The following is a 72,089-nucleotide window of genomic DNA, read 5'->3' as shown; positions in this document are numbered from 1 at the left end:
TCAATTGGAATAAGAAATTTTATGAATACACATTCACCAAAAAAGTTTATGGCATAGAACAAATACAAATTTGTGGGCTAACTATATCTATTTCTGGTAAGTTAATACTGTTCGTTCATCTTAGGGTTTGGGCTTCAATAAGTTGATAATTTAGTAGAGCCCATTCCAATCTCCCACTTCTTAATATCCTTTAATAATTTACACCTCTCATGCATGGCTATGTACGTTATGGACAAACAGAGGAGACATAACGACAAAGGTTTCTTTTCCACTTCCTCAATCGAACTGATGCTACCGGTCGATGAATGATTTGATCGAGCTAGCTAGCAAAAGAAATTTCGTTCTACATTTTTAATTGAAATTTTTTTATCAAGATTAAGCGTTTATTAGTGTACCAAAAAAGTATAGCATCAACTCTCAACAATTTCCTTCTTAGGCCTCAGCCACACGAATATGCGATTTATTAGACCAACTTCTATGGACTAATGTTCTATACTTTTTCAATCATTTTCAGCTTAAAAAATCAATAACCCACCACTGAGATTTGATCATTTGATCACCTATTTAGAGTAGTAACAGGAGTGTAATCACACTACAATTAATAGTACTACACCAACTTCTATAAATAGTAATAGTTGTGTAATATTATTTTCGTATACTTGTGTAGTAGCTAATTTTATGTTTTAGTTGTAAGATACTAAATTTATCTCTTAAAATCAACATGGAGAATTTTAAAATTGGACTTTGTATATAAATTAATGGTATTGAGGGACCAATAGTGGATATAAATAAAAAAATAAAAAAAAAAAGATATACAAGTGATGCATATTTATTTTATTGGTTTTTTTTTTTTTTTTAAAATCATGAAAATCATAATAGTTGTATTTGAACCTTTTATCTGTTTGGTAGTTGTCAAGCTCTCATTTGTGTAGCCCTCAACCTAAAGGGTAGAGGTGAGTAGGGCTGAGCATCGGTCGGATTCGGACGGATCGGATGTCCAATCCGTCCATCTGATCGGATTTCGGATTTCTTTTGTACCCCCTTATCCGTTTATTTTTTTGGACAGATCCTATCGGATTGCTTAGGTTCGGATTTCGGATATCCGTTGTCGAATTTCGGATTGAAATCGGATATAATAAATTAAAATAAAACAAATTCTAAATTCTAAAAATTCTAAAATAGATAATAGTAATACTGAGTTTCATTACCATAGCGTAGCAACTAGCAAAACATACTACTATACAACTATAACAGTTTCAAACTAAGTTAATAATTACATATTTTCAACTAGCAAAACATACTACTAAGTTAATGATTATACAAAAAATCATAGACTTGAGCTGTCAGCACCGGTACTCTTCAGTTCTTCTTTCAGCAATTCAGCAAAATCAACACTAATATAGTCATCTAGATAATCTACTCTTCTTCCTGCTAGTATTCAAACTTAAAATGATATTAGTGTTTAGAGTTTAGAAAACAGACAATCAGACATTTAGAGTAACAATACTAAGCAATTATTCACTACGCTAAGTGGCTCAGAGTGCATTTTTCCATATCAAGTAAGAATGTGGGCAAATTGCTCTGAATGTGTTATATTAACACATTGGCAACATACCAACTCCATTCCATTTATTCAGACAATAGTGGAAGCTTCATCATAGCCACCAAATAAAACAAATACATTCAAACTGAAAACAGAGCAAGGAAGAGTTATACCATAATTCCAGAGTGCAGAGAAATGGGCAAAATTGGGCTCAACTCATCTAATGGCAGCAACAAATCAATAACAGAAAGTTGCCAAGCCACTTAGAGGCTAAACACCACTTGCAACAACATGAGTACATAACATAATATCAAACTCAGTAAAGAAATGAACACATTGTAAACTGATATTAAAAACATTACAGTGATTGTAGGCAACATTGATGGTATAGTAGATGAAGCTCCAGTGGGCAATTCTGCAAAAGTGAAAAACATAATAAGTAAGAAAGAAAGTGAAAAGGAAATAAACTTAGTATAATAAAAAAAAAAAAGTAACTAAGAAAGTGATAAGTGTTACCTTTCTCTAATCTTTCAACCTCCTCCAGGTTCTCCTCAACTTGGATTGGCTGATTAGGTGCCCTCAACCAATCTTGAGTACATATTAGTGCTTCCACTATTTTAGGAGTCAAGGAACTCCTAAATGGATCAAGTACCCTTCCAGATGTACTAAAACTACTCTCAGAAGCAATTGTGGAGATAGGAACTGCAAGGACATCTCTAGCCATTTTGGAGAGAATAGGAAATCTCTCACTATGGCTCTTCCACCACTTTAACACATCAAATGGGACAGATTCATCATCCTCCACAAGACTTTCACTTAAGTATACTTGCAGCTCAGTTTGCTTACTGCTTCCACAACTTTCCAATCTCTTTTTTTTTTAAGTTGGCTCTTCAAAGATGATTGAGGCCTACCAACTGTACAAGTAGTAGCCTGGTTAGCCTCACACTGGACTGCTTGAGTAGAGGATGCTGTCTGGGTAGAACTGAGAGAGTATGTAGCTGCATAGTCATCATATAAAGCAGTCATTGCAGATTGGACCTTGGTAAAACAAGCTTTGCCTTTCTCTTCTCCATACAACTGGACAAATTGATGAGGCATGTACTCCAACTTATCTCTGGGATCCAGAATATTGGCAAAAAAAATGATAGAGTTCATTTTTTCTGGATCCCCCAAATATTTGTCAAACTTGTTCCTCATTTGTGTCCCCATTGCCTAAAACAGAAAAAAAAAAACAATTTATTAGTTAACAGAATTACAGGAAATACAAAAAACAATAAGCAAACAAATTGAAAGATAAATGAGATTACCTTTTCAGTCCCCTGCTCAGAGTTCACCATATCTTCAAGCATGCAACTAAGATCAGAGATCTCAGAGAAGAATGTGTTAGATGTGACATAAAGTGAACCAGAGATCCTCACTGTCATATCATAAAATGCTTTCAATAGCTTCACTAAGCTTTCCACAGAACACCAATCCAAGAAGGTAGGAGCACTCCCCAAGTCAGCAGAATAAGAGGGGTCATTTCTCTCATATGCATCAAACACTACTTGATATTGAATTGCAGTGTTGAGCATAATGTAGGTGCTGTTCCACCTTGTAGGGACATCAAGATGCAAAGCTGATTTAGCTTCCACACCAAACAGTTCAGCAAACTCTCTGAACTTTGTCAGCCTAGCTGGTGAGTTCCTAACCCATCTCACTGCATCCCTCACCCTCTTAACTGACTCATCTGCAAACTTCAACCCATCTTGGACCACTAAATTGAGGATATGGGCTATGCACCTCATGTGCATGTACTGAACCTTAACAGAAGAAGAACCCCAAGATAACAGTTTACTCTTAAAAAACCCCATAGCTGTGTCATTAGAGGAGGCATTATCCACTGTTACAGTAAACACATTCTTAATTCCCCACTCTAATAAACAACTCTCTAGGGCTTTTGCAATGTACTCCCCCTTATGAGAAGAAACTGGGACAAAGGATATAATTTTTTTTTGAAGCTTCCACTGGTCATCTAAAAAATGTGCAGTAATGCACATATAGTTGATTCTCTGGACAGAAGTCCATGTATCTGTTGTTAGACTAACCCTTTGAGTTCCCACTCTAAACAACTTCTTAAGGTTTAGCCTCTCATCAAGAAATATTTGGTAGATGTCCCTAGAAATGGTCCACCTAGAAGGGATAAGAAACCTAGGACAAGCAACCAGAATAAACCTCTTGAACCCCTGGCCCTCTACAAACCTAAAAGGGAGCTCATCTATGATTATCATCTCACAAAGGGCCCTCCTAATGGCATCTTGATTAAATACCCATGTCCCCAAAACACCCACAGGAGCCTCTGTTCCACCCTCAGAAGTGGACAGAGTGTTGAATGTGAGTAGAGACTGCCTTATATCCTTTGAATGGGGATTTTTAAGACAATTGCCCATATGATTTCTTAATGATGATGTGCCATGTTTTTTAGTTTCACAAAAATACTCTTTTGCACAGTAAAGGCATTTGCCTTTAAGCACTTTATGAGTTTCAGGATCGTTGATCTGTTCAAAGTGCTCCCACACTATGGATCTAGACTCTATTTCCTTCCTCTTCTTAACAGCAGGAACTTTAGGAGTGGCCATAGGCTGTTGAGCACTTGTCTCAATGCCTGGGGTTTGTACTCCTTGTTCATCCACTGTTGAAGATGGAAGAGGTCCAGTTCCACTTCCACTTATATTTTGATTGCTCTCCATCTATAAAGATTTATGGATGAGCAAATAGGATTCAAATTTCACACAAGCACACATAAGGCCATACACTGTCACAGTGATATGTATTCCATAATCAGGATTCATGATTCATGAACTCCTCATTTTATGGAGTCCTGATTTTAGGACTTAATTACATATAAGTATATAACACATTAACAAATTCATTCCATAATCAGGAGTCATGATTCATGAATCATGAACTCCTCATTTTATGGAGTCCTGATTTTAGGACTTAATTACATATAAGTATATAACACATTAACAAATTCATTCCATAATCAGGAGTCATGATTCATGAATCATGAACTCATCATTTTATGGAAATGGCCACAAATTAGGGCTTAACACTTCCACAGTCAACCATCAACCCATCAACAATTCAAGTATTCAACAACATTCAACAGTATTACAATTTACAAATTCAGTATGCTTCCAGCATGGACATCATAAATTCATAAGCACAAATTCATAATATCAATTACAAATTCAGTAGGCTTCCACAGTTCCACACTTCCACCACCACCATACATTTTGAAATAACAAATTTAAGGGTCCTTTAACCATAAACTTACAAACACATATCAGAATAAGCACAAATTCATCACATATCAGAATAAGCACAAATTCATCACGTATGTGGAAACCCCTTAAAATTAGGGTTCAATTACAAATTAGGGTGCATGCAACATCATAGAACTAGAACAGAACAGACAAACTCACAAACATGCAACAGGAAAATAAGAAAAAAATGACAGAGTTACATTTTACTTGTTTTCTCAAAGGTTCCCTATGAGATCTAGGGCTTCAAGGCGTCAAACTTCCACTTCCACTGTCGTCCGGCTTCTTCCTTCTTGCCGTCTTTCCAGTTTGCACAGAGCCACAGACACTTCCACAAGATTCCCGTCGAACTGTCGAAGACTCGAAGGAGTCGAAGGGGAGTTCAGAACCACAGATACTCTCAGACTCTCAGTTGAGACTCAGAGTTCAGACTTCAGAGAATCAGAGATTCACCGGAGAAGGAGATTAAGGAAGAAGATTAGATGAGAAGGACTGAAGATCGGATGGGGATGGCTAGAGGAGAGTAGGAGACTAAGGAGATTTCGAGAAGAAGCTCTGGGGAGTGGGGAGTGGCCGAGTGGAGAATGATAGAATGGCAAACCCTAGGTCTACGCAACGTTTTATACTTAGGCCAAATTTCGGATCTCGGACGGGTTCGGATGGGATATTTCCTAACCCTACCCGTCCGTCTTTAATAGCCACGTTGCGTGGGGTCGGTTCGGATATGACCCGAACACGTCGGGTTTCATCTCCGTTCGGTAAGCGCTGGTTCGGGTCGGGCGGGTTCTTCGGGTAGTTCGGGTATTGCACAGCCCTAGAGGTGAGGTGCCCTAACCTATGATTTAACTACTTCAATTTGTGTGGATGATATTTCGTTCTCATTTATATGTAATAACTTGTTTTACCTGTAAATTGTGTGACTGATTTAATGTCTAATATTTATATTTTTTAAATAAATAATTCAAAACATATCAATACAAGATTATATAGGAAAATTTCATTATAGTTGATATTAAAATTAATGTTGAATTTGCACTTTTAAAAAAAAAAAAAAAATCTAAATAATTATTGTAATTAGTATGGTATTAGGTAGTAAATACTATTTTTGTATGGAATTACTCTAAGTCTTGTTAATTCCCTTTAGATAGGTTTGTCATATATTGTCTTCGTCTTCATTACTTGTCCGCTTTTTTTGTTAATAGTGCTTCATGTACAATTAGGTTACTTGTGCTAGTTTAAAAAACTTACATATTTTGTCTAATTAGTTTTTTTACCCGGTATCCCTAAATTGATTCCCATATACTAATATTTATAAAATTGACCCTGTCATTTTTTAGCCATAAATCATCCTGGATGGATGGATCAAATTAGTCCACACTTATCATTAGAAACCTAGTGTTTTCTATATGCACGATGCGTAAAAATAGGTGCCCAATATTAGTACTTTATATTAAAATCTTAGATTTATTTAGATATTAGATTTTTATATTATTGTAAATAATAATAATAATAATAATAATAATAATAATAATAATAATAATAATAATAATAATAATATATACCTATTATAAATTAGAGTTATATGTTAGTTATTTCCTAAAATATAAATATCAAAATTAGAAAAATGGTTTCCATTATTATTATTATTAGTATTAGTATTAGTATTAGTATTATTATTATTATTATTATTATTATTATTATTATTATTATTATTATTATTATTATTATTATTATTATTATTATTAAAGAAGAAAATATATGGCTGATGCATGTGCATTGTAACAATAGTGGAAAAAATAACAAAAGTTATTATGATAGTGATATGTTTGTCCAAAATCTTGTATAGTACAACTCAGGGACGGAGCCAGAAATCTTGAGTTGGGGGGGCCGGTGTAGTAGAGAAATTTACAATGTTAGTCAACATTATAATTAACCGCACCGTATTATTATATATACCATACATTATTGTAATTATTATTGATAACGATTTCTAATTATACTATGTGTGATAAAGTATGAAATACATAATTATATGAGTACGAGGTGTTGATTATTACTTTAGAAATTTTTCACATAACACAAAATATAATAATAACAATAACAACATTTATTTAAATATAAATTGTCACTTAACATCAAATAAAAAATTTTGTCAATTATTTTGTCACTAAATTTTTTCATAATTAACTTATATTCATTTTACTGGTTAACTGAATATTTCAAAATTTGAGAGATAAAGACAATAACCAAGACAATTAATAATCAATATTAATTTTTGTCAATTTTGAAACTAATCATTTAAACTAGCAAATGTACATCCTAAAAATGTAAATAAATGATTAAAACACACAATAAATCACTAATTAATTAATCAACATATATAACTAATAAAACCAAAGCATATATCTCAAATTTGGAGATTTTTAAAATTAAAATGTATACTTGATTCTATTCATTATTAAGATAATAAAGAAAAATGGTCACTTTAATTATTTGATTTATTTCTTTTTATTTAATGAATTTTGAACTTTAATATATATTTTGAGTCCATTTAATATCAACATAATAGATTTTTTTTTCTTAAAAAAAAAATAGAGGGGGGCCAAAAGTGTATTTTGTTCCTACTATATATATATATATATATATATATATATATATATATATATATATATATATATATATATATATATATATACATATTTACAAAAAAATTTAGGGTGAGTGTAGGGGTGGGGTGGGGTTGGGGGGGGGGGGGGCCAGGCCCCCCTAACCCCAAAGGTAGTTCCGTCCCTGGTACAACTCTTATAACATAATGTATAAAAAAAATTAACCAAAAAACAGAGACATAAATAAATAAAGAGTATAACTTTTATTGACACTTATTAGTTTTTATTTTATTAGATTATATATATATATATATATATATATATATATATATATATATATAATTTCAATTTCAATTCTTATTTAATATCAAACAAAAATTATTTGCTACTTAAACGCATTACAATCGCTATGTATTTGATTTTAATTATGATTTCAAATCCATTGTTTCAAGCAAATGCAGCCTTAAAAATTTGCCTTTTAACGGATATCAATGAACGTACAAGTTGGCTGACAGGCTGAGGTTTGAGCTTGATTGAAGAGATTGGAACATTATCCTTATTCCTTACGAAAGAATTTAAATAATATAGACATATACTTATATCTTATCTGTATTTTTAATTAGAAAAAATGATATCAAGAACATAACATGCAAAATATTACTCCGTATGAATTTAACACCCACGTGCAATACGTTGTAAAAATACACTGAAATTGTTTGGTAAATAGTTGTTAACTGATTATGCTAGTGAGTTTGACTAGTTAATAATATTAACTAATTGTAAAAAAAGTGCTTGGTACTTAGCTGTTAGCTTGCTGATAACTGATTACATACAAAATAACTTTCTCAAATAGCTGGAAAAAAAGGTTACTTTGAATAGATTTTTAATTTTAACATTTCAGAACAATACAAAAAACTAATTAATCAAATATGATTTTTTTAACCAAATCAAACAACTAATAGTGATCAAATAAACTAAAATTGATTGATAAGATAACTACATTACCAATCACCCGCCACTAGCTCTTCTTAACACAACATCCAATCTATCAAAATTATTACAAAAACAAAACAAAACAGGAGAAGAATTTATTATTATTATTAGAATATATGAAAATGCATTTCATTTTTGTACATTTGAGAGTTTTGGAGATTAAAATATAATATTTTAATGAAAATGTGTCAAATTCACAAAAAACAATTAAATTATTAATAAAAACAAGACATAAATTTTAAAAATAAATAAAATAATAAATATTACACTCAACGTTCATTTAAGCATTAAAATGCCACGTGTTAGTCTGGTCAGCGTCACTTCAACGGTAAGAGTCTACGTACCCGAACTGATAACATTCGAGATTATGCAGGATTAATTTGGTCAGCGCCACTTCAACGGTAAGAGTCTACGTACCGGAACTGATAACATTCGAGATTATGCAGGATTCTACACAAAAGAACTCTTTAGCCCTATGTCTCTTATCCCTAGGGCTTCTTCCTCCACTAGCAAGTTTTTTCAAAAAAAATTATTTATTTTGGTGTGAATGGCAGGCAGGCTTATATAACTATATTTCTTGGTTTTTATATCACTCAATTACATTATTCCTTATACTTAGAAGGTTAATATGACACTTTTTGTTATGTTAATCTAAAGTCTTAAATTGTTAAAATTATTCTCATTTTTCTTCCCAAACTAATACAATACTTCTACCTTTGTCGTTTCAGTATTATTTTTGATGCACACTTTTTTTTTTTTTTAACTACATTTAGGCATTATATTTTAACCCATTTGTTTTTTTAAAAAATAAAAATAGTCGGAATACATCACATATATGTGTGTTTGTCTGCTTGATATAGGTTGGATGGCATTCATTATCTTAGGTAGCTTTGTTCATCCAATTGTATCTTTTTCCCACTTTTTTTTTTTTTAACTACATTTAGGCATTATATTTTAACCCATTTGTTTTTTTAAAAAATAAAAATAGTCGGAATACATCACATATATGTGTGTTTGTCTGCTTGATATAGGTTGGATGGCATTCATTATCTTAGGTAGCTTTGTTCATCCAATTGTATCTTTTTCCCACTTTTGCACGCATAGGACGATAAGATCGCCATGTTTTTCTTTTCCTACAACCACACTATTTATAGCTAAAATCTAAAAGAAAATTTCATGGTAGACATGCCTGGATAAGGGAACTGTGCTTTAAGGTTCTGTGGATACACTGTACCCCCAAACTCCTTTCATCCATTCTAGCTCAATTATATTGAACCCGGCCACTATATATGCTTGCACGCACTTTATTGCTAGCTGTATCATTATTTGCACCACCACTCTTATAATTTATTTTATGAAGAATTGCATTTTTTGTCCTCCAATTAAAAATTGTATTTAAGTTATGTATGAAGTGACTATTTTAGTCCTTGAAGGATCAAATTAGTCACTTTATTAAGCAACAAATTGGTGGTAGAAATGTAAAGTTTTCTTAGTTACATTATTATAATATTAGGTTAAAGTTATACGGAGTAACAATTAAGGTAATTTATAATGTGGTGCAACACTTCCATACATGCTTCTATAAATTAACGTAATACTTGATTCTAAAAGGTAAGAAATGTGATTAGGAAGGGATTCATTTACCATATTGATGGCATATGGTTATTATATAAAGAGCCATCTAGTCCTCTCACTGCTTAACAATTATTCTTCATACATCATCTAGAGAGGGTTGAGAAAGTGAGAGAAACTTATACGGTTACTCTGCCGCAGCAGTCCTGCGACTACTCAACCATCATCAATCGGAAGCTATGGCTGGAGGTTAATATTTAATTAAATAAGATCATGTCACGTACTTGTATTTTTTTTTCTTTTTCCGCCAACAATGTTGTTGTCTTCCCTCCCTTCAAAAGACGCCGGCGACCATTGCTTCTGCTCCATTTGCTCTTCGTCCTCCATGGCCTGCGCTGGCTGTTGCTAGGGGTGTGCAAACTTCAGTAAATTTTTGGTTAACCGACCAAACTGACAAAGTTCGGTTAACCGTTTTCTAACCAAACTTTTTTGGTTCGGTTAATGGTTAAAGATTTTTAAAACGGTTAATTCAGTTCGAAACTTCGGTTAACCGAAATTTTAAATATAAATAAATAAATAAATATATATATAATCTAATATGTAAAATTCATATAAATTTGTAATGTTGCTATGATATTGTTTTTGTATAATTTCTTATGGATTTATTATTATATATATTAATTTAATTACATTTATTATTATAGGTATTATTTTTAGGATTTAAAATTTTAGTTTAAAAAGTTCGATTAATCGGTTAACCGAAAAAAACTTCGGTTCGGTTAAGTCGGTAATACAAAGTTCGGTTCGATTAACTGTTAAAGCTTTAAAAACTTGGTTTAAAACGGTTTGGTTAACCGATTGAACACCCCTAGACTGCCTGCTGCTAGGGTGACTAAAGAAGATGATGAGGCTTGAGGTGTTGGGCTGGGTCCTACCCAATCCGTCCAGACCTGGGCTCCCATATAAATATTTTTTAGGCCTGTTTGGTTTGGGTTTGCTTAAGTATTATTTTCTTCATCATATTTAGACTTCTTCTAATTAAAATTATCTAATTAATTTTGCCTAAAGTCAATATTAAATTATTATTCAATTTTGAACAAATTATTAAGTGTTGAATTTGTTAGAATATTAATTTAATATTAAATTGTAGTAAGTGTTAAAATTTATTTATGGAATTATATATTAAGGGTTCATAACTATTTTCTCAACCTACTAAAAGTTTAATAGAACCTCCATTAAGGATCAAACCCACCCCCTCCCATATAAGAATCCAACCTTAATACCATTAAACCACAAAGTCTTAGACATGCCTTGTATGTTTATTGCCATAATTATTTTAGTCTTATAATTATGTCTTTAGAAATGCATGCTCTTTTAATTAAGGACAAATTTAGAGCCTTTTAGGTATGATTTAAATGCCTTTTATGCATGATTTAGTGCTTTTTAGGTGAATTTAGTGCCTTATAAGGATAGATTGCGCATATCATTATTATTACTCTATTCATGCTTTCTTAAAGTTCTTAAAGCACATAAAGTACATAAAAATTCATAATTTACCCTATTTAAAGCCTTATCCATAGGTGAATCTACAATCTTAAAATCTCACTAACGATTTTACTTCAAATATGAGAACACATGACTTAGGGAAGTTTCTTGGAGAGGAATACTAGTTCTATGACCCTGGCTTAAAATCATTGTTGCTACTAGTCCCCTTGCGTCGCTACTCTGTCTAAGGAGTTGGTATTTAACAGAGTTTCATCTCGACCAACTTTCCTATGAGTATACCTAATGATTGTCTATCATGTGTTGTTTTAATCTATTTTCTAGACTTTAAATTCACGCTTTGCCGAGTGATAAAAATTTTGTAATTAAAGAGTAGCCACAACATCTTTAATTTCCTAAACTGTCTTCAGATTAAATCACATTAAGAATAATTGCTTATCTAAAAATTCTCTCTCTACAAATCTAAGGTTTTGGTCTCTTCCCTATGGTTCTGGGCTTTTCACGATGATTTTGCTTCTTCTTCCTCGATGAGGAGGACGGGGAGGAGGTCACGGTGCTGATCATGGCTGTCGGCGAGGCGGAGGGAGAGGATGAGCAGACCTGGACGCTCGTTGGCCATTTCCTGACAACAAAGATGATTAAAATCGAGTTCATGCGGCATGTTTTGGCGTCAGTCTGGCAACCGGTTATGGGGGTCCAAATCTCCAAGCTCCAACCAGGGTTATTCTTGTTCGTTTTCCGGCATGAGACTGATATGGTTCGTGTCTTGGAAGAAGGGTCGTGGTCGTTCGATAACTTCACGCTAGTGTGTCGACAGGTGGTGGGCGGGATCATGCCCGGTGATGTAGCGCTTGACTCAGTTGACATGTGGGTTCAGTGTCACGACTTGCCTATGGGTTACACGTCGGATATTATTCAAGAGCAGATTAGAAATTATATTGGTACATTTATCCGTTGTGATGAGCGCTTTGCGGGAACGCCGTGGAGATCCTTTTATCGTATTAGGGATTCGGTCCCGGTAACGAAACCGTTGAAGTGATGTATGAAGCTCATGAAGCACGACAAGTCCACCTGTTGGGTAGTGTTTAAGTATGAACGGCTACACACGTATTGCTTTTTCTGTGGTATGATGGGGCATGCATACAAGTTTTGTCTGAAGGCACGCAACTCTGATCTTCCGGTTGAGCTCTATCCTTATGGGGAGGGGTTGCGTGCAAGGGGTAGAGCTGGCCCGCGTCCGGTAGGGGATCCGTGGTTGATTCCGGTCACGGGGCTGTCTCGGGATGTTGGTGTACCGGCCGGCGGAGTGGGCGGCCGGGATCTTGAAGTTGCGAAGGGTGGTAGTACTCGGCGTGAGGGTAGCCCGGTGGTGGTGGCGGCATCAAAAAGGCACCGTGAGGGGTCGGGGGACTTGAGCAGACGGACTGGTAGTGGAAGTGGGGATGCCGTTATGTCTGATGTGTCAAAAAACTTGCAGTTGGCGGGTTCTGGTTCCGAGACCCGCCCATCATCATGAGTACTCTGAGCTGGAACTGTCGTGGCTTGGGCAATCCACGAACAGTTCGTGAAATTGTGGACATAGTGTCCCATAAGAAGCCCGATTTTATATATTTAATGGAGACTAAGGTTGGGCGGATACATGCAGAGCGGCTCCGCATCAAACTTGGTTTTGATGGTTTATTTTATGTTGACAATTTACGTTTGAGTGGTGGATTGGCATTGTTTTTGAGAAGGAATAATACTGCTAGACTACTGAGCTTCTCCAAGAACCACGTAGATGTGGAAGTTCGTGTTAAAGATGATAAGATTTGGCGTATGACGTGTTTCTATGGTTTCCCTGAGCGAAATAGGAGGAGGGATTCGTGGGCATTGTTGAGTGCCTTGAGTAGTAGATCCTCACTACCATGGGTTGTGATAGGAGATTTTAATGATCTCTTGTTTCAACAGGAGAAGAGGGGGGGGGGGGGGGGGGGGGGGGGGGGGGGAATCCGCATCCGGATAGCCTGTGTAACACCCCCGATTTTACCAACTTTTTAAAACTTAAATTCAGACGATAGACAACTAATCATTAAGACAATCATCAGCGGAAGCTAATTGAAATTGGAGAGATGTTATGCCACACCCATAAAGCATGGGTGCACATGCTAAAAACTATCAACATCAACAAGTAGCATAAGTCTAGGCACACAGGCCACTAGTCTATACACACAAGCCACTAATCTAGGCACACAGGCCAACAAAAGGTAAACGTATAAACATGGGAGCTACTCTATCTAGCGTCCACATCTAGCGCGCTCGGCATCTACTCAAAACCTGTAAAACATGGGGATAATACCCAGTCAGCGAATATTGCTGGTAACCCATCAATACGCGTTAAATAGCATAGTATAGATAGATATAATCAAAGCCATTTGGAACTGAGGAATACCATATATATCATTTTAAAACCAAAGAAGGAAGTCAACATCGAAGACCATTACACTCTCAATAAAGACGAGGATCATCAACCTCACAACAACAACAAGACCACGAATATAATAGACAACAAACTTAGGATGCACCCTACCGTTCACAAGGTAGAATACATCAAGACATGCTCATAAGCAAGGGAATCATGCAATCACACAATGACACATTCATGTCACAAGATTCATGGTACCCAGTACCATATTCAACTTTCAACTTCCAACCTTATGCCATGTTCCAACCTTATGGCTACCCCCGGCCTTATCACAGTTCCAACCGTTACCTCCTAGTGCCACCCTGTACTTCTGAGTCCAACCTTTTACCTCCGGGGACCGTCGCCCCCCCCTCCCCCCCCCCCCCCCCCCCCCCCCCGCCTACACCGCCAAACATCACCACCGATCTCTCAGTACACGAGGGTACCATTAATTATCATAATCACAAAACCGCCAATCTCGTGAGCAAAGCTCAAGTAACAAAACCACCAATGTCAATCATAGTCACACATAGTCATCATCATTACCAAGAAGACTAAGGCTCAACAATAGCCCCAATCAAGTATCAACAAAGGGTACAACGATTTGCATACGAACACACCATAGGAATCAATCAAAAGATCACAACAAACACATGAGACCATACTCAACAACAAAGGATTACAATCCAACACCAATTGATTGTCAACACAAGTTGCTAATCTCAATACGAAGGAACAAACCACACATACTAACATATCAACATCAAACTAGCATGCTTGTCAAACGGGTAACACAAAATTAGTTCCAAAGAACATTCAAGACTCACATTAGCCCAACGAATCACAAAGTTGGACCCTTAGCACGATTCAAGACACCAAATCCTACATGGATTCCTAACACACCGTTCTAGACATACGAAACATCAAGAAGACTCACAAATAACCCAATAAATCAACAACGGGAGGTCAAAACATCAATACCGGGAAGAAAGAATCACGGGGAACAAATCCCCGCACATATCCACACGTGTTTCCCGCGAGTGGGGCCACGGGTAGGCCCCCACCCGTGGGCCTGCCCGCGGGGTACATACCCTTAGATCACCGGTTCCCCGCGGGTGGGGCGACGGGTAGGCCACTGCCCGCCGTTCCGCCCGCGGGGTACATGCATGCACACCAAAAATCCCTTCGGGGATTTTCATCACCAAGATCAAGTTCAAGTCCAAAACACCCAAAATCTCACACACAACAAAGATATGACTTAAACCCAAGAAATAGCCAAGCAATGACATTCAAGAAACCTAAAAACAAGCTCTAAACATGCATCATCACAAGATCATGCATCAAATCTCACAAATCACACCAACAAGTAGAAGCCAAGAATCATCATTTAAGTAAGAAAATAGGTTTTGTATAGCATGGGTTACCTTTGTAGCCTAACAACTTCTTCTTTTCACCCTTAATAGCCTTTTCCTAGAGCTCTTCTTCCACACCAACTTCTTACACAAACCAAAACACAATAAAGATCCTAACTTTAGTTAAAGACACCCAAAAGAAGGTTAAAAACACCAAAAAGCTAAGAATCTTACCCTTTCCTATGCTCAAGAAGGAGAAAGTAGGAATCTTGGTAGAAAATCTTGCAAGGCTTGGAAGTTCACTTTCTTGCTTGGAGAATAAGCTAAATTATTTTAGAGAGAAACTAGAGTGTTTGAGTTTTAGGTTGAAAGGATGAATGAAATGAGAATGTCTTGCTAGGGTAGCTTGAATCACAATTTATAGGTGAAAAGACATTTTTACCCTTACTATTACTTTGGGGAATGTTTTATATAGAATTATGGCAAAAATGATAGCCAACAAGATGAAACCACTTATGGGGGAATTAATTTCGAAATCCCAGAGTGCTTTTATTCCAGGACGGCTAATCACTGATAATATTCTAATAGCTGCTGAGGTAGGCCATTACTTGAATAAGAAGCAGTGTGGTTTAACTGGTTGGGGAGCTTTAAAAATGGATATGGCAAAGGCCTATGATAGGATGAAATGGCAATTCCTAGAAAAGATGTTTGGGGTTATGGGATTCGATGACATGTGGATTAAGTTAATTATGCTTTGTGTGACTACCGTAACCTACAATATTACAGTAAATAGCGTGAGTACTGGTCAGGTAATACCATCCTCGATTAGTGTTTAGATTTACGGGATGTCACAGTCTGCTTCGCGGTTTTGGGGAGGTGGTAGATGAATGTGGATTTGTGCAGTTACCCATACGAGGGCATCAGTTTACTTGGGAGAGGAGCGGTGGTATTGATAGCTGGATAGAAGAGAGGTTAGATAAGGTACTAGTAACATCCGCCTGGAGTGGGGTAAACGTGGGTGTTGGTGTGGAAAATATTATGACACGAACTTCGGATCACTCGGCCCTCTTCCTTAATATAAATGCTATGAGCATGCAAAAGGGTAGGGGCGGAGGGGTTTTAGGTTCGAGATGGCCTGGTTCCTTGATGAGGGATGTAGGGAGGTGGTGGAGAATGCATGGGAAGATGGGAGGACTGAGGGGTTGCTGAATTGTCAGCAGCAATGTGGGGATAAATTGATGCGGTGGGGTGGTGACCATTTTCAGAAGTTTGGGGACCGCAATAAACGCCTGCGAAGTGAGCAAGAGACTGTTCGAAATAGAAGGGATCTAGCTGCATTAGCCGAATTCCAGCAGTTGAATAATCAACTCTGCCAGCTGGAGGCCCAGGAGGATATTTATTGGATGCAACGAACAAAGTAACACTGGCTACGTGGAGCAGACTCCAACACAAAATTTTACCACAGGTATGATTCTGCTCGTAAGAAAAAGAACTCTATTATTAGATTGAAGAATGTGGATGGGATTTGGGTGGAAGGGGAGAATATGAACTCAATTATCCTGGAATACTTTAAATCTATTTTTGGCTCTAGTAATTCTATGTGTAATGATCCCCTGTTTGATAACTTTGCCCCTCATGTGTCTCCTGCTCAAAATGATACTTTATTGCGCCCGTTTGAGCCTGAGGAGGTTAAGCTGGCAATTGTTTCTATGTTTCCTGATAAAGCTCTAGGCCCGGATGGAATGAATTCGAGTTTTTATCAGCATTTTTGGGATGTGGTTGGGGGATATGTATCTACTTTTGTGATTAATTGCTTAAATTCAAGTGCTTTCCCAGAGGGATTAAAATGATACAAATGTTTCTACCAATCATGGAACGCATTAGTTGAGTCTTAGTCTCATTAAGCATATATGTTGTTGTTTAGCCAACCTAAAGGCAGTTTTGTTTGACTTTCCAGGTATTATTAGATGTATATTTTAATATATTTTTTCTAATAAGGCATATTTGTTCAACTAATGCAATTATTTACATTTTCATGTGTTTTTGGTTATATTGGTAATGATAATTGGCTGAAACCGTATAGAGAAATGTTTGTATCTGTTTGGACTTATCGATTTCTCAATTTTGGAAATCACACGAGTCAAGAGTCAGCATGCCAAGTTAAAAAAAATACTTGGAGTCCTCACAGTCAGATTAGGAGACATCATTGCTTTATATTGACCTAGTCATTCAGTCACAAGACACATCAATCAAATCAAGTCTTGAACAAAGTAAAATTGTCATTCGACATCGGTTCAACACTTCACATTTTCAAGAATTGCGTGGATTTGTGTCAATTCATGCACTCAATCTCATTTTTAATGAGTTTGAGAGGTCAAAAGCTGGCGGGTTTAATTTTGAAAATTATGGATGTCGATTGCGAACAAGTTGTGGGCTTTCATATGCACACGAGCAGGTAACATATTTTAACAATGGTCATCCTATCCCACTTGATTCGATTGATATATTTTGGAGAAAGTTCGACTTATCATCTTCCAACTCTCTAACCAATGAGGATTTTGGTGTTGAGCATGAGTTTCATATGTTTAAGGATTAGTTCAAGAAACAATCAAGAACTGGTAAATTCAGCATATTGAGAAAGCTGAGAGAGTTGATTGCGCCATCTACAACTTCGATCCGTGAGCCAGCCGTGCAAATAAATGTCCGTGGGCGTCCCACTTCAAAAACCAAATCTCTCATAAGAACTCTATCTCTCAGAAAAACTCAAGCCGAGGCAAATGCTTTTCAATTTCAAGAACCAGCTCGAAATAGTTGTTCAGCTGCATCAACTTCAGGTGATAGACATTTTTACCATCCATATGTTCATCAACTTCTGGTTATATTCCATCCTTTAATCATGCAAGTGCAAGATGTGAGATCTGACGGAAATTGTGGATTTCGAGCGGTAGCTCTCTGTTTCGGTTTTTTCGGAGGACAAATAGTTCAAAATTCGATCCAATTTAATGGAAGAACTAGAGTCTCACAAGATGGAATATACCAATATGTTTGGAAATCAAGGATGGTATAACGTCTATAACACGTTGAATTTTTTTGCACAAGATCGGTGTGCACCAGTTGAGCACTGGATGACTATGCCGGAGATGAGTGTACTAATTGCTTCCCGATACAATGTGATACTACATGTTTTCAGTATGGTCGGCGGTACAACATATTTACCGCTTCGATCTAGCCCACTACCTTGGTACGAGCATGTAGCAATTGCCCTTGGTTACGTTAATAATAATCATTATGTTAAGGTAACATTGACTGGAGGGTACCCAATGCCTACTATTGCTCCACAATGGGCTTATTTTAGATATGATTTTGCAAATGCATGGATTACTCTATATATGAATCGGATCGAAAGTTACAATGAGCATGTACGCTCTAATTGTACTTGGGAAAATGTTATATTAGATTGAAATTGAATGAATTTTTTTTTCTATTGTGATGTTAATGTGTTTTTAGCGATTCAAATTTAATTTATTATATTTTTATAAAAAGGTAAAATAATGTATACAACAAATTTGAGTTATAAAGATTATTAAAATAACAAAATTAATTAGTATTTTTTATTTAAAAATTAAAACATAAAAAAAAATATGTATTGAAAATAGAAACTTAAAAAAAAAAAATGTATTGAACAAAAAAAAAAATGTATTGAACAAAAAACAATATGTATTGAAAAAAAAAACATATGTTGAACAAAAAAATATGTATTGAAAATAGAAATATAAACAAATATTGCACAAAAAAATTAGGCCTTAAAAAGAAAAAAAAAAAAAAAAACAAAAAACAAAATCCCGTCGCCTTTTCTGGTGAGAAGGCTACCTGGGTCACACCGGAAAAGGCGATGAGATTTTGTTTTGTTTTTTTTTATTAATTAATAGTTTGATAGTTTGATTATTAAAAATATATATATATTTAATAAATATTAACGTTGACTACATTTAATGAGGGCAGTGCAAATAGCATTTTTCTATTTGCACCACCTATAAAGCTATTACACCTATTAAATGAGTGGTGTAAACAGCAAATAGGGTGGTGCAAATAGAATTTCCCTTATTGTTTATAGAACCTGAAATCCTAACTCAAAACACAATAATGATTGACATTCCTATGCTAAGCGATGATAATCACCAAGAGTGGAAAGACGCGGTTCTCCTACACTTAGGGTTGTTAGAGATGAATTTTGCTATTCACAATAAAGAGCCTCCTCCTATCACTAATGATAGCTCTGAGGCTGACAAGAAATTTCATGCATAATGGACTAGATCCAATCGGTTGTGTGTGTATTTCATTAAGACACGAATCCCAAGAAGCATTCGTGGGTCAATTGACCATTGTGACAAAGTCGAAACCTTGTTCAAAGCTATTGATGACCAATTTGCTACATCCAATAAAGCTTTAGCAAGTACTCTAATCATGAAGTTTGTTGGTCTTGGTCTTTCCATTGTTAAGGGCACGCGCAAGCACATCATGCATGTAAGGGATATTGCGGCTCAATGAAGAAGTTGTAAATAATTTTGCCAGATACCTTTGTTGTGCATTTTGCACTTAACACCCTCCCTCAACATTATAGCCCCTTTAAGATTTCCTACAACACACATAAGGACAATTGGACTATCAATGAATTGATAACCATGTGTGCACAAGAGGAAGAGAGCCTTATTGAAGAGGTTGGAGAGAGTGCTATGTTGGCCACAACAAAGCCCAAAAGAAAATCTGGAAAAACTAAGGGATTCACTGCAACAGCAAAAAGGGGAAATTGACCCCAAAAGTTGATGTTAAGAAGGTACAAAAGTGTTTCCTCTGCAAGAAGAATGGACACATGAAGAAAGATTGTACCAAATTCAAGAAGTGGATGACCAATAAGGGTAATATTTCCTCCTCCTTTGTATGTTATAAATATAATATGTCAGACGTTAATACTAATTCTAGGTGGATTGGTTCTGATTAAACAATCTACATTGCAAATTCTTTGCAGGATATGCAAAATCTAAGGCAACCAATGAGAAGTGAGTGTCACATCTTATCTGGAAACAAAATTGGCTCACTGGTTGAAGCTGTTGGAGTTTGCAAATTAGTTTTGAATAATGGATTTGTTATGACATTATATGAGACCTTTTATGTTCCTAGTTTTTTTAGGAATTTAATTTTAGTTTCAAGACTTGTACCCTTTGGATTCAAATTTGAATTTTATAGTAAGTATATCAAATTATTTAATAATTCTACTTGTGTTGGTGATGGTACATTGTCTAAAGGTCTCTATCGTCTTAACTTAAAGAATGATTTAATTCATAATTCTTTACATGTTCAAAACGGCACGAAACGGTGTAATATTAACGAAGATTAATACTTCTTCAACGTCTTCCCATATGAGTTGAGTACCTTTGCCTTTCTGGTAAGGCACGTTCATCTCTATGATGAGCAGTGGTTGCAGGGTGTCTTGTGGCCCCACTATACCTGTTATGCACGGGACCCCTGGAACAAGATGTTCTTAGGATGGGCTTTAGACAGATATGAGGCAATAGTTGGTCCTCAACTACCCCATGGTTTAGGGTACAAGAGGATAATTACTGGTAGGCTTGGGTGTTCATTAAGGGGTGTGGGGAAACGACATTCCTCAATGTTATGGCACCGGAGATTAGGTCATATCTCCCTTGAAAGAATTAAAAGATTGGTAAAGGATGGAGTACTTTCTACTCTAGACAATACCGAATTTGAGACTTGTGTTGACTGCATTAAAGGAAAGCAGACAAACATGTCAAAGAAAGGTGTCAATATAAGTTCAACATTGTTGGAAATTATACATACTGACATATATTGTCCTGATATGGACATGCATGGTCAGAAATATTTCATCACCTTCATTGATGATTTCTCAAGATTTACCTATGTGTATTTACTTCATAATAAGCATGAAGCATTTGATGCCTTTAAATTATTTAAGGCTGAAGTTGAAAACGAACGTGACAAGAAAATACAAATAGTTAGATTTGATAGAGGTGGTGAATATTATGGTAGATACACTGAAAATGGACAAACACCAGGTCCCTTTGCAAAGTTTCTTCAAGAGAATGGGATTGTTGCCCAATACACCATGCCTGGGTCTCCGGACCAAAACAGTGTTGCTGGAAGAAGAAACCAGACCCTTCTGACTATGGTGCGGAATATGCAAAGCAACTCTACACTTCCAAAATCGTTGTGGGGTGATGTACTTAAGACGCTTATGTAATAGTAAACTGTGTTCCAACCAAGGTTGTCCCTAAGACACCATTTGAGTTATTCAAATGGTTGGAAACCGAGTTTGCAACATATGTGTGTTTGGGGATGTTCGTTTGAGGTTAGGATATATAACCCGCACGAAAAGAAAATTGACCCAATGACTGATAGTGCTTTCTTTATTTGATATGCACAATCTTCTAAGGGTTATAGGTTTTATTGTCCATCTCATACTACTAGGATAGTGGAATCAAGGAATGCTAAGTTTCTTGAAGATGACTTGACCAGTGGGAGAGATCGATTTAAAGACTTAGTTCCTTCATTCAATCGTAATGGCTCTCAACCTTCTACGTCATCTAATGGGGTTGTAATTATACGCAATGTTCCTTCGGTCCCACTTGCGATTATACAACCTACTGTTGAGATTCCACAAACTGTTGATACTCAACCTTTGGAAGATTCACTTCAGGACTTACAGCATTTTCCTGAGCCAGATTCCGAACCAATGGTTGAACCAATTCAGGTTTACAAAATTCTTAACCGATACAGACTGAACCAATCCAAGAACTGCCCCCAGTTCCTAAAGATGTAGTTGCCCCACAACCTTTGCAAGGTGATGGAGGTCCAACATTAAGACGGTCTACTCGGATGAAACGATCAGCAGTTCCTAGTTATTACTTTTCGTATCTACAAGAATCTAACATTGGAGTCGAAAATGATCCTGAGACGTTTTCTCAAGCAACGAATTGTGCCCAATCTGACTTATAGTATGAAGCCATGATGGATGAAATAAATTCCATGAAGAGCAATGACGTTTGGGAACTTGTTGAATTATTGCCTAATAGTGCCAAGGCCATTGACTGTAAATGGGTCTTTAAAACCAAAATAGATTCATTAGGCAATATTGAGAGATACAAGGCCCGACTTGTTGCATTGGGATTTACTCAAAAGGAAGGAATCGATTATAAGGAAACTTTCTCTCCTCTATCAAAGAAAGATTTACTTCGAGTCATTTTGGCATTAGTTGCACATTTCAATCTTGAGTTACAACAAATGGATGTGAAAATTGCTTTTCTTAATGGTGATCTAGAAGAGGAAGTTTATATGAAACAACCTGAAGGTTTCTCTTCTAGGGGTGGTGAGAATTTAGTTTGTAAGCTTAAGAAATCCATATATGGTCTATAACAAGCTTCCCGTCAATGGTATATCAAGTTCGATAGGGTTATTTCTTCATTTGGTTTTGTCAAAAATCCTCTTGACCATTATATATACCAGAAGGTGAGTGGGAGTAAAATATGCTTTCTTCTTTTATGTGTGGATGACATTTTGCTTGCCACCAATGACAAGGGGATACTTCATGATGTGAAACAAATCCTCTCTAAGAACTTTGATATGAATGATATGGGTAATGCCTCTTATGTTATTGGCATAGAGATCCATAGGGATAAGTCCCGAGGTATATACTGGTTTATCTCAAGAAACCTATATTAACAAAGTTTTGGAGATATTACAGATGCAGAATTGTTCACCAAACGTTGCTCCCATAGCAAAAAGAGACAAGTTCAGTCTGGAGCAATGTCCAAAGAATGATCTTGAAAATGAATCCATGGAGAACATCCCTTATGCTGCATCGGTTGGGTGTGTTGGATACATTCAAGTCTGTACAAGGCCAGACATTGCTTTTGCTGTTGGGATGCTAGGACGATACTTGTAGAATCCAGGTTTGGACCACTAGAGAGTTGTGAAGAGAGTTTTAAGGTATCTAAAAGGAACTAAGAGTCACGTGCTTGGGTTTAGGCAGACGGACATCCTAGATGTTGTCAGTTATTCTGATGCGGACTTCACTAGCTGTGTTGATTCTCGAAGATCAACTTCTGGGTACGTCTTTATTATGGCCGGTTGGGCTATCTCGTGGAGAAGTGTTAAACAATCTGTAATAACTACTTCTACCATGGAAGCCAATTTCGTTTCCTGGTACGAGCCACACACCTTGTGTGTGGCTCAAGAATTTCATCTCTGGGCTTAGAGTTATGGACTCTATATCTAAGCCATTGAAAGTCTATTGTGACAACTCAGCTCCAGTCTTCCGAGCTAAGAATGACAAAAGTGGGAGTCGAAGTAAGCACCTCAACAACAAGTTCTTAGCCATTAGAGAGCGTGTCAAGAACAAAATTGTGGTCATTGAACACATTAGTACTGAGTTGATGTTAGCAGATCCCTTGACTGGTGGCATGCCTCTATTTAAATTCAAGGATCTTGTTGAGAAGATGGGACTTTCGCCCACTTTGTAATTTGTATATACATTCAGTATTCAGTTTTAATGAAATTCTTCTATATTTTGACATTCATCTCATTTAAGTGTGTACACCTTTATTTTATTGAGGTACTTCAGTTGGACTTGAAATAAACGTAGGGTTTGTTTCATTAAGTTTTTGCTTCCTAAATTAAATGCTCAAGGGCGGTTTACATTTGATCATAATGGATGGTACTCGATTTAAGGATGACATATCACTATGGTCGGTGTTTTTCTATTTTTGAGTTATGGAGTTTGCACAAAGTGGGAGAATGTAAAGTTTACCTAGTTACATTATTATAATATTAGGTTAAAGTTATAATAATAAAGGTAATCTATAATGTGGTGCAGCACTTCCGTATATGCTTCTATTAATTAAGGTAATACTTGATTCTAAAGGTAAAAAGTGTGATTAGGAAGGGATTCAGTTACCATATTGATGGCATATGATTATTATGTAAAGAGCCCTCTAGTCCTCCCTCTGCTTAACAATTATCCTCACACACCATCTAGAGAGGGTCGAGAAAGTGAGAGAAACTTGTAATGTTATTCTGCCACAGCAGTCCTGTGACTACTCAACCATCATCAATCGGAAGCTATGGCTGGAGTTTAGTGCTTAAATAAGATCATATCACATACTTGTGTTTCTACGTGATTTATAAGCTTACAAGAAATAGTCCATGATGGATAAAAATCGCCACTTTGTGCATAACTTAGGGGTTAAAGATAGTCATGCATATAACTCAAGGACTAAGTTTGTACCACGGGTATAACTGAAGAATAAAAAAATACAATTTTTCCTTTATTTTTAGGAATAAGGGTCAAATAGGCCACCCAACTGCACACCAAAGTGCAATTAGACCATTGAACTAAAAAAGAATGCAATTGAGCATTGAACAACACAAAAAATGCAATTTAGCCCAAAATAACTTGTTTACCTGGTGTAGCAAGTTACCGATTTTAAAATTAATTTTAAAAAATAATTTTTATTAAATAAATAATTAAAATATTAAAAAAAAACAGAAATTGCCGACCGGAGATGGTGGAGAAAAAGACGACCTTCGTCTCCATGGCCAGGGAGACGAAGGGACGGTCCCTTCGTCTCCCTGGCCATGGAGACGAAGGACGTCATCTCCATGGCCGGAGACGAAGGGACCTTCGTCTCCATGGCTATGGAGACGAAGGTCTTTGTCTCCATGGCTGGTGACGGAGGTTCGTCTCCGGCCATGGAGACAAAGCCGGCCGGAGACAATTCGTCTCCGATCGCAATTTTCTGTTTTTTTTTTTAATATTATAATTATTTATTTATTATAAATTATTTTAAAAAATTAATTTTAAAATTGGTAACTTGCGACTCTAAGTAAACAAGTTATTTTGGGCTAAATTGTATGTTTTTGTGTTGTTCAATGGCTTATTTGCATTTTTTTTTTAGTTCAATGACCTAATTGCACTCTGGTGTGCAATTGAGTGGTCTATTTGACCCTTATTCCTTATTTTTATTTTAGGCTTATAAATGTAACAATATAATTATTCATAATAAAATAATTTATGCTTAATAGAAATTTGAAACATGCGTGCATGCTAGCTCGATGGAGCACTCAATTAGACGATTTAGATATGAAACAAATCGACTAAACACCTCTCCATGCATTGCATGTCCAGAAAATATATTTTCTTAACTTTTTTTTTTTATTAAAAAATTACATTTGACCTTGTGACATTAGGTAGCGGAGGATTATTATGAGATAAATCATCTTAGATTGTCAATATCTTACCTGGTCAAATCAATAAGGTTAATAAACAACTCTCTATATAAGTCAAACTTAGAACTTGTAATTATTAAGTTAAGTGTCTAATCAACTCGGCTGGAGTTGCCCAACTTTGTTATAACTTTAATTATATGATAATATGAAAACATATAAAATTAATCAATTGGCAATCTTCATATTAAAAGGATGATGTGAGAACAATTTCTTCTGTGGAGAAAGAAAAAAAAAAGTCATTCATCCATCTATTAATAAAAAATAAATAAATAAAAAGAAAAAAAAGGTGGTTATCTCTTTCCTCCAAGGATGTTAATTGTTTTCCTCCAAAACTATTTTGGTTATCTCGCAATTAACGTTCTACAAATTTACAAAAACGTAACCACAATTTTTGAATTGAAGTATAGATCTCTTTGATAATAGTTTTGATATGACTAACCTAGACTTATTCTTATTTCTCAGAAGGAAATAATTCTGATATATATATATATATATATATATATATATATATATATATATATATATATATATATATATATATATATATATATATATATATATATATATATGTTTAAGTTCTAGTGCGGGTGAATGCTTCCCGTGCGGTTGTGCGGGTGATTAATGTGCGTAAGTTTTGTACTTAATGTGCGTGAGTTTTGTATTTAATGTGCGTAAGTCTTGGGCTTAAGGTGCGTGAGGTTTGTGATTAATGTGCGTGAGTGTGTAGTGCTTAATGTGCGTGAGTTTTGTACTTAAGGTGCGTGAGTTTTGTGCCTAAGGTGCGTGAGTTGTGTGCTTAATGTGCGTGAGTGTGTACTTAATGTGAGTTGTTGTGAAACTTTAAAGTGCATGAGTTTTGTGCTTAATGCGCGTGAGTTTTGTGCTCAAGGTGCGTGAGTCTTATGCTTAAGGTGCGTGAGTTTTGTACTTAATGTGCGTGAGTGTATATTTAATATGAGTTGTTGTTAAAAATTAAGGTGCGTGTGTTTTTGTGCTTAATGTGCGTGAGTTTTGTGCTTAAGGTGCGTGAGGGTTGTGCTTAAGATGCGTGAGTTTTGTGCTTAAGGTGTGTGAGTTTGTGTTCTGAATCTATTTTGTTTGTGTGTTTAATGTGCGTCTATTGTGTACTTAAAATGCGACAGTGTAATGTTTAATGTGAGTCCATCCGCGCAACCGCATGGAAAGCACCACCCGCACCTGATCCCTTCCCTATATATATATATGTGTGTGTGTGTGTGTGTGCGCGCGCGCGCGCGCGCAAAAGAGAGAAAAGAAAACCACACTTAAAAGAATTGGTTACATTTTGATTTATTTACCAATAAGAAAACAACAAAAAAGAATTATCACTATATATATATATATATATATATATATATATATATATATATATATATATATACCCAAGTTCCAGTCCGGACGCACCAATAATTAGACAAAAATACACACCATTAGGTATGCATCTCCAAAAGATGCACTATTACGTATGCATAAACGCACCACACAATGTCTGAAAATGCACAATTAGGTGTTCGGAGGTATGGTGCTTTTTTTTTTTTGGGTGTGTAGTGCGTTTTGTGGTGCATTTATGCATTTCATCATTGTTGTGCGTTTTTCTAACACTATTCGTGCGTTTTTATATACTATTGGTGCGTCCGCACCGACCGCACGTTATGACGCGACTGCATTTGAACTGATATGTATATATATATATATATATATATATATATATATATATATATATATATATATATATATATATATATGTGTGTGTGTGTGTGTGTGTGTGTGTGTGTGTGTGTGTGTGTGTGTGTGTGTGTGTGTGTGTGTGTTCCGGATAAGTTGAGGATCTTTCCTTAGGTGAGAACGTGATGACTAATCAAGATCATATATTTGTAGTGATCTAAGGCTATGAGCGTATGACAAAACAGAAAAAGACTGCACAACAAAGTGGGATGGATGCACATCAATCAGACTATGAATGCACACAAAAATAGGACTGAATGCACAACAAATTGAGAATGAATGCACAACAAATTGAGAACGAATGCACAACAAGCTAAGAACGAACGCATAACAAACTGAATACGAAAAAATATTTCCATTGCATAGAATTAAATCACAGCAATTGACTTATTTAAATGAAAGGATCAAATAAATCCTCACGTCCCCACCTAAGGATAGGTCCTCATTTGATCCTTATATAAGGTATGTCAAAATTATTCTAGACGATGAGCTACGTTTTACGAAATCAGACTCAGACAACATTAATGCATTTCCTGACTCTGAGTCGATGGGATGTCCATATGATCGTAAGTCCACTAGTGGTTTAACTGTCTTTGTTGGTAAAAATCTTATTTCATAAGCTTGCCATAAACAAAAGACTATTGCGAGGCCCGGCCCTTGCCCAAGGCCCACTCTTGGAAGAGGCCCACCACCCTATCCCAATACTCTTTATATATATTATAGATATTGTATAATAATTTAGTATACAGTTTTGTTACTGTGTTGAAAGTCAGCTGAGTTGGTAGAGTCTGTTGTTTGATGAGTGAGGTTTGGGGGTTGAGTCTCTTTATATACATATGAATTGGCTTTAAGATATTCCTCCTTAGTCCTTACTCTTTAGGGATATTATTATATATAGTATTAAAATTAAAATTGAATTTATGGATATTACTGTTATATAGTATTAAATTTGTAACTTATTAAATTTATTTATATTTTTAATTTGGCTTTAAGATTTTCCTCCTTAGTCCTTACTCTTTAGGGATATTATTGTTATATATCTGTTTAAGGATATTATTATATATAGTATTAAAATTAAAATTGAATTTATGGATATTATTGTTATATAGTATTAAATTTGTAACTTATTAAATTTATTTATATTTTTAATTTGTATTTTTTTTAAATTTAATTTGTAACTTTGTGATTTTTTTTACCTTTTTATAATTATAATGAGATTTATAATATAGATTGATTTGTAATTCATATCAAATTTTGAATATATTTCTATTTGAGTAATTTACTACTTTTATTTAAAATGTGTATTATTTTGTGAACTTTATACTGTTTATGTATATATAATATATTTTGTTATTTAGTTATGAAAAATATTTTAAATGATAGTTTAGTCTTTTTATGAATTATTTAGTCAATGTAGTTTACAAGTCCTATTGTGCATTATCGTATTCAAATTAATCTAGAAAAATTTGAAATTGATCTAACTAAAAGAAAAAAAGTATTTATAAATATGACATCAATATAGAAGATGTGTGATTTAATAAGTCTTTTTTATTTGAACTATTTTATCAAATTAATTATGTTTCATATTTTATTATGAATATTTTTTTATTACGTTTAGAGTATTTTGATTTATTACTCCCAATAATTAAGATTTTTTGCTATGCTTTTATTTGTAAGGTTTTTTTTTTTATAAATTTTTATTCAAAATTACTTTATTTTTTTATTATAATAATAATGTGATTCTCTAAAAGCTCATTTGGTTTTAAATTATTTATTTGTTTTTATAAACAATAATTTTTTATTTATAAAAACACAGATGCAGTTATGGGCTATTTTGAATTTAAGAATGCATCTAGAATTACTTTCATTTGTATGTATAATCGTTAAAAACTTGTGAATCTTATTTCACGTTATTTGACATTAATATTTTTTTATTTATTTAATTTAAATTTTAATTATAAAAATATATATTAATTTAATATAGGGCCCGTTTTTGTTCATACGCCATAGGCTTATAAAATGATAGGACCGACCCTGACTATTGCTAGATCCTAAGCAGAAGGAGAATACAAAGTTATAGTATATGTCTCAGCAAAAGTAACATGGTTAGTTGCTTTAATTAAAAAATTTCTACTAGGAACAAGTGCAATTTAGATTTTGATGATACCAAAAGTTAGGAAATTTTAGTCCCCAATTTATTTTATTTCTTAGACTTAGGAACTCAAATACTCAATTCGAATAGTCTGAATGGTAATTTGAATAGTTACATTTCAGATTGCCAAAAGATAGAACTTCAAAGAGTTGAAGACTAGAAGAGTTCAAGAAGGCATCTTCTTGAGTGGTAACATTGTACCCTATGTCCCTTATGAGCAAGGCAGTGGAAGCAAGTTTGTGGCTACGAATTTGCTTTCTGGACTAAAAAGTGTGATAGGAATAGGGATTCCAATTTCAATCCTCCCTGCAGATAATCGCCTGAACCCATCTTGCATGGGTCACGTTTTTTTTTTTTTTTTAATTTTTGGTGATAGTGGGCGGTGGGTCTTTAAAAAAGTAAACCCTCAGTTGGTCGGGTTGAATTCGAGTTCTATGTACAAACCCGCCTAGAACCCTACCCGACCCACCATGTGTGTGTGTATAATATATATATATATACATATATATATATATATACATATATATATATATATATATATATATATATATATATATATATGTATACATACATACATATATATGTATACATACATACATATATATATATACATATATATATATATATATATATATATATATATATATATATATATATATATATATATATATATATATGTATACATATATATATGTATACATATATATATATACATATATATATATATGTATACATATATATATATGTATACATATATATATACACACACACACATATATATATATATATATATATATATATATATATATAGTCAGGTTCAAGTGCGGCGGTGTCTTACGGTGCGGCGTCACCAATAGTTCAACAAATATACACCACCAACGTTAGAAAAATACACCATAAAAATACACACAAATTAGGTACGAATCACCAAAAACACATCATTAGGTGTGAGTAAAAACACCATACAATGTTTGGAAATACACCATTGGGGGTGGTGAGTTATATGGTGTATTTTTTGTTTTTTTTTTTTTGTTTTTTGTTTTTTTTTTTTTTTTTTACATTTCATTGTGTTCTGTTTCCCTTGGTGCATGTTGTTAACACTGTTGGTGTATTCTGAAATTTCGCCGCATCGCCGCACCTAAGAACATCGCCGCATTTGAACTTTTTCATATATATATATATATATATATATATATATATATATATATATATATATATATATATATATATATATATATATATATATATATATATATATGAATGTATTCAAATGAGGACAAGGATATTATAGAGGACTGTGAGGACTAATATGGTGCATTGGATTGTAATAATGTGTGGTGTAGATTAAGGGAGATTATTTCATTAAATTAGGTGGTTTATGCTATTTCGCTATTTTTTTTTTTTTATTCTAGGGGGGTAGTACTGTAATTGAACATTTGTATTTATTGTTGTATCCATTTTTCTTCGCTCAGTATTATACCGTATACGGCGCACCATCTCTCTCCTATTCCCCTAAATCTTTTTGTTTTACCGAGACCCTTCCCTTGCTATTCTCTCGTTCCGGTCGACGGTAGTAATGGCAGAAGTTGGTGGCTGTCGACGGTCAAAGCGGACGGCGGAGTCTCCTGCGGCGAGTATGTAGCTTGTATTTTTATTTTTTTCTCTTTTCCCTCATCCGTTTTTTTTATTTATTTATTTTTTATTTTTGCTTTGAATTGATAGGGTTTTCCGTGGGGGGGGGGGGGGGTTTGTTGTTGGGGTTTTGTGCATTGTGCTGAAACGTTGGTGGGGGAGGGGGGTATCTAATTTCTATTTATTGAATTCCCTAGTATATTGCCCAATTGCATTTGTTTGGCCGAATTTTTGTATGTTGGTCGTTGTATATGCGGTTTGCATACGCTGAGTTTTTGTGTTTTTGTATATTGGTCGTTCATCCAAAGTTTTTCTTTTAATTTGTATTAATTTCGTTTTTGGGGGTGATTATTGTGTTTATTCTAGATGTTAGGGATTATGTATGGTTTACTGTACTGTTGGCCATTTTTTTTTTCTTTTTAATCTGTAAAAATTTCGTATTTGGGGGTGATTATTATGTTTATTCTAGATGGTAGGGATTGTGTACGGATTTATGTTGTTACGCCGTTTTTAGAATTGTTTTTGTATATGTGTGTGCACTATTTTGTATATTAGTATGCTATTGACCTTGGTAGTGTGTGTCCTTTAGTTATTATTATTGTTGTAATAATTGAAGTTTTGTATCCTTTTTTTTTTTTTTTTTTTTTTTTTTTAAGGTAGAAAGCTTTTGTACTCTTTCATATATTTGTTCACAATGGCCTGACTCAAGTGGGTGCAACCAGCTTTTAGCCGGTAAGCATCAATGCTGCATATACAATTAAACACGTTAGTGGCACCTGAATCGCACTGACCAGAGTAATTAATTAACTTTACAAAGAGAGATGGACTAAATTGTTGTATAGGAACAAATATTATTGAGAAATGGATTGTTGTGTTTCACTTACCATGCAGTTTTCATAGTCAATGACAGGATACTCCCTTAAAACATATATGACATATTGTTGTGTGCACTTGGCATACTCCAGGTCTGTAAAAATGTGTTTGTAGATTGTTTGACCGTTTATGTTTGTTTGGGTGATTGGTACAGGGTGTTGTGTGCACTTTTATATTGCCTGTGTTCACGAGTTCAGTGTGTTGTGTCACTTGGCTTACATTTAGTTTGTTTTAGTGGTTGTGTTTGTTCATGTTGTTGGTTGGCAGCTAAGGAGGCAAGGGGTACACTTTCGGAGGCTTGTTCATCCGGAGTGCGTAATGATGATGACGATTTTGTTGACCCTCCGCGCGACAGAGCTGAACTCGAGCGCTTACGGTTCCATTACATTAAGGAAATTTGCACCATAGATATCAATGCACACCATACGAGCAATGTGGCACGTGCGTTGCGCTACCGTTTGAGTGGTTCGAGTACCACCAAAGATTGTTACATTGGACTTATCGCTTGTTTTGTCGTTTTTTTTTTTGGGTGCATTGGACTTAGTATGTTGCCATGGGCAAGATTGCTTTATCTTTTCATGTTCACTTACGACCTTCCTTTGTTAACATTGTTTCGATCTTGGGTTTGTTGAATATCAAGCTATTTGTTTTCATCCTTTAATGGTGTACAAAGCCGTCTTCCATGCGACTATATACATTTTGTTTATTTACTGTACAGTTGTCTTTTAATTTCACTGCCAGAATCAGTTCGTTATATGGACATTGTGTGGCCAGTTATTGTTGTATGTGTCCGCGTCTGTCTCTTTGGTGTGCCAGTGTACTAGTATTTCATGTTCTCATGGTTTGGTATAATATATGTGCTCAACGTTTTCCTTTCCTGTGCCCAATGACCATTATATATGTGCCACTGTGCTTAAAAATGTGTGCCCATACAATTTTTTTTAAAAAAAAAAACCAATTACGTGTTTTCAGGACAAATTAAACAGTCATCCATGTGTGCTTTGTTGTGTGAGTCGATAGTCTTCATTCTGTGCACGCTATTGTAAGTTTTGTGCATTGCGCCCACCTTCACGTGCATTACTCATGGTTAGGTTGCCATTTTCCTTCTAACCTCTGTGCGTATACTTGAATGCAGAGATATGCAATTATTCATTCATCGCAAAATGTAGTTGGTTTTTAAAATCGCATACTGTTTTTCTTCTTATGCACGAGTACGTAGTTTCAAATCTCTATTTTCTGTGTGCCCAGTATTTGTTTTTTATGTGCTTTTGTGTGTTTGTTGTGTGCCACCTAACTAATCTTGCATGTTTTCATGGCTTGTTATATATGTTGTCATCTTTTTCTTTCATGTGCCAAATGAACATTGGATCTATGCCACTATGCACTAAAATGTTTGCACTTGCGTGTTATTACTCTATTGTCTCGTCACATTTTGGAATAAATTCTTCGGTTTGTCCACGATATATTTCCTCCACGCAACCTGCATTGTTATTCATCTGTCTGATGCATTGTAATATGTTATAAAAATTAATAAGTGTACCTCAGCATTTTGGAATTTCTATAATAGCTTCTCAATGAACCTGTTATTTCTTCCTATAAACAATGGCAACTCTCTAATATTTTGTAAATTGGTATTACTACTGACACCTTCCCCAAATATAATACTTTAACCAATTGCGGCACCTTAGGTGTGCAGAGTGGCGTTGCTTGCTGTTTACACACTCGTGCACTCGACATTATATTAATATCCACAAGATTTTTCTAAACATGGCACACGAGATGTTAGGATATATGTATCAATAAAAAAATATCAGTCCAGAACATATGAATTAGTGATTCCACCCTCACAGTCGAACCTATGTTCTTTTTGTTTCCAGGTTGTTCTACTGCTTGACACCATTTATATATATCGTTTATCAGTTACGACCAACACTGTCTGCATGGCACACTACTTACTATCCCCGTGCACACGAAATACAAAATCATGGCACACAAGTATAACAGGCGTTGCTCACAATCCCCTAACCCATTGCCCTACATCCTCGCACTCACGCATCGTAGAATTTCTCTCACGTAAAATTTTGCATTCGCAGAGTTTAGAAGCTTACCGTTGACCATGGCGTTGGAAAAGTCTTTCACGATTTCCTCGTCAATTGTGGGTTCCAAAGTTGTCTCGTTATCGTCGTTCATTGCAGGTTCAGTACCTGGGTGCGGTTTCCTCCATTGATGTTCGCAGAAGATTCTCAGCCCCATCGCCTCTAATGTACGCACGGCTTCTACAGTGACGTTCCTTGTTTGTGTTATATTCTCTACCACAAATTTTACTCCTTTTTAAATGCTATGTTTGTTAATTATAATCCTTCCATAATTATAAATGCTCTCAAATGTCTCATTTGCCCCCTCTTAATATTTTTAGCCGTGAATACAAGGAAAATATGGACAAGATCTCATCCATTAAATCTCTTGGTTTGGATGGATATGATTTGTCCTCATAGTCCTCTATATATTAGTGTCCTCATGTGAAGTCAACCCTATATATATATATATATATATATATATATATATATATATATATAGGTACTAGTATGTAATTATTTATAAAAGTTTCTATAACTTCATGTAACTTTTTACTATTTTTATATCTAATTTATTAAGTTTATTTTTAAAAATTAACAATTTAGTGACTATATTTAAATATTTCTATTATCTTATATTTTGATGAGGATATAGTATTTCTGAATAATCAATAATAAGTCTGTACAGGAGTATATCTAGTAGCGAATAGTAAACCTATTACAAGACGAATACTAGTAACAATAGATAACAAATACTAATGATAATAGAGTCCTAATACTCCCCCTCAAGCACAAGGTGGACTAGCGAAAACATTGAGCTTGCCACACAGAGTAGAGAAACGCGGACCAGGGAGAGCTTTAGTGAACACATCAGCCAGCCGATCCTTTGTAGAAATGAAGCTAACCTGCAACTCATTCTTTGCCACTTTGTCACGAACAAAGTGATAATCGATTTCCACATGCTTCGTACGAGCATGAAACACCGGGTTGGAACAGAGATAAGTCGCACCCAGATTATCACACCAGAGAGTGGGAGGAGCTACCAACGGCAACCGAAGCTCGTGCAACAGAGAAACCAACCAGGTGACCTCAGCAGACACATCAGCCAGTGCCTTGTATTCAGCCTCTGTAGACGAACGAGCAACCGTCCGTTGCTTCCGACAAGACCAAGAAATCAGATTGCCACCAAGAAATACCACAAAGCCACTAGTAGACTTTCTGTCAGCCGGATCACCAGCCCAGTCCGAATCCGAAAAGGCGTGAACCGCAACAGAGGAGGACGAGCGAATAAAAAGACCAAAGTGAAGAGTTCCTTTAACGTACCGCAGAACACGCTTGAGCATTGCCCAGTGCTCAGTAGTCGGAGAGTGCATATGCTTACAGACCCGATTCACAGCAAAAGATAGATCCGGGCGAGTGACAGTAAGATACTGCAGAGCCCCAGCAAGACTGCGATACTGCGTGGGATCGGCATAGGGAACCACAGAATCAGAAACGGGCCGAGACACAGGAACCGGAGTAGCCAACGGTTTACAGTCCACCATACCTGCACGACTCAAGATATCTCGCATGTATCGTTGTTGAGAAAGGAACAAACCACTATCCCGTGAGACCGTCTCAATGCCCAGACAAAAAGACGGAGCACCCATGTCACGAATCTTGAACTCCGAGGCTAAGTCAGCAAGAAGTCGAGTAACACGCGAAGCATCAGACCCCATAACAAGGATATCATCCACATATACAAGCACATATAAAGAGACAGAGTCACGAGTATATATGAATAACGAAACATCAGTCTTGGAGGGTGAAAAACCAACCGACACCAAGAAAGCATGCAACCTGTTAAACCACGCGCGAGGAGCCTGCTTAAGACCATAGAGTGACCGCTGTAACAAGCATACATCATCCGGCCGTGACGGGTCCTCATAACCGGGCGGCTGTCTCATGTAAACTGTCTCTGCAAGATTACCATTGAGGAAGGCGTTGTGAACATCCAACTGCCGAATTACCTAACCGCGAGAGACGGCCAAGGAGAGAAGAAGCCGCACGGTTGTGGGCTTGACAACAGGACTGAAAGTCTCAAAAAAGTCCTGCCCTGCGACTTGATTGAACCCCTTAGCAACTAACCTAGCCTTGTGCCGCTCAATCGTGCCATTAGCCTTGCGCTTCGTCCTGAATACCCATTTGCACCCCACAACATTCATGCCAGGTGTGCGATTAACCAGACGCCAAGTGTGATTCTGAGGCAAGGCATTAAACTCAAGATCCATGGCCTCACGCCATTCCGGATACCGAACTGCCTGAGAATAACAAGTCAGCTCAGAAACAGTCATAAGAGCCACATGCTGCGTCGGTCCCAGAGAACGAGTTGCCATAACATGATACCGAGGCTGAACTAGTTTCGCCGTGCGGTGACCTCGCTTGGGTGCCTTAGGAACACCTGAGACTGCCCCATCCGGAGCCACGGCAGTCACGGTGCGGGAATCAGAAGCAGCACCAGCAGCCCCGGAATCTGTGTCCATCTCCGGTTGAGGATCCAGCCCAGAGGGGCAAACACCGGAGCTCACACCAACCTGAACAGCGCCAACGCCCCACGGCTCAATTGGGCGAGAGCTAGAGACCTGAGAAGGGACAGAAGAAGCAAACGGAAACACGGTTTCATCAAACCGCACATGACGGCAAATGAATACCTTGTTAGTAGTAGGATCAAAACAGCGATAGCCACGAAACGAAGGCGGATAACCAAGAAATACACACGGGGATGACCGATACTGCAACTTGTTACGATTGTATGGGCGCAACAGAGGATAACAGAAACAGCCAAACACACGCAAAAAAGAATAAGAAGGACTAGAGCGATGCAAACGATAATGAGGACTATCATTATCCAAAACCCGGGTCGGCATTTTATTGATGAGATAGACCGCAGTCTCAAAGGCATAATCCCAATATCGTTGTGGAACCGAAGCCTGGGCCAAGAGTGCCAGACCCGTTTCCACAACGTGACGATACCGACGCTCAACTCTACCATTCTATTCATGGGTATAAGCACAAGATTGCCTATGATTAATACCCAAAGAGACAAAAGTACGGTGCAACCGTTTATACTCTCCCCCTAAATCGGATCGTATAGAGATAATCTTGCGACCATATGAACGCTCAACTAGTGACCGAAACTGCTCGAAGATAGCATACACATCAGTTTTTAAACGCATAGGATAAAACCATACATAGCGTGTGTAGTCATCAACAAACAAAACAAAATAACGAAAGCCATTGACAGAAAGAAAAGGTGTTGAACCCCAAATATCAGTATATATAAGCTCTAAAACATGCGACGTAGTAGTATTGACACGAGGCAAGGGAAACCGAGAAGATTTCCCAAGCATACAAGCACGACACAAAACCGAACTATCACTAAAGCTACACTCAATAGAACACGAATTTAATATCTGCCGCAGCCCGCAAGACACGCGGATGAGGGTGGCCCAACCGACCATGCCAAACTTAAGAGGAGACACGAGAGGCCACAAACGCAGTGGGACTCGAACGAGAAACAGGCCAAGAATAGAGACCCCCCGAAGCCGGCCCTTTATATAGAACTTCCCTGGTTGAACGATCCTTCACAAAGAAACAATCAAGATGAAATTCAAAAAAGACATTATTATCACGAGCAAACCGTTGTACAGACAATAAAGATGCAGAAAGCCCAGGAAACTAAAGAACGTCAGACAACCGAAACAGTGTTTTAGAAGCGGCTACCGAAGATGAACCAGTACTAACAATAGGCAAACACTTACCGTCACCAACACGGAGATGATCCGGTCCATTGTAGGAGACCGCCGAGGACATCAAAGATGGATCCGGAGTGGCATGGTTTGACGCACCAGTATCAGGAAACCATTGCTGAGTATTAACCGAAGCCGCATCATCCACGAGATACGCAACATGCGCTCGTGGCCCTGGAGCTCCATCGTACCGGCGATAGCACGAAGCGGACGAATGGCCCTCGCCGGAGCAGATCTGGCATTGGACAGCCCCGGCACCACCTCGACCGCGGCCACGCCCTTTGCTGCGACCACGGTCGCGGTTGCCGCCGCCACGCCGCTGCCCGCCCGAACGACCGCCACCGCGCTGAGCCGCCATGGCGACTGGAGCAGCAGCAACATCACTGCCATCGTCAGCACAAATAAAAGCCTGCGAAACAAGAAAATCGGATAACTCGGGCAGAGACACCGGAGCGCCCCTTGTTAGCGACGCCACCAAAGGACGATATTCGGAATGCAAGCCCCGGAAGATGTACATATTCTGATCTTCTAGCGTCACCTGGCGGCCGGCAAGCGCCAAATCCTCAATAAGCACCTGAGCACGACCAAGATAGTCCGGGATCAAGGCATCCCCCTGACGCAACCCTTGCAGCTCGCCCACCAACCGGAGGGCATGGGCCCGTGTCGTCGAGCCGAGGACCTGTTCGATCGCCACCCACAAGTGCCGAGAAGAGGACTTACCAATGGCGAGATGCATCATCTCGTCGGACAAGGACGAGATAAACAAGGAGAGCACGACCTTATCTTGACGAAGCCACGCACTCCGAGCGGCGGAAGACAAAGCCGACGAAGTCACGGAAGTCACGGCAGCAGCATCCCCCTCGGCAGGCGGCATGGTAGGCATAGTGAACGGAGGACACACGGACGTTCCATCGACAAAACCCAACAACCCTTGGCCATCTAGGAACGGAAGAAGCTGAGTACGCCAAAATAAAAAATTGTGGGATGTCAACTTGATAGAGACGAAGTGATGCGCCGAAGAAAAAGACACCCCCGACTGCAGTGGTGCAACAAGCGGCCTCGGAAATGGTCCGTTCAGAACTTCCAACAGAGCCGCCATCAGAACCGACGTGCGCCATGAAGAGATGAGAGAGAGAAAACCTGCTGATACCAGATGAGGATATAGTATTTCTGAATAATCAATAATAAGTCTGTACAGGAGTATATCTAGTAGCGAATAGTAAACCTATTACAAGACGAATACTAGTAACAATAGATAACAAATACTAATGATAATAGAGTCCTAATAGTTTTAGTATATATCTAATGAATTTTATTACTTTTTTATATGTAAGTAATTTAAATATTATTGTTTGAGTAAAAAATAATAAGATGATAAGTGGTGGGTTTCCGTAGTGAGCACCCGCACTCGGTTGGGTAGGGGTGGATTTTGAAAAAGTCTACCCGATGCGGGTTGGGGATGGGGATGGGTGGAGATCGAAAATATAAGGTGGCCTGATGGATGTAGTCGTCCTCGACCCACCTCCAACCCATTGCCGTCCCTAGATAGGAAGCGCAAACTTGACCACATCCACCACCAGAACACGGAAATAGTAAAACAAAAGAGAAGGGTCGAGGAAGCCGAACATGAAAAGAAGAAAAGAAAAATTGAGGCCGAGAAGACAGAGAAGGAAATTCTAGAACGACTCGCATCTTTATGTAAGTTCACTCGAAATGATTTGGATAAAGTGTTGTTTGGAATTCTATTCAACATAGTCAAAGAGAGCGGAGTCTCTCTAGTTGATGGGATGACAACGGTAGAATGTATCAAATGGTAGAGATGCGGAGTAATAAAAGGAGATAACATCCTTAAAGCTTTCACAAATTATCACAGTTTCTGGATTACATTAATGAATGATCATTTATTAGTTCTGGGTAATCCCCTAGCCACAAGAAGCAATAAGCACAACATGGATTGAAGCTGAAAAATTGAATAATTTTTAATGTTTACTTAATTTTTTGCATACTAATGTAATATGTATTTGTTGACACTTAAATTTTGATAAATATTTGATTATTTATCAATATTAGTATATTTGAATTTATGTATGGCTAATATTGATATTATCTAATTTGTTAATTAGATAATATCAAAAGAATTTGAGTTTATCAAAACTCTTCTATCCTACCGCTATAAATAGGACATCTTATTTCTATGTAATCACAGATCCTAGGAAGAATTCATAGAAATATTCTAAGCTTTGAAGCTTATTCAGGGACCTGAAAGTAAAAGCTCCTCCTCCAATCCAATCATGCATGTTGATCCAACCCGGAGGCCCTTCAACGAAGAACAAGCTATATATACAAGCCTTCAACGAAGAACAAGCTATATATACAAGCCTTCAACGAAGAACAAGCTATATATATAAGCCCTTCTTTGAAGATCAAGCCACTTGAATTCCGGATGCCCTTCAATGGAGTGTTCAAGACATCTAATTGAAGAATTAGAGGACCATTCAGAGACTTGTACCCACACCGCATTGATACTTGATATGTAACCGAAATTTTGAATTCAATATATTTTATTCAATTTTCTTTGTTTACAAATTGGCACGTCCAGTGGGACCGCTCTGCCTCTCATCTCTTCATAGGCACTTTCAACCGGTATGGGGGCAAACCCCATATGAAATTTGAAATGGAGGAGGCTAAATGATACTCCTTGACACGAGTTAAAATGACCTCATATCTTTCAAGGCTCATTGGCACGAGTTGAAACGGCCTTATATCTTTAATTGTAGTGTCGAGACTTCCTTGCACTACATACTTTCGAGTAGTATATACTCTCAAGTGGTGTATAAGCAAGTCTCGAGGGGGCATTTGTTGACACTTAAATTTTGATAAATATTGATTATTTATCAATATTAGTATATTTGAATTTATGTATGGATAATATTGATATTATCGAATTTGTTAATTAGATAATATCAAAAGAGTTTGAGTTTATCAAAACTCTTCTATCCTACAGCTATAAATAGGACATCTTATTTCTATGTAATCACAGATCCTACGAAAAATTCATAGAAACATTCTAAGCTTTGAAGCTTATTCAGGGATCACAATAAAAATGTGATCGTGAAAGTAAAAGCCCCTTCCTCCAATCCAATCATGCATGTTGATCCAAACCTCCATTAAAGATCAAGCCATTTGAACCCGGAGGCCCTTCAATGAAGAACAAGCTATATATACAAACCCTTCTTTGAAGATCAAGCCACTTGAATTCCGGAGGCCCTTCAATGGTGGAGTGTTCAAGGCATCTAATTGAAGAATCAGAGGACCATTCAGAGACTTGTACCCACACTGCATTGATACTTTATATGTAACCGGAATTTTTTCAATATATTTTATTCAATTTTCTTTGTTTACAGCAATATTTTGAGATTACTAATTAATAAAGAATTTTCAATGTGTGTTGTGTTGAGTTCTGTAATTTAAGTATATAAATTTCTTAGAATATTTGTTAAAACTATAATTATGGGTTGAATTATAATGAAAAATCAATTCAAGTATAAGAACCACCTCATAATATGCGTATAGGTTTTGACATCATTACAAGAGGGTAAATTGCTAGGAAAAAGTATAATTTAGATTTTGATGATACCAAAAGTTAGGAAATTTTAGTCCCCAATTTATTTTATTTCTTAGACTTATAAACTCAAATACTCAATTCGAATAATCTGAATGGTAACTCGAATAGTTACGTTTTGGATAGTCAAAAGATAGAACTTTGAAGAGTTGAAGACCAGAAGACTTCGAGACGAAAAGTCAAAAAATTGAAGAGTCGAAGAGTGTAAGACCGAAAGGTTGCACATGCCGAATAGTGGAAGGGTCTACCTTTCGAATAGTAGGGGATTATAAGAAAGAGTTCGACTAGTATGGACAACTATTCAAAACCAAAAGGTTATGAGTGTTAAGGTTCGAAGCATCAACTCGAATAGTAAGAGTTAACTGTTCGAAAGGACTGCTCAAGACATTCTTTGAGCAAACAGTTCAAAACTTAAACACAAGAACATTATGAGAAAATGTGGCCAAGGTAAAGAGAGTCCTAGGTACACATCCCTAGAGTGATTTTCCTAAAAAATCCTAGACAATAGAAATAGAATAAAAGTAAAGTTCAGCTAAAAAGGTGGTCTAACGGCTGAAAAATCCGACACATAAAGTAACCTTTCGATTTACATGCTAGTCATTGCCCTATAAATATCTTCATTTAAGACTGAAGAAGAGGTTGGTCAATTAAGAGAAAAATACTCAAGTGATTCAAAAGCTTTCAAGTTCCATTTACGCGACCAGTGTGAGAGAGTTAAAGCTAAAATGCAAAATCCAAAATAGAAGCTTGTGCTGCTCAAAGTGAAGATCAAGTTCAACATCAAGAGCCAAGTCTTCAAGTTGGAAGATCAGAGAATCTTTTCTTTGAAAAACATGTATCTCTACTCGGTAGAAGTAGAAAGAGGCGGATTAAACTTATGTGGAGTTGAAAAACCTGAGAAACTCAAGGTTGGCTTTGTGTTCAAGGCTTGAGTGTTCGTCTTTTGTACTAAGGGGTGTTTGGTTCACGGAATGTTAGATTACCTTAGGGAATGTTAGATTACTGGGAATGTTAGATTCCTGTGTTTGGTTTAAAACTAAGATATGTAAATAAGACAACGGTAATAAGATAAATTGATTAAAACGTCCAAAGCCCAACATTAATAATAAGACAAGAGAATGTGAGATTACCAAAGAAATTGGAGGGTATCTCACATTCCCTTCCAATAGCTAAAAACTTAATACGGAGGTTATCTAACATTCACTGGAAAAGTTACATAACCTGAACCAAACATGGGAATCTTATATTACCAAGCAAATATAAACTTGGTTATCTTATATGACTTGAACCAAACGCCCCCTAAAGGGATTAGTGCAAAACTCCTTAGGAATTCAAGGAGAAGATTAGAGTAGGTTGACTTGGTTGAACCACTATAAAAACTCTCTCTATTCTTTTTACACACTGCATATCATCGCACAAACTGCTAACTTTTGACAAGATTACAAATTACATGCAAAGTATTAAAAAGAGGTTAAAATTTTTATTCCGTTGTGCAAACTCTAAACTCAATGTTTCGATAGCGTGAATGAGTAACCACTCGGTTAGCTTGTCGAATAGTTGAACTTTTGAAAATAATACAATTCTAGTCAACCCCCCCCCCCCCCCCCCCTCTAGACTTGTAACCCCTCGCACTAGGACTAACAACTTCGTCTTACTACGCAAAATACCACTAAAACTTTGGTGTGACAACATTGGTGCTGCTACCTATTTGTGTGCAAATACTGTGTTTCATGCTCAAACCAAATATGTTGAAATAGATTACCATTTTATTCACGACAAAGTACCATCAAATGAACTGCAAGTAAACTACATCTCTACAAAAGATCAACTGACAGACATTTTCACCAAGTCATAACCACAACAAGGTTCAATGATCTAAGGGACAAACTCAATGTTTTCTCTATAAAACCTTCAACTTGAGGGGGCGTATTAGGACTTTGTATTCTAGTTACACTAGAATTCTTTCTCCCACTCTCAGTATTATTGTAAATCTACCTTTTATCATTCCTAACCTGACTAGTCTTTTCTATATAAGACAACGGTTCCATTTTCTATTTAGTGTTGTTGAAACTAGTATTGTTGAAAGTCTCGCACATAGACAACGGTTTTTAACTATTGTCTTTTCTATATAAGACAACGGTTAAAACTTTTGTCTATTAAGTGTTGTTAAAACTTAAAACCAGTGTTGTTGAAACTCACGTGCATAGACAAAGGTTTTTAACCGTTGTCTTTTCTATATAAGACAAGAGTTAAAAACCGTTGTCTATTGAGTCTTGTTGAAACTAGTGTTGTTGAAAGTTACTCCATAGACAACGCTTTTTAACCGTTGTTTTTATATATAAGACAATGATTAAAAACTGTTGTCTATTGAGTGTTGTTAAAAGTTACGCGCATAAACAATGATTTTTAACTGTTATCTTATATATCAAAGACAACAGTTAAAAACTGTTGTATTTTGTCGCACATTCATAGACAACGGTTTAAAACCGTTGTCTTTCACAAGTTTTTATTTTAAGCATAACTAGTAAGTGTCATGTGCGATGCACGGAGTATTATTAATTTAACAAATTAGTAAATTACACTTTTGGTCCTATGACTATAGGGGGCATGTTAATTTCGCTCCATGACTTTTAAAACTAACAATTTAGTCCTTTAACTATACTTTTTTTAGCAGATTTGATCCTTCTGGCCAAATCACCGGTGGAAATTGGCCGGAAAAACTTAAACCTTTTAAAATTTTTTATTCATGAGGACAAAATAGTCTTTTTACGTAAGCTACTTCTTCTTCTTCGCGTTCATGAGCTACGGCTAACAGTTGCCTCGGCTTCCAAGAAAGAACAGATCCAAGAATCGAAGCCCCAGGTTTAGAAGCAAGGTATGATTTTTATCCTCATCTTTTTCTTCATGTCTACTGCGCATTTCTTGATTCATCTTCCCCAAATCGCACAGTATAAAGCTCTATAAGAGATTTAAACTCCCAGAAATATTCTTCTCCCTATTCTAGCCACAACCATCCTCTCAATTCCAGCCACGACCAAAACATAATTATAGTATTGGTTGTGGTCCTGTGGATGATGGTTTATTTATAGTGTTGAAGTAGGTGTAGATGTTCATGTAAATATTGATTCTGAATTTTAAATTTATCTCCAATCAATTAATGTTAGAAACATAACATAATTATTGCAATGTTAATTCTCAATTATGAATCAACAATTATTACTCATTTAATTTTGTGAATTACTTTCCTATCCACTAAAATCTTTTTGCTTATTATTCACTTTGATTTTCTTTTCATCTTTATTTAATTATTTATGATAATTATGATTAGGGGAAATTTTTTCCTAATCATTTTGCTTTAATATATATAGAGATAGAGCTAGAGAAGAGAATAGAAGAGAAGTGATAGAGATATAATATATAATATATAATATATGCAATATTTTATAAAGGGAAAATGACACTTTTTCCCCCTGAGTTATATACTTATAGCACTTTCCCCGCCTGAATTATTCAAGTGGCTGTTTTTCCCCCTGAAATGTTAACTGGACATATTTACCCTTAAAATAAATATTTCAATTATTTTTCTTCTCTAACAAATTATGACCACAATTTGGTTCAAACAAAACAGACACTATTTCAACCAAACTAAAATATTCTAATTACAATTTAGAATCGAAACCCGATATTTAGAGTTTATTAAAATCGTGAACCGGCACGGCTGGTTCATGTTCGGAACTGAAAAAAAAAATAAAATACATTTATTGTTGAATTTAGACTATTTTAAAATAAAAAAAAAAATTAAATAAAGACGGTTCAAAACCGCGAACCGGATCCGTAACCGCCGATTCACGGTTCAGGATCTAATTTTTTCGATTCATAATTTTAATAAACTGAAATCCAAATATTGGGTTTTATATTTGAATCATAACCGGAAACTTTTAATTCGATTGCTATAGTGTCCGGTTCCATTCGAATCGAACCGTGGTCATCCCTACGTATACACAATAATTTGTTGGATAAGAAAAATAAATAAAATGTTTATTTTAAGGGAAGAAATGTCAATTTAATATATCAGGGGGGAAAACCACTACTTTTAAAATAATTGAGGGGTTAATGTGCTTACATGGATAATTCGGGGGGGGGGGGGGGGGGGGGGGGTGGGAGTGCCATTTTCCCTTTTATAAATTAATGATATAGACATGTTATGTTGACTAATTTAATAATTATGTTGATTTGATTTGATTTGTAATTAAAATTACATGAATTTATAAATTAATGTGAATACGATAAATGCTCTCACACTTTGGAAGGAAATTTTTTTCCTAATCATTTTGCTTTAATATATATAGAGAAAGAGATAGAGATAGAGATAGAGATAGAGATATAATAATAATAATTTATCCAAACACCATAAATACAAAAACATCAATTCATTAGTACAATCATCTCCTACAAGTAAAATATTTCAAAATACACAACAATTCATCATCTATTTCAATATACAATGAACAATTCATTAGTACAATCACCAAGTCTAAATATTGTTCACAAAATTCTAATCAAATGCATTCCTACTCTATATGAGTTTATACACAATTTGCACATTCGGGGCGCACTACATCAATATCCATTTGGTCCTAAACAGCATGTTGGAAATACATGTCAAAAATATATTAATAGTAAATATATAAAAACTTTCCTATTATATTACTTAACATAACCATAATATTATTATTTTTTATTTAAGAAGGAATGGGGAAACCCGAAAAGAAATACAAAGTTTACAATGACAGATACACATTACGCCAAATAGGGAGGGCAGACCTATCATCATCTAAGAGATCTCTAATCTCATCAGGGGGATTAGTGAGAGGAGTCCAAAATCATGGTCTAGGGCCATCTTTGCCAAAGTGTCAGCCACACAGTTTTGCTCCCGAAAGATCGGATTGAGTGCCCAGAAATCAAAGTGGCGGAGCTCCTTCTTACAAGCCTCGAGTACATTGTGGGCAGCAATACTAGGAGGTCTAGGGTTGATCAAATAGTCGACAGCTTCGCGTGAATCACATTAAATAAAAACACTCTTAAAGCCTTTAGCTGTAGCAAACTGGACCCCTTTCAGAATCGCCCAAGCTTCAGCCTTCAGTGGGGTGCAGATGCCTAGTTTGGCCATGAAGCCCGTCCTCCAAACACCTGATGAGTCCCTTATTACACCACCGCAGCCAGCCAGATTCGAGTAGGAGGCAACAGCTCCATCTATATTCAGTTTAACAGAGCTTTCAGGAGGTTTAGTCCAGTGAAGCAGCTTCCAATCCATGGGGTTATCAGTAACCTGCGAGCCTTTCGATCTTGAGAAGGCAGAATTGATCTCCTCAGATTGAGATAAGATCATGGAGACTTTAGATTTTTGAGGTTTGATTATGCCCTTGAAGATGGCCTCATTGCGCCACTTCCACAGCCACCAGAGGATGACAACAAAGGTGATGTTATCGTTGCATGGCCTTCTTCCACCACCTTTTGTCAAGAGACCTTCATCAAGCCAAGCGACCAGGGGCAAGTGACGAGTACCTTCGTGCAACTGCGGTAAGGTGGCTTTCCAAACTTCTTCTGTTATTGGACAAAATCGAAGTATATGATCAGAATCCTCAGAAATTATTCCACAGTACCAGCAGTTATCATTATCAGTAAAGCCGTGTTTCATTCGATTCTGATTTGTCATGATCCTGTCATGTCTCAAAAGCCATAGGAATGTACAGATCCGGTTTGGAAGTTTCAAACTCCAGAGATTATTCCATTTCGCAGCGTCGATTTCTGTTGGAGCATTTAGAGCTGCCGCATAGGCTGAACTAACAGAGAATCGACCATTCGCCTCCATGCTCCATATAGCTCGATCATCGACTTGGGAATCTTCATGGAGAACTGCTGTAGCTAGCCTACTCAGATTTCTGGCAAGAAGGATTTGGTCGAGCAGCTCCCAATTCCAACCCACACCCGCAATCCAATAATCTGCCACAGTGTTGTTTAGTGTAGAGGGAGCTATTTGCCTCGAGCCAAAATCTAGCAAAGGAGACTCCTCTAACCAAACATCTAACCAAAATCGGGTTGATCTTCCATTGCTTACATGCCACTTGATTCCACCTTGGATGATAGGTAAGGCTCGAAGAATTCCTTTCCACGCATTAGAGCTACTACTTTTCAGTTGCCAAGAGGACAAGACAGCCGGGTCAGCTCCATATTTAGCTTTAAGGATCTTAATCCAAAGGTAGTCCTCTTCCTGGAAAAATCTCCACGCTAGCTTAGCTAAAAATGCCAAATTCATTTGTTAAAGGTTCTTGATACCCAAGCACTCATTCGCCTTGCAATTGATGACAACATCCCATTTCACCAATTGACACCTCCTTTCACCTTCCTTGCTACCCCAAAGGAAGCCTCGAATGCGCATTTCTGTAGACTCAATTACTCCCACCGGGAGCAACATGGATTGCATGCTGTAATACGGGATGGCCGAAAGAACTGACTGAGCCATTGTGTGTCGTCCGGCTAGCAAAAGGGTCTTGGACTTCCACCCATCAAGGCGTGAGTGGATCCTCTCCAGAATTCCATTGAAAGAGTCCGTACTCAACCTGCCATGCACAGAAGGCAGTCCTAAATGGTTACCCAAGGCTAGGACACTTGGGATTCGTAGAGAATCTATGATACTCTGCTGCATTCCTAGTTCTGTGTTTTTGGAGAAATATATCGAAGATTTCTATAGACTAGCACTTTGGCCCGAGCTAGAGCAAAACAAATCGAGACACCTTTTCATCTCTAAAGCCTGGCGAATAGTGGCCTCCCCAAATAAAACCAGATCGTCTGCAAAAAACAAGTGAGTCAAGTTAGGGGCTTCACGAGATAGTTTTATACCTTTCCATTGTCCATCATTAACGGACTTTTCGACGATGTGACTCAACCTCTCAATGCATAGTATAAACAAAAGAGGGGAAATAGGGTCTCCCTGTCTAATTCCCCTTTCCGGGGTGAACCAGTCTGTTTGATGGCCGTTCCAAAGCACTGCAAGCCGGGAGGTCGAGATGCATTGCATGATATTCCTGATCCAAGACTGATTAAAACCAATGTCCTGCAATGTATCTTTGATAAAACTCCAAGAGAGTCTATCGTATGCCTTCTCGAGGTCAACCTTTAGAACCATCCATCCTAATCTTCCTTTCTTATTTCCTAGGGAGTGTAGAATCTCCTGGTAAGCGAGAGTATTATCTACGATCTGTCGGCCATGGATAAAGCTTGACTGATGAGGACCCACTAGTTTACTGGAAATGTCTTTTAAGTGCAATGTCATAATCTTGGTAATCAATTTATAGGCTACGTTGCACAAGCCAATGGGACAAAATTGCTTGACTTGATCGGGATGTTGCACCTTCGGGATGAGGGAGATTAGAGTGTCGTTGCAACCAGGAGGCAAAGTGCCGTTCTCAAAAAAGTCCTTGACAAAGATGCAGAGAGTTTCACTTGCAGTAGGCCAAGCCTTTTGGTAAAAACCTGCCGTAAAACCATCGGGGCCCGGTGCCTTGCAAGATGCCATCTCCGAGAGGGCTGACTTGATTTCTTCCAAAGTAATAGGGGTGTAAACCGCCTGCCAATCAGAATCAGAAATAGAGGGGAATAATCCATGATGTAGGTTTTGGATAGTATTCCTAGAATCTTCGGAAAAGAGGGTAATAAAGTATTCCCGGACATGTTTCCTAATTGCATCTTCCTCCGATATTACCCTTCCATCCTCATCTTTTAAGAAACTAATTTTGGCTTGGTTTCTTCCAATAGTTGTTGCCACTTGGTAAAAACGAGTGTTACGATCCCCAGACTTGATCCACTCTTCCCTTGAACATTGAAACCACATAAGTTCTTCTTGGTGGAGTGTTTCCTTGAGTTCCTTGCGTAGCCTGCGTTCTAATCTAATTAAGTCTGATCTTACTCTTACGGATAGACTCCTCTGCACTCCATCAAGTCTTGCCAGCAGGTATTGTTTTCTCAGAAAAATGTTGCCAAAGGTTGTCTTATTCCACACAGTAAAGGCTCGGGCCATCGCTGCTATGTTCGTGTTTAAATCTAGATCCTTCCTCCAAGTTGATTGAACACAGGCCTGGAAAGTACTATGCATTACCCAAGCCATGTTGAACCTGAACCTATTGATGAACGGCTGCCGGACAGTTGTAGAAATGAGCATGGCGAATGGTCAGACCCGATCATGGGGAGGTGAGTAACACTTGCAGCAGAAAATCGAAGGTTCCATTCTATATTACATAAAGCACAATCCAAACGAGCTCCTTTGAAAGACGGTGTATCGATCCCTCTCATCCAAGTATAGATCGAGCCCGAATAGCCTAGATCAACCAAACCTTCCCTAAAGATCCAGCTGTTAAAAGCCGAACACCTGGACAATGTGAAAGACTCCGAGCCATTAACTTCACTTCGGTTAGTGATGGAGTTGAAGTCGCCCACCGTTAACCAAGGTCCCTGGGGTTCAAAAAACTGTCCCGATAAGTCCGCGAAGAGCCGCCTTCTCAAAGCCAAGTTAGGGCTGCCATAGACTGCCGACATAAGCCAAGGTAGCGAACCAATCTCAGTCACCTGAAAAGAAATGAATTGTGGATGAGTATATAAAATCTCAATTGAGAGCGTGTCATTCCAAAACAACCAAATTCCCCCTGAATACCCAACCGATTCAACTCTAATCCATTCATCAAAACCAAAAGAAGAACAAATTTCATTGGCCTGCGCCCCTGAGACCTTGGATTCAAAGAGACAGACCAAAGAAGGTTTATGTAAACGCAAAAATTGTTTAAGGATGCGCCTAAACGAAGCCGAGGCAGCACCCTGACAATTCCAAGATAACATAATCATAAAACAAACGGGAAGAAAAACCAAACACGCGTCTATGGACGCAAGCGGGAATCCGCTTCATAATCCTCAAGATCAAAACGATCAACATCCTCTTGCATAGCCAGAGCTTGATGCACCATTGGTTCCAGGGCATTATCGAAGTCAGGTGGGACTTCCTTGTAGGTGTTCTCAAAGGCTGCTACGATGGGAGACTCGTGACGCAAATCTGTCTGGCGTACTGTGTAGGCCAAGACAACCCCTCCTCTATTAGAACCTCTGACCACAGTATGCTCTTGCTCAGCCGCAGCTCTGTTTGGAACATAACCTCTGCCACCCCGGCCCCTATGAGCGCCCCGGGTAGGTGAGCGAGTGAGAATAAGCGTCGGCGGAGGTTCTGGCGGTCTAGTGACGAACTCAGGACCTCTTGATTCCACGCGTTGATGACCTCCTCGGTAGGTCATTCTAATTCTTGGAAGATTTCCCAATTTTTGTTGAACCTCCGGAGGTTTGACCAGAGCAATTGGGCGGGCACCTTCCTCTGACTCCTCAAGGCCATCAAGCGGCGCAAAGCGGGATGGGGAAGCAACTTCAGGGGGTTGGGGATGACCACTCTGTGGAACATTATTCTGCCTCACGTTCCGTAAGGCCGTCCCAGGCTAGTGCGCGACTCTATTTTGAAATCTCCTCTCCCTTCGAGTGACTAGCATCCATGCTCCATACTTCTCTCTAGGCTTTTGAATCGGTTGCTCGGCAGAAGGCATCGCGCTCCCATCAACATTCTCTCACCAGAAACTGCTAGTGGAGGAGCATCCTTCCCACAGAGCTCCATGCGATGACCGTAAATGCCGCATTTGAAGCAAATTTGGTGAATTCCCTCGTATTCGATTGGCCACTCCGTCATATTAATCACAAAATTGCTCATGTCAAGTTCTACACAAACTCGTGCAAACTTCCCCTTCGAGGCCAGACCAGTGGTGACATCAATCTTGATTGGGCGCCCAAGCGATTTTTCAATTTTCTTCAAGAAATCATCATCAAAATACTCAATAGGAAGAGAGGGAAAGCGTAACAATGCCAGGAGCTTGTTTGTCTTGCTATTCCTTGGATCGAAATTGGGTCTCCATTCTTGAGTGACCAAGTAATGGTCAAGAACCATCCATGCACCCCCCCCCCCCCCCCCCCCCGAACTTCACAGCATCATAGTCAGTAAGAGATTCGAATTTGGCTATGAATAAATCGTGGGTCAATGCAATCAGCTCGAAGCCCGCCTCTGTCTTCCACATGCGCTGCAATCGTTGGAACAAAAAGGAGTAGCCAACCGATCTACCCAGCACTTTCAAGATAAGCGATCTACGCCACGGGCGGCGAAGTCTCTCTTTCTCTTCTTTGGTCACATGAATGACGGGGAACTTGAAGGAATTTCCAGCCTCCTCCATGGTGTCGTCGTCGGATTCTAAGCTCTCTTCGGCCGGTTGATATGAAGTCCTGCGATTCCAGGCTTGACTCGGAGTCGCCGCCGGCGTTGTCCAATTGGACGAGTTTGGTGTATTTGCCCTAGAGCCAGAAGGGGTTTCATGAGCAATCTGTTCTTGTGAAGGATGCACAGATATATCTCCAACTTCGCATCCTCTTTTAGCTTTCTTGGTACTCCTCTCCAACAGATCTTGGTCCTCCGGTGACCGATCGGTCGCCGCCGTCGTTGGGTTGCCCGAGAGAGAATCAGATAACATATCCGGTATGTTTTCCAGTGGAACTATAAATCCATGACCACAAATAAATATAATCATAATATTATTAATTTTATAAAATCAATACTATTATTAAAAATAAAATTCTCTTTGTAATTTCACGCTCAAACTCTTCCACCCAAACAATTAATAATTAATAATTAATAATTAATTAATTAAAGAATAATCTATCTATACTATTATTAAAAATAAAATCATCCTTTGTGTTTTCCCGCCCAAACTCTTCCACCCAAACAATTAATAATTAATAATTAATCCGTAAGGTTGGGGTTCAACCTTTTGGTAGAATAATTAATAATTAATAATTAATTAAAAATAATAACAATAACAATAACAATAATAATAATAATAATAATAATAATTATTATTATTATTATTATTATTATTATTATAAAATGGAAAAATATAAAAATGATATATAATTTAATTATTATAATGTTAAGAGTAAAAAATGAAAAATGGAAAATGATCCCTAATTCACTTAATCTATACTATTAATAAAAACAAAATCCACTTTGTGTTTTTGGCCCAAACTCTTCCACCCAAACAATTAATAATTAATAATTAATTAATTAAAGAATAATCTATACTATTATTAAAAACAAAATCATCCTTAATGTTTTCCCACCCAAACTCTTCCAGCCAAACATTTAATAATTAATAATTAGTAATTAATTAAAGAATATTTATTATTATTATTATTATTATTATTATTATTATTATTATTATTATTATTATTATCTATACTATATATAAAAACAAATTTCTCCATTTTAACTTCTCGTCTAAAACATTTCAATACTATTAAGGTTTGCGTAATATTGTAAAATATGGTAATACAATTCATATTCGTTCTACAGTTGTACATTAAAATATAGTAATACAATTCCTAATACAATATTGATTTCTTACTTTTCTATTCGTAATACAACTCTAGATTAAACTTATTAATCGCAATTTTCAATAATAATAATAATAATAATAATAATAATAATAATAATAATAATAATAATAATAATAAATAAATAAATAATAATAATAATAATAATAACAATAACAATAACAATACGATAGGTTATGGGTTTAGTCATCATTTAATAATAATAATAATAATAATAATAATAATAATAATTTAGTTAGAATAATAGACAAGCACCGTTGCTCAGACCATGTAGGTTGTTTGATAATGCTCAATCATCGTCAGAATTAGTTGTTGGTTCACCAACATTTAGTCAATTTAATCACATAGTGAATGGTAAGAAAGTTTGTTATCTCAATTGCCTACCTAACTATTTTACTAAAATAAAATACATTTTTTAATTTTTCTCCAACAATATAAATAATTGCAGTAGCCGATGTGAAGCATTGTACGGTGGATTTATAGTTTGCTCTCCAAGAACACCAATTAATATACCTAGAAATGGTAATATAAGTCACATTGAAATTATTTGCAATAACCTTTACAATTTATTATATACAAATTTTGATTTATTTGTTGTTTTAAATTATTCATTTACTCCAATTAATGTGTCAATTATTTTGTTTTTATTATTTTGTGAAAATATTTCAATTGCTAACAACCCAAATAATATATATCCAATTCATATATAAAATTTAATTTGTATTAGGACATGCATTCATAGGTGTGTATCTAAAGTACGAGTCATTCAATGAAAATGAGCCGGTATTGCAATCAAGTGTTGGTTCTCCAATCATAAATTTTCCTTCCTCAATGTAAATAATTGTAGTAGTTGGTAACGAAGCATTATTCGATGGATTATACATCCAAAGATCATTATCATTGTCAATTGTCATTTAATTAGATAAGAGGGTGTTCAGTTAAACAAGCTAGCTAGCTAAGAGAAGATGCAATGCAGAGACCATTAGAGTGTGACTAAAGTAGCTTTTTCTTTATATATTATTCATATTCACCGTCCTCATGTCTTATTGCTTATTCTTTATATATGTGAAGATGACAAAATTGGTATATATCAACACATAAAATATATCTTCCACACAAATTAAGATAACAATTTATTTCTATAATTAAGTTGCTCGAGAACAAGCAAATTTGTCTAATTTATACAAATCCAAAATAGTGATATATAAAATCTCCAAAGTTTCCGCACCAGATGCATACATCTACACATTATTGGGTATTAAATGAGCGATTATTTGATCAAATTCAAGTAAGGATAACATCATAAAACATAATAGATCCATCCCGTTTATTCAATGACACTCTATAATATTCGATGTTATAATTTATATAATTGTATATCGATCCAAATATTCTTAAAATATTATAACAAATCCATTCCGTGCATCGCACGGGTAAAAATACTAGTTATTATAAAATGGAAAAATATAAAAATGATCTATAATTTACTTATAATGTTAGGAGTAAAAAAAAAAAAAAAAAAAAAAAAAAGGAAAATTAGAATTGATCCATAATTCACTTAATCTATACTATTATTAAAAAAAAAAAAATCCTTCTTTGTGTTTTCTTGCCCAAACTCTTTCACCCAAACAATTAATAATTAATAATTAATAAATTGGAGAATAATAATAATAATAATAATTATTATTATTATTATTATTATTATAATAATAATAATAATAATAATTATTATTATTATTATTATTATTATTATTATTATAAAATGGAAAAATATAAAAATGATCTATAATTTACTTATAATGTTAGGAGTAAAAAAAAAAGAAAAATGAAAAATAATCCCTAATTCACTTAGTAATCTATACTATTAATAAAAACAAAATCATCCTTTGTGTTTTTCCGCCCAAATTCTTCCACCCAAACAATTAATAATTAATTAATTAGAGAATAATAATAATAATAATAATAATAATAATAATAATAATAATAATAATAAATGGTAAATACGAAAAGGATCTATAATTTACTTATAATGCTATGAGTAAAAATGAAAAAATAGAAAATGATCCATAATTCACTTAGAGAAAATTTCAGTACATCTGAGCATTCAGTTCAGAAATAGGTGCAAGGAAGAAGAAGACATGAGTTGAAATGACCATTTTGCCCTCATGAATAAATAATTTTAAAAAAATTGCATTTTTCGGCGACATTTGGCCGGTGATTTGGTAGGGTGGACCAAATGTGTTAAAAATTGCATAGTTACGGGACTAAATTGTTAGTTTTTAAAGTTGAGTACTGAAATTAACAAGACCCCAATAGTCACAGAACCAACAGTGTAATTTTCTCTAACAATTTATTTCTATAACTGAGTTACTCGAGAACAAGCAAATTTGCCTAATTTATACAAATTCAAAACACTGATATATAAAATCTCCAAAGTTTCCGCACCTGATGCATACATCTACACATTAACTATTAAATAGGCAATTATTTTATCGAATTCAAGTAAGGAGAACATCATAAAACATACAAGGACAAATAAATCAGAATGATGCACGACCGAGATTAAAAGGAACAAATCACACCGATTAAGGAAATAAATCCCCTTTAAATATTAAAAAAATACAAAGTTATGGGTAAATCGGTCTTATTAGATGATATGCATTACTATACAAAATGTCGTGCATTCTTATACCGAGTGTTGTGCATCGATAACTCTCTAGTTATGCATTCAAACACCACCAAAAAATCCTACAGTGGACATCCCAATGTCCTACGATACACCGAACTAAGTGCACTAATGCACATCTCACCAGCTTACAGTGCACAACTTACAACACTAGGTTGCACAACCAGCACACGAATGCACAATCGTACTACCCGGGCATTTGTACATATGCACCAACATCCAAATATAGGAAATATTATACTCAAAAGAACGAGCAAAAAATAAATAAAAAATACTGATCACTTTGCATGGTCGAACACTCGATCAATGATGAAGAAATCACGTCTCCAAATTGCAATTGTGATGATCCAAGGAAATAAAAAATCAAGTTGACCAAGGATTACCCATGCGTTCAAATTTAAAAAAAAAAAAAAAAAAAAAAAAAAGTAAAAGACACTACTACCCCTATTTTAACAATAAAGATCAATCCATGTCATCTAAATCTAGGCCATCCAAGGATGAGTCCTTGATGTGAATATATATATATATATATATATATATATATATATATGGGGGGTGTGTGTGTTATTGCAGTTTTCATTCAAGTATAGATCTCAACCATCCACTCCTTTGTAATGGATGATTGAGATTCATTTTCATTGTTTACAAGAGCAACTATTCATACATGATCATTTTCATGCAACATGATATTATAATAGGACTAAAAATAGAATTCACTCTTTTTTAATTTAGTAAATATTACTCGGTATTATTTTATATTTATACTCAACAATTTATTTTATTTTATTTTTTATTTTTTCCGACAGGTTTCCCTACCTTGAGGATATAGGTCGGGAGCCCCAGTTGTATTTCATCGTGTGGACCAAATTAATTTTGATAATAATATATGGATCCTTTTATCAATTCTTTTTAAGGTTCATTGTCATCTCTGGCCTGGTAAATAAACCAAGATATATTATTATTTAATTATTTATTTATTTTACATGGCAATTAGCAGATGAGAGATAAGGGAACACGTATCTTGATCGTCACAATATGTATTCTACATTGTTGAATGGATATTTACCATAAGGATAAAAAAAAAAAAAAAGACAACGCGGTCTTGGTCAATTGCATTTATTCTGTCACGCTATGATTTAGATCGCTTGGAAACCTTTTTTTTGATGTCTAAAAAGATTGAAGAAATTATTTTGTGGAAAATAACGTTTCGAAAGCTCAAGTTACAAATTGCTTAGCTTGTGGCTTCAATGGTATTGAAACAAAGATATATGGTCCAACTGTCCAACCAACTCCATTATGAAATTTCCACATTTTATTCCATGGTATGTAAGACGTTTAGTTTTGATACCATTTCAGTTTTATTCACTTTATATCTTTCATTCTTTATTAAAATATATATATATTGAAGAAGCGTATTTAGACCGAATACTAAGTATTATGCTTTCAATGAATGTCGGTTTTGTCCCTATTCCTTAACCATGAAGGAATGGAATAAAATATATATTATGATAATTAACGTTTAATGTATATAAACAGAACGGAATTTGAAATTTTAATATGCACACTAAATTGAATTTTATACTTCGATATTTATCATTAAAATCTGGAATAAGGTTCAAGTTGGCCACTGAACGTAACCTGAAAATGCGATTAGGCCACTGAACAAAAAAAAAAAAAAAAAAAAAAAAGGAGGGTGCAATTATACCACTGAGCACTCCAAATGTATGCAATTTCACTGGAAAGCAAGTTACCATCCATTTTATCAGGTTACCTGCTTACGTGAATGGTGAGTTAGCATTTTTAATAATAACTTTTGTTTTGAAAAGTTTATTATTATTGTTTATTATTATTAATAATAATAAACTTTAAAAGAAAAATAATCAAATTTTAAAATTAAAATTGAAAAGAAAAAAAAAAAAAAAAAAAAAAAGAAGAAGAAGAAGAAAACGTCGGGGTGGCCGGGCAGCCAACCCCTTTTCCCCCTCTTCCTTCAACTCCGTTGGGGGAAGTGGGTGGCGTCAGACAAAGGACCTGTCTCACGCCACCCCCTTTTCATCAACGATTCTGAAGTAAAGAAAACATAACTTAATTAATACTCCTTTCGTCTCATTTTATGTGTCTAGTTCGATTAGCGAGACTTGACTGAAGTTATTTTTAATAATTCAATTTTTCATAATATTAAGTTTAGAATTAGTATATAACGTAACATTTATATATTTAGAAACTACACTAAAAATACTATTGAATACAAAAAATTAAATTTTAAAATAAGTAAAAAATATTAAAGAAAATAAACAAAGAAGAAATAATTGATTTAACCAATGAATAGTAAGTAGGACATATAAAATGGAACAGAGAGTGTACCAAATTACACATTAGACTTCGGTTTCTTGTTAGAATCAAGTTCTTATCACATTTTTAAAAAGCAAGGCGTTGGTCTTGACCTTTCACTGACCTTCGCCCAACAATACCGCTAACCACCAATTGCTAGATTTGACCCTACACCACTCCTCCGCCCAACAGTTTCTATGATATTATTTCTCATTAAATATACACATGGGCAATTGTGGTGAATATGCCCACACTATTTTCATTGCTAAATAATTCCGTAATAGAAAGAAATTGAGTTCGCAGTCGGTAGCACATACTTTGCTTTCCTGGACGGTACGTAGATTTGGAAGCTTAAATGCTCTTATGTGCATAATTTTTGGGGTCACCTCAAAAAGTTATTACTGACGTATATACTTTATAACTAAATTAGCATTTAAAGTTGTAAAATTGGTGTAATGGGTCTAACACTACCCCCCCCCCCCCCCCCCCCCCCCAAAAAAAAAAAAAAAAAAAAACATTTATAATTTTACTTACAGATTAAATGATTTAAATACTTATAGATTTCACTAATTTAGTTACGAAAATCTGTTAATAAATTAAATATGATCAATAAAATTTATTAATGAGTTAATTCCTTTTTTGGTCCTACATTTATTGCGCGATAGACACATTTTGTCCGGTTTTATTAATTTTGCCACATTTTATCTAGACATATTAAAAGGTGGACATTTTTGGTCCACCGTTACATTTTATGTTAAACAGCCGTGAAGTAAGAGGGCAATTATGTCATTTGATCTGCTATTCTTCATCAACCTTCAAGTTTCTTGGTCTCCATCTTCCGATCAGAGTGTAAGTCACCATTATTTTCTCAACACACTCACTTCCCTCTTTGATTTCCTCGCCTCAAGCTTCTTCAATTTCCACGGCCATGGCAGCCCAAGCCTCTCTCTTCGCCTCACCACTCTCCACCGCCAAGCTCGCAGTCGACGGCATGGCGACGCCGTGGAAGCAGAACCTCCACTACTTCTCCGTCGTCCCCAGGGAACTGAACAAGTCCGCCACCGCGTGCCGCCCCATCTGGGCCATGGCAGAGGAATCCACGAAGGTGCCTACCAAAGAGGCCCCCATGCATGGGGTTCACCCCACCGGTATGGATTCACCTCGTCCCCATCTTTTGATTCGATTCACGCTAGAGGCATATTGCAATCGAATATTTCTGGATGTAGGCTCCGCTACTTCTCGGAGAACTTGCCCTAGTGCGGCTAGGGTTAGAGTTGAGGTTAATTTGTTTGAGCTTCAAATTGATAGGGTGTGGATTGAAATTGGAGAAGTAGATGACTTGAGCGGGTTTTGACAGATGATAGAGTATGAGAATATGCCTCGATTTTGCTGAGATTGCAGGAAATTTGGGCATAGGTTGGAGGATTGTTGTGGTAGGTGGAGGCAGGGGAGAACGGGGATGGAGGAGATGAATGGAGGTGTGGTGGTGACGAAGGGGATTGATGGCGGTACGGTGGTGGCAGTAGAGGAAGTTGTGGTTGAGCCTGAGAATCCAAAGGCGGAGGTGCGATTGCTCAAGCCGTAATCCTCGATTACAACTCCGCCACTGCCGATTCCGCTCTGCTTTGCCGGAGGGTCAGAGACCAACAGAGAGGAAGAAGAACACCAAAGCCGCTGCTCTGACCTGTCTACCGGAGACGCCATTGCTTGACGCCACTACCACCGTAATTGCTCAGGCTATAGGGTTGAAGAAGCATATGAAGAGGCTAAATGCCCCAAAACATTGGATGCTGGACAAGTTGGGTGGGGAATTTGCTCCTAAACCTTCATCTGCTCCACGACGTCGTCTTTGCAGTCCGCCGGAATGCCCGTCTGAGACGTCCAGATCCTTCTTTATATAAATTGATGCTCCACTCATCACTCCTATGTCATAGCCAAGTAAAACGGAAGTCATGGAGGCCAACATGGAGCAGGCTAAGGCATATTTGTTCCGTTTTGATTTCTTGGGAGGGTCTTCGTGGACCGCCGCAAGGAGTGGTGGACTGGCCAGAGAACATGAAGAAGAAATAGAAGTCAACAAATGAAGTCTGTGGAAGACTAACACTTGAAAGGACGTAAATGCCCTTCGACTTCACGGCTATCTAACAACTAATGTAACGATGGACCTAAATTGTCCACCTTTAGAAAAGTCTGGGTTCAATGTGGGTAAATTAATTAAACCGGTTAAAATGTGTCCAATGCCTAATAAATGTAGGACCAAAAGTGAAATTAACTCTTTATTAATTAACCTATAGATTTTTCTATTAATATTTTTTTTTTTGGGTAGTATTTTTTTTTTTTGAATCAAAACGAGCCAAATTCCATTAATGACTTAACAAATTCGAAATACAATCAGGCGGGATAACAGTCCACACCCCTGAGACAGACATAGAACTGGTCGCCTGAGCTAACTCATGAGCCACGCAATTCGCTGATCTCTTGACATGGGTAACACTAACGTTCCCCATATCCTTAGCAATCGATAGACATTGCTTTACAATTAAACCAACATGCGAAAAATCAGAATTACAAGAATTAAACGTTGTGCAAAAATTTAAACAATCAATCTCGAAAATAACGTTCCTTTGGTTCTGTGCTTTCAGCCATGTCAAGGCCTCCTTAACCGCAAGCGCCTCGGCCACATAAGGATCGAGAGTACCAGCTAAACGACCGCTCTTAGCTGCAACAAAGCAACCCTCGTGATCACGCACCACGGCTCCAAAGCTAGCACCATCCCCGAATAATGCAGCGTCAACATTGCACTTGACATAATTCCTCGGCGGTGGAATCCATGCAACAGGAGATCGCAAAATGGTGTTCGTATTACAGGACTTGGCGAGGGCTTCAGCCCATGTACTGCGCAATCTTACCATAAGAGCTCGTGTTACCTCCACAGATGGGGTTTGGTTCTGCCAAACAGCCTCATTACGCGCAAGCCAGATCGTCCAAAACACTGCTGCAAGTGCAACCGCTTCATCAACAGCCGACTTCCCAATCACCATGTTCATAAAATTAAGGATACCTCTTCCCTGAAGCACATCATCAGCCTCCCATATTCTCTTCGCAAACACACAGGTACAAAACAGATGCTCCGTTGTCTCCGTAATGTGGCCACAGATCGGGCAACCCCCTCCAATCCAAACCCGCTTGGCACGTACATTGTCTCGCACTGGCAGGACATAATGAGCACATCACCACAACAAATTCTTTACCTTGGGTGGGATTGGCAATGCCCATAGAGCTTTCCGCGCATGAAAACCTTCATTGCCAACAGGCTGGTTCACATCGCCCCTTAGCAAGCGATAGCCGTGTTTGACTGTATACTGGCCTCTAATGTCCCCTATCCATCGCCAACAATCTTGCACTTGAGTGTTAACCGGGGTAGCGAGAATCCTAGGAACATCGGCAAGAAGAAAGATGTCACGGATGATGTCAACGTCCCATGTCCCTTGCTCATTAAGTAAGCCATGTACCCTTGCCTCTCGCAGTTCGTCCACGCATAGAGTGGTTAAAGGCATATGTGTTGAGTCTGCTAGCCATTTCCACCCCTAAACCTTTGTGTCACGCCCGTCGCCAACACGGCGAGCCACACCCATCTGTAGAACATTTTTCCCGGCAAGAATACTACGCCAAAGGAAGCTGGGGTTCCTTCCTAACTGAGCATCCAAAAAGTCCGTTTTAGGATATATAGTACCTTGCTTTCAAAAGTCGGCTCACCAGAGAATCGGGATGAATAAGCAGCCTCCAACCCTGTTTGGCCAAAAGAGCAACATTGAAATCATGCAATTTTTTAAACCTTAGGCCTCCTTGCGCCTTCGGCTTACACATTCTATCCCAACTCAACCAATGTATACCCCGAATTCCCCTACCCCCTCCACCCCGCCAATAGCGGTTGAACATATTTTCCAGTGTCTCACAAATCCGCAGAGGCAGTAGAAATACCGACATAGTGAAAATCGGCAATGATTGCGTAATACTCTTAAGAAGGACCTCCTTGCCTGCACGGGATAGGAGTTTATTTTGCCAAGACCCAATTCTTGTCCGGATACGTTCCTCTATGTACCGGAAGACAGCAGTCTTGTTACGTCCTAAAACCGATGGGAGTCCAAGATAACGACCCAGGTCCATCGCTTCTTGCACCCCAATGTGATTGGAGACCAAAGCTCGTACATAAGCCGCCGTGTTATGACTATACACCGCACTGGACTTGTCAAAATTAATGAGTTGCCCCGATGCCATGCTATAAATGTCTAGGCACTCTTTAACTTTTAGAGCCTCTCGTTCATTTGCCCTGAAAAGAAGTAAACTGTCGTCAGCAAAAAATAAGTGAGTGATGGCCGGAGCTCCCCGGGCCACCCTCACCCCATGAATATCCCCCTGTGCCTCTGCCTGTTGCAGAAGAATGGATAGTCCCTCGGCACAGATAATGAACAGATAAGGGGACAAAGGATCCCCTTGTCTAATTCCCCGGGTTGGACAAACTTGTCCTGCCACCTCCCCGTTCACCAGAATTGAATAGTTCACGGAAGTGACACACAACATTAACAGCTCCACCCAATCCCTCTCGAACCCCAAAGCCCTCAACATCCCTTTTAAAAAGGCTCATTCCATCCTGTCGTAGGCCTTGGCCATATCGAATTTTAAAACCGCCCACCCCTGGCCCCCCCAGTTTTTCGTCGTAAGAAATGACCGATCTCCCCGGCTAGTATAATATTGTCCGTAAGTAAACGGTCAGGCACAAAAGCGCTCTGCGATTGGGATACAATCTGATCCAAACTCCCCTTCAGTCTGTTAGCTAACATTTTGGCCATCACTTTGTAAACCACATTACAAAGTGCGATGGGCCGTAGGTCTGACACCTTCTCTGGTGTGGGTTTCTTTGGGATTAGAACAATATTTGAGTTGTTCAATCCCGCTGGAAAATGCTTTTGTTCCACACAATTGATTACGAGCACGGATAAATCATGTCCTAACACCGGCCAAAAATGTTGAAAGAAGGCCGGTGACATGCCATCTGGGCCGGGCGCTTTATCCGGTGCCATATCAAATATTGCGGCTTTCACATCCACATGAGTGAAGGGCTGTGACAAGGAGATATTCATCTCAGTTGTCACCCGTTCCCGAACCCGATCAAAAATATTGGCACTATGTGTGCTGGAACAAAAGAAATTCTCAAAGTACCTGATAACTTCATCTTTCAAAGCCGCCCCTTCAACCCAGTCACCACCGTGGTCCTTCACCCACAATAGCAAGTTGTGCCGGCGTCGGGCAGTGGCAGTCTGATGGAAATATTTTGTGTTCGCATCCCCGTGTTTTAGCCAGAGTTGCTTGGATCGTTGTTGCCAGAAAATTTCCTCAGATTTCAGAAGTGTCTCTAATTCGCTTTCTGCCTCCATAAAACGTTCAATTGCATGAGGACTTCGGTCCTCTTTCAGTCTGCAAAGAAGCTTTCGAAGGTCCTTTATACGAGCCCCGAACCGTCGGTGATGTTCTCCTCCCCATTTCCAGAGTCGATCTCCACATACAGTTAATCGAGCCTGGAAATCCAGATCAGTAGTCAAACGCCATGCTTCATTAACTACCTTAGCACATCCCTCCTCTAACAGCCAAACATACTCGAATTTAAAAGCCCGGATAGCAGCTCGTATAGGAGCCATTTGTAAGTCCACCAATAGAGCACAATGATCAGATGATAGGGTGTAGATGTTTGTTACCCGTACCGCGTCATGTAATTCCAACCAGTCCGTCGTTGCCACAGCCCTGTCTAAACGTTCCCCCACCCAAGCATCAGTTCCCCGGCCTCTCTCCCATGTAAATCGACCTCTAGTCATCCCCAAGTCGACAAGCTCACAGTCACCCAGTGCATCATTAAAGCCTTCGATAAGTGCCGCCGGGTGAGAACGGGTTCCCCTCTTCTCCGAGAGACATGCTATATCATTGAAGTCTCCCACGACAACCCAGGGGAGTGGTGATCTGTCCCTGAGCTGACGCAGAAGATCCCACGTAACATGTCGTCGTGTCCTGTCTAGCTCCCCGTAGAAACCAGTAAATCGCCACACCGGACGCCCTGGAAGAGTTATCTCCATATCGATGTGATTATTGGAGTAGCTCAACAGGGACGCCCTACTTGAATCCCTCCAGAAGAACGCAAGACCCCCTCCTAGGCCTATGCGGTCTACGCAGAACTTTCCATCAAAACCTAACTTCACTCGTAAACGCTCCATCTTATTGTCAGTCGCCTTCGTCTCCATTAAGAAGACAAAGAGGGGTCGCTGCTTGGACACGATGCCCAAGAGTTCGCGAACTGACCAGGTGCCACCCATACCCCGGCAGTTCCAGCTAAGCAAACTCATTTGGCACGGCGAGCTTGGTCTGCCAGACTCGCCAACTCCATATTGTTTTCGCATTTTTTGCATTTAATGTTGGGTAATATTATCAATGTTTTATCTTTAAGGATCACCTCTAATACTTATTGGATCACCACTTTGGACATAATCCCTACACTTCCGCCGCGGAAGTTCAAACCTTAGTCTCTTCTTTCAAATACTGCCAACTATGGAGCAGGTTCACAATGCACTGTAGACCCTGGTGCATGTGTATGTCTTATGTTTTGAGTTTTTTGTGTCTTGTGTTATGAAACTTTGTACCTTTAAGAGTATTAATTCTGTAACTGAAACAATTTAGTAATTGTGTCTTATGCATGTTATGAATTTTTGTGTTTATGCTGTGAAATTCTGTGACTATGATCACAAATTATGTACCTAAATCAGATTTGAAAAATTAATAAATTTATAACATGTGTATGTATGTTGTGTTGGGATTTTTTGTGTATTATGTTATGAAATTATGTACCTTACAAGTATAAATTCTATAACTCATCGTTTCGATCCAGAGTCCATAATGCTATGTGGACCCTGGTCCATGATATAAATTGGTAAATTATACTGTGGACCACGGTCCACAATGCATTGTGGTCCAGACATCAAATATGCACTGCAGTTTCATCTCAACACAACTACAGTTTCATTTCAATTTACTTATAGTTTCATTTGATAATAATATAATAAAAATAATACGTGAGACAATGTTAGTTTAGATAGGAACGTTATGTTGTGCAACCGTGTGCACTATGCAAGGTGCACACGGTTCTAAATTCATAATTTCTATACTATAGATTCATAATTTCTAAATTGTAGATTCATAATTTAAATACAGTAAATTCATAATTTCTATACTGCAGATTCATAATATCTGTACTGTAGATTCATAATTTCTGTACTGTAGATTCATAATTTCTAAACTGTATAGTTATCAAATTATGAACATATAATTCTGTGATTTGTGAATACAGAGTTCAACAATTGGGAATATGAACATAAAAAATTATGAACATAGAGTTCTGTAATTGTGAATATAGAGTTCAATAATTATGAATATGAAGTTCAAAAATTATGAATATATAGCTTTATAATTATGAACATATAGTTCAGTAATTATTAACATAAAACAGTGTGTACCATGCACAATATAATTTATTGTTTAGATACATTATAGTGTCTGCTGTTTTGGAACATGGTCCACAAAGCTTTGTGGACCGCGTTCCACAGTATAATTGCTGATATAATTGCCACCTACTTTAGTACTAGTTTTTCACGCGCATTGCGCGATTGAGATAATGCCCAATGTTCTTTTTTTTTTTTTAAATAAGTATTTTGAAGTATATCAATGCAAGATTATATTGAAATTGTTCATGCATAGATAATTGAATGTTAAATTTGCCTATTTAAATAGGCAATTCTAAGTTTACAAATGCAAGATAATATAGTCAAGTTTGATTATAATTGTCAATAAAATAATTGTATAGGTATGGTTGAAATCAAATACGGGACATAAGGGAGAGCAAATAAAAATTAGGGCATAAAATATTAAATATATACTAATATTGAAGAGCTAACTGTTGATTGTCAAACAAGGACAGTGGGAGATAGTTTTCCACTTCAATTTATTGTGTGATTTGAATACTCTTTTTATCAATAAATCTCCCAAGTAGTTAATATGATTGGATTAATTATATTTTTATTGTATTTTTATTTTTTAAAAACAATTATTATTATTATTATTATTATTATTATTATTATTATTATTATTATTATTATTATTATTATTATTATTATTATTATTATTATTATTATTATTATTATTAAATATATGTATACCCTTAGGTCATTTTACATGTTAATCTAAACAGCTAATTTTTTCAAATATCTTTTTACCAACCGTTGATATAATTCACTGGTCAAATTCGCTAATATAATCCGCTAACGCCAACCGCTAACTGCTGATTGTCAAACAAGGACATTGCGAGGTAGTTGTCACTTCAATTTGTTGTGTGATTTGAATAGTCTCTTTGTCAACAAATCCCTCAAATAGTTAATATGATTGGCTTTATTAATTATATATATTTTTTAATTTTTTCATGGTATTATAAAATACTTGGTAAATAAATATATAGCATTATTTTGTATTATAACTTTGATATTTAATTAAAAAATAGTGCACAAAAAAGATAATAGACAATGTAGTGAATATAATCAATTGATGAATTTGAATATAAAGAATTTTTACATTGGAAAAATATAAAGACAATATAATTAATAAAATTATTTCTCTGAATTAATTTATTGATAATGCCTCATTAAGTGTGTTTGTATTAGGAGCTCAAAATCTACATGCACAACACTATACACTTATTTAAATTTTAGATTGTGTGTAATGAATTGCTTCTTCCATTGTTTGTCAGTTGGTACTTTTAGTCCTTATAATCATCATTATTCTGTTGCTTGCTTACAGAGTGTTCTACCTGGCATCCTTCAAGGTGATAAATCAGACTCCCTTTTGTATGGTTCTGTTGATAATGGGAAGAAAATATGTTGTAAGAAAGACTTTCATTCCAAGGTAGGTTTCCTTTGATGTAATTTGTGTTCCTTTTTGGTTGTGGGATTTCTATCTGCTAAGAAGCAATGCCCATCCATGGTGAAAATTGTTTCTTTTATTATGATGTATGAAAGAACCCCATCAAGCAATCAGTTTTTGTTCCAGTAATTTCATGCGATCCTTGCATTATGTACCTATTACAATTAACGCATTATGTATTTACAGTTAACAAATTATGTACCTTCTGTTTATTTACAGGTACATAATATGGTAAAGAATATCGGAAGCTACTAAAGAAGACGGTCAACAAGTCAATAAGCACAGGAGCACTACTGTAAATTAGCTTGTTTAGAAGTCTGTTATAACCGTCTTCCTTTCCCTCCTTGTATATAAGCTCGAAGTCTTCTTCTTGCTGCAGTTGTAACAAACACTTTTCCATTCAATGAGATCAGTTCCAGTTTCTTCTTCTTCCATCATGCAGATAGCACTCAGCTGACATGGTATCAGAGCTATATCGTTCCTACGCAGCTGTCGCTTCAGGCGCCGGCAACTCTAGTCAAGGAATGCAGAGCGGCACTCCAATCAACCAAACTCCAGTCACTCCGATCAATCAGACTTCGATCCAAGGAACACCGGAAGGAACTCCACAGCGGAATCTTCAGCGGCAGAGAAATCGAGACTCAGAGGAGAATCCTCTGTTCATCGGAGTCAATGATAATCCTTGCACAATCTTGGTGAGTCCTCCGTTAACTGGAAGTTCGAATTATAATACTTGGTGTATATCTATGCGCATAGCTCTCGAGGTAAAGAACAAATGGAGCCTGATAGACGGGAGCATCGCATCGCCAATAAGAGACCAACCGCAGTATAATACATGGAGACTGTGCAACCTCATTGTGTGCTCCTGGCTGTTCAAGTCTGTAGATCCGTCCATAGCTCAGTCCGTGATGCATATAGACAAAGCCAAGGACATTTGGGATGATCTCAAGAGACGTTTCTCCCAGCAAGATGCACAACGAATCTCTCTTCTGCAAGATGAGATCCATGGACTGAAACAAGGCTCTCTTTCAATCAATGAATACTACACCAAAAGTCGCACTCTATGGGAACAAATGAACACTCTCAGACCTCTCCCCATCTGTAAATGGAATCCTCGATGCGCATGTGGCCTTGTTGATGAAATCAGAAAAGAAAGGGAAACAGATCAGGTAATACGTTTCTTAAAGGGAATGAATGAAGAATACAGTAGCTTGAAGTCGAATGTCCTTGTGTTAGATCCTCTTCCTGAGGTCTACAAAATTTTTGTGATGGCTGAGAAATTAGAGATGCACATCAGCCTCAATAACCTGAGTCTAGGTAGTCTGGATGTGATCCATTCTAATGTTGTACAGAACACTGCCATTGGGAATAATAATGATGAAATTGTAACAGCTTTCAATAACCATAATGGAAAACGAAATAACATGATGAAGGCGAAATGTACATACTGTGGGATGTCAGGCCACACCGTGGATAAGTGTTATAAGAAACACGGGTATCCTCCTGGTTGGATTCAAGGATTCAAATCCAAAGGCAAGCAACAATCTAATATGAATGCAGCAGTGACAAATGATACTGAGAATCCGGGAGCAACCTCTGAGCAGCTTCAAAAAATTCTGTCCATCCTCCAGCCAAGCCAACAAGTTGGTGCTTCCAACACAACAGCTGTAGTGTCTTTGACACCGAAGTTCGATGAGAGCTCTTCAATTGAGGAAGGCAAGTCTCCTATAACACTTGTTAATTCATTTGCTTTATGTTCATCCACATGGATCCTTGATTCAGGAGCTACCAATCATATTGTATACTCTTTGGATTTTCTTGTCAATTATCAAAAGGCAAATGGTGCAAAAGTGAACTTACCTACTGGACAACGAATAGCTGTTGAGAATATAGGAGACGTGAAGCTCAGTCATAATCTGAGGCTAAGAAATGCCTTACACATCCCTACATTTCAGTTCAATATCATCTCTGTAAGCAAATTGATTCAGGACTCATCCTATAAACTAATTTTTCTGCCTGGTCAGCGCTTGATTCAGGAGAGTCTTGGCACGATAGCTGGTATAGCTAAAGAAGATAGGGGTTTATATTTGTTGGAGACCACAAGACCACCAGCTAAAGTCTCTGTTGTGCAGCAAGCCGATCCTGATGTATGGCACCAAAGGTTGGGGCATTTCCCAGTCAATAAGCTCCACCTTTTTAGCAACATTGATATCAGTCATAGTACTAGTTTAGCATGTGATGTATGCCATATGGCTAAACATAAGCCTTCCCCCTTTCCTCTGAGTGTATCATGTTCAAAAGCTTCTTTCGACTTAATACACGTTGATATATGGGGACCCTTTCCCGTTTGTTCTTTAAACGGAGAGTACTACTTCTAACTGTTGTAGATGATTTCTCAAGATATACGTGGCTGCATATGATGAAAGCAAAGTCTGAAACGAGACAATTTTTGAAGAAGTTTCACGCTTATGTTTTTACCCAGTTTGACAGGCTAATCAAAGTATTACGTAGTGATAATGGAACCGAATTCAAAATGGAAGAGTTCCTCTCAGATAATGGAATCATCCACCAAAAGTCATGCGTGAACACACCTCAGCAAAATGCCAAGGTGGAGAGGAAACACCAGCACATTCTCAGTGTTGCTCGTTCCCTCCGATTCTAAGCTCAACTCCCCTTAGAATTCTGGGGACACTGCGTAATGCATGTCGTGTTCTTGATTAATAGGCTTCCATCTCCGGTCCTTGGATGGAACAGCCCCTTCCAGAAGCTATTTGGACACATGCCAGATATCACCGGCATCAAAGTCTTCGGCTGCTTATGTTATGCGGCCACCCTACCCCATGCAAGAAACAAGATGGATCCAAGAGGAAGAAAGTGCTTGTTCCTTGGATTCCCAGCAGGCACAAAGGGGTATATACTATATGACATAAAGGATGGCACCACGTTTGTATCAAGAGACGTGAAGTTTTACGAGAAGCAGTTTCCTCTATTTGCAAAAAAGGCACCTCACCACAAGATGTCACACTGTGACCCACCCCTGCCTAATATCCCTATTTCTTTGGATGAGCAGACACCACTTGAAGCCAGTCATCACACTGATGAACCACAACCGATTGTCAGACAACAAAGCAGTAGCCCTCTTAATGAATCTAGAGGCTTGCATCCAGCAGAGGACAGAGATAGTTTAATGATGGACACCAACACTGATCAAAGCCACAATGATCAGCAAGACACACAATCTGCTACCAACGACATCATTCCTGCCATCCTTCCTAGACGATCAGAGAGGGATCGTCGACTGCCCAGCCGGCTGCAAGACTACTATTGTGACTCTATCACTCAAGAAGGTTCATCCCCTCAAACCTTGGATAGAGTAATATCATATGATAATCTCTCTTTTCCTCACAGGATATTTTTCATGGCTGTTAATAACATTGAGGAGCCACGAACTTACAATCAAGCCATGAAACACGAATTTTGGAGAAACGCCATGGCAGCCGAGATCAAAGCATTACAAGACAATAACACTTGGGAATTAAGTGATTTACCACCAGGAAAAACTCCAATCGGCTGCAAGTGGGTGTTTAAGGTGAAGCTCAAAGCTAACGGTTCTGTTGAAAGATACAAAGCTCGACTAGTAGCCAAGGGCTACAATCAACAACTTGGCATCGATTATATAGAGACATTTTCTCCCGTTGCCAGAATTACCACCATACGTGCCTTTCTTGCTGCGGCTGCCTCCAAATCTTGGCATGTTCATCAACTTGACATAAATAACGCCTTCCTACATGGTGATTTGGCTGAAGAGGTGTATATGGCTTTACCACCAGGCTTCCAAGGGAATAAGGACGGACAGGTTTGCAAGCTCCTAAGATCTCTAAACGGCCTCAAACAGGCCAGCCGCCAATGGAATGCAAAATTGAGTCAAGCACTGATTAACAAAGGCTTTGAACAGTCTAAATCAGACCCGTCGCTCTTCACAAAAGGCAAGGATGATGATTTTATTGCTACACTAGTGTATGTTGATGACATATTAGTCACCAGCCCCAGCATACATCAGATTCAAGAATTGAAGAAGTTCCTGGATTCCACCTTCAGTATCAAAGATCTGGGGAACCTGGGGTTCTTCCTGGGAATAGAAGCACACATGGATGATTCCGGGATTAACATTTGTCAACGAAAATATGCTCTTGACATATTAAAGGAATCCGGTTTCACCACCTGCAAACCGGTCAACACTCCCATGTTTCCAGGACATGCTCTAAACAAAGAAGATGGCGCAATCCTTCCTGACATTAGCAGCTTCAGACGATTGATTGGAAGGTTATTATACCTCACTGCGACGCGTCCTGACATTTCCTACGCAGTACAACAGTTGAGTCAGTACATCGATGCTCCAACAGACAAGCACATGATGGCAGCTCACCGGGTTCTCAGATATATCAAAAAAGATCCCGGGCAAGGATTATTCTATCCTAGAAACACTAACACGCAGCTCAATGTTTTTTGTGACTCTGATTGGGCAGCATGTTTGGAAACACGGAGATCTATCACAGGATTTTGCGTCTTCCTTGGATCCTCTCTTATATCCTGGAGATCGAAGAAGCAGCCCATAGTCTCCCGTTCCTCCTCCGAAGCAGAGTACAGAGCCCTGGCTGCCACTGTATGCGAAGTCATATGGATTAACTCTCTCCTTCGTGACTTGCACACCCACACCACCAAAGCCGCAGCTGTCTTCTGCGACAACAAATCCGCCATTGCCATCGCCGAGAACTATGTATTCCATGAAAGAACGAAACATATAGACATCGACTGCCACATTGTTAAGGAAAAAGTCTCTCAAGGGGTGATCAAGCTTCTCTCAGTCCCTTCACACTCCCAAGTTGCAGATGGATTCACAAAGGCACTACCCACTTCTATGTTTCGTTGGTTCATATCTAAACTGGCCATTCAAAGCCTTCATGCGCCAGTTTACGGGGGGGGGGGGGGGTGGGTATTCGGAAGCTACTAAAGAAGAC

General features: G+C 37.2%; 2 protein-coding genes and 1 long non-coding RNA gene across 3 annotated transcripts; 2 read left to right on the top strand and 1 right to left on the bottom strand.

Moving 5' to 3' along the window:
- Nucleotides 1-34,304: 34,304 nt before the first annotated feature.
- LOC109157409 lies at nt 34,305-46,182 on the top strand. The gene is made up of 3 exons (XR_002050232.1): nt 34,305-34,315; nt 34,758-34,763; nt 45,976-46,182. It is a non-coding gene; the product is annotated as an uncharacterized LOC109157409 (long non-coding RNA).
- Nucleotides 46,183-49,670: 3,488 nt separating this feature from the next.
- Nucleotides 49,671-50,408, bottom strand: LOC109157416. The gene has a single exon (XM_019305325.1). The coding sequence runs from the start codon at nt 50,406-50,408 to the stop codon at nt 49,671-49,673; it is 738 nt and encodes a 245-aa protein (XP_019160870.1).
- Nucleotides 50,409-67,529: 17,121 nt separating this feature from the next.
- LOC109157415 lies at nt 67,530-69,733 on the top strand. The gene is made up of 2 exons (XM_019305324.1): nt 67,530-69,291; nt 69,459-69,733. Exons 1-2 carry the CDS (start codon nt 67,530-67,532, stop codon nt 69,731-69,733), a joined length of 2,037 nt encoding a protein of 678 aa, XP_019160869.1.
- The last annotated feature ends 2,356 nt before the right edge of the window (nt 69,734-72,089 follow it).

The sequence above is a fragment of the Ipomoea nil genome, unplaced genomic scaffold (genome assembly GCF_001879475.1).
Source record: "Ipomoea nil cultivar Tokyo-kokei standard unplaced genomic scaffold, Asagao_1.1 scaffold2780, whole genome shotgun sequence".
NCBI classification, from domain to species: domain Eukaryota; kingdom Viridiplantae; phylum Streptophyta; class Magnoliopsida; order Solanales; family Convolvulaceae; genus Ipomoea; species Ipomoea nil.
This window is presented reverse-complemented; position numbering and strand designations above follow the sequence as displayed.

What these genes read in the sequence shown, in the direction of transcription:
- LOC109157415 (XM_019305324.1), top strand. Translation starts at nt 67,530, where the DNA reads ATGGTATCAGAGCTATATCGTTCCTACGCAGCTGTCGCTTCAGGCGCC. An exon ending in CAACATTGATATCAGTCATA is followed by an intron (nt 69,292 to 69,458) that starts GTACTAGTTTAG and finishes TAACTGTTGTAG; the next exon opens with ATGATTTCTCAAGATATACG.
- LOC109157416 (XM_019305325.1), bottom strand. Translation starts at nt 50,408, where the DNA reads ATGTTATCTTGGAATTGTCAGGGTGCTGCCTCGGCTTCGTTTAGGCGC.